Source organism: Mesocricetus auratus, unplaced genomic scaffold (assembly GCF_017639785.1).
Source record: "Mesocricetus auratus isolate SY011 unplaced genomic scaffold, BCM_Maur_2.0 Super-Scaffold_100042, whole genome shotgun sequence".
NCBI classification, from domain to species: domain Eukaryota; kingdom Metazoa; phylum Chordata; class Mammalia; order Rodentia; family Cricetidae; genus Mesocricetus; species Mesocricetus auratus.
The window spans coordinates 6,755,579-6,818,358 of NW_024429219.1; the positions used below are offsets into that span (position 1 = coordinate 6,755,579).

The 62,780-nt window shown below is 51.1% G+C and overlaps 1 protein-coding gene across 3 annotated transcripts; it reads right to left on the reverse strand.

The window, feature by feature from the left end:
- Positions 1–1,277: 1,277 nt before the first annotated feature.
- Positions 1,278–52,653, reverse strand: Ctnnbip1 (catenin beta interacting protein 1). 3 transcript variants are annotated; one of them, XM_040734993.1, is made up of 5 exons: positions 28,381–28,528; positions 28,148–28,232; positions 22,398–22,518; positions 21,714–21,804; positions 1,278–1,890 (listed from the first exon to the last, which is right to left on the reverse strand). In XM_040734993.1, exons 3-5 carry the CDS (start codon positions 22,491–22,493, stop codon positions 1,832–1,834), a joined length of 246 nt encoding a protein of 81 aa, XP_040590927.1. In that variant the 5' UTR covers positions 22,494–22,518; positions 28,148–28,232; positions 28,381–28,528; the 3' UTR covers positions 1,278–1,831. The 3 variants fall into 3 exon arrangements, with proteins under 3 accessions (XP_040590927.1, XP_040590928.1, XP_040590929.1); XM_040734994.1 differs by lacking the exons at positions 28,148–28,232; positions 28,381–28,528 and adding an exon at positions 52,571–52,653; XM_040734995.1 differs by lacking the exons at positions 28,148–28,232; positions 28,381–28,528 and adding an exon at positions 52,193–52,392.
- Between the last annotated feature and the right edge of the window lie 10,127 nt (positions 52,654–62,780).

Consider the following 62,780-nt stretch of genomic DNA (forward strand, 5'->3'; position numbering starts at 1 on the left):
CCAACAATGAGGCACCCGAGGGCTTGGTCTCATGACACTGGCACTGGGCTCCTGTACACTCCCTGACACAGAGAGGTCTAAAGCCTCGTGAAGATGCTCCAGTCACTCACCATTTCTCCAACTCCCAGAAAAGGTGTGGTAGAGGTGGGGGGGAGCTCCCTCCCCAGGAGCTGCTGTAAATGTGACCCCGAGGGCTAGCCTGGGGTGCTTACTGAAGGCCTAGCTGGCTCCTTGTGGCCTTTCCCACACAAGCCATGCTACTGTCCGGTTGAGGCTGGCCTGGAGAGACATGGTGCAGGAAGGCTTAGGTTCAGCTAGAGCGCACCTGCAACCCCACACCTACCTCCCCCTGGCCATGGGCCCTGGGAAGCCCAGCTAGGTTGATGCTTGCAGCCAAGGTCGCTGGGGTTCTGGGAGGGAAACTTGGGTATCTGCTTGGGTAAAGATCCCTCTTAGAGGGCCGGGCGTTGGTGGCGTTCGCCTTTAATCCCAGCACTCGGGAGGCAGAGGCAGGCGGATCTCTGTGAGTTCGAGACCAGCCTGGACTACCAAGCGAGTTCCAGGACAGCCTCCAAAGCCACAGAGAAACCCTGTCTCGAAAAACCAAAAAAAAAAAAAAAAAACCAAAAAAAAAAAAAAAAGATCCCTCTTAGAGCCTTCAGGAACTGGTGATGCTAAGTCCTGAGGAAGTGAGATGCAGCAGGGAGCAGAGAGGAGAGCTGCCAGCCAGTGTTAGCATGGGCCCCAGCCAGTGCTCCTGTGTTAGCATGGGCCCCAGCCAGTGCTCCTGTGCTAGCATGGGCCCCAGCCAGTGCTCCTGTGTTAGCATGGGCCCCAGCCAGTGCTCCGGTATTTAGCATGTACTGGCCAGGGAGAGATCTGCACAATCCTTCTCGCCCCAGGAAACTGGCTAGCTGCCAACTCTTAGAACTAAATACATAAATCTTGCCTCCTGGTCACCCCTGAGCTCTGGGCTGCTGGCTCAGGACAACACAAAGCTCCTGGGGGCTGGTTTCTAGCTGTAGACCCTACAGGGTCCCCGGGGTCCCTTTGCCGGTGGAGGCAGATGTGGTCATTAAAGCGCATGCAATCTCCAGGTGTACCCTTAGGCCTCAAATAAGCAGCAGAGTGGAAGTAAGTTCATGGCAATGGGCGGGAGTCAGGGGTGAACCAATGGGAAACCAAATCCACATATTGACTGCCAATCAAATTCAAACACAAACCCAATACGTGAAGGCAGCAGCAAGCTCTTTGTGTAATAAATATTGCAAAGCTCATTTCGTTTCTTTCTTTTCTTTTTTCAAGTCAAATATAACAATCAATCTCCCCAAACCCTGTTTTCTGCATTCAGAATAGAGGAAGTTGGTGATAGGAGCAGAACACCTGCAGCCAATCAAAGAAAAAACCATGTCCCACAAGCCAGCCAATCACAATCTTTTTCCAGTTTAAGCAGCCAATCGGGCCTCTTCATGTTCCTAAAAAAAAAAATGACCTAAATAAAGCACCAGAGCTCGGAGAGCTTCCGGGGAAGCCAGCTACCGAGGCCCAAATCTTTAAAAAAATAAAGAGTCAGAAATAAAAATAAAAGGTTTCCGTTGGTCAAGATTTAAAAATAAAAAGATTTCTTCCGGCAGCCAATCACAAGTCCATCCCTTAAGCCAATCACAAACCACCACTGGCATCCCCCTTGATGCCAGCTCTGCTGAGTGGCTGGGTGGGGAGCTGAGGGAGCAGAGGGAGGGAAGAAGGTGGTTTGCTCCCCCTCAGCCGGGAGAGGAGCCCCACAGATCTCGGCCTCGGCAGCTTTCAGGGTGTTTCCAGGGGCTTTCGGCTACTGCCTCCGGTCTTCCGTCTCCGACCTGGAAAACGCCATCACCACGTCCTCCGCACCTGCAGACCAAGGAATGAGAATCGCTGACGGCTTGTGGCATCAGGACAGGGCAGAGAGGCTACGTTCACCGTGGGATATCCCTCTTCTGCTTTCCCACCCCTGGCAAAACAGTGCAGAGTGCCTCAAGGGGCCGGGGAAGTCTTTCAGTTGAGAGGCAGAGTGCAAAAACCCCTGGATTTAGTCCCTAGCACCACACGAACTGGGTGATGTTACTGATCCCAGTACTCAGGGTGGAGGCAAGGGGATCAGAACTTCATGGTAGCCCTTGGCTACATCAGTGCCAGCCCTGGGGTACATGACAACCTAAATAAAACAGGGAAGGAGAAGATAAGTGCTTCTAATTAAGCCCACGTCCCCTCTTGTCTTCCTGCAGCCAAGCTGGGGACACAGCAGTGAGCCAGAGGCTAGTTCAAGGCCACACTGCTAAGACCTGAGACAGTGTTTGGTCCTGGAGCAGAGCTCTGTTCTGCTTATGTTCCTTGCTCCAAGGGTACCACAGCAGGGTGAGCAGTAAGATTTTCTTGGGAACCTCTACTTTTCAAGGTTAGACCAGCATTCTACCCAGTGACCACCGAGCTGCCTTTTCTAAGTGGTGGTCCAGCATTCTACCCAGTGACCGCTGGGCTGCCTGTGGCCCTTCTGGCACACCTTCCTGCTGCGATACTGGAGGCAATCTCTCTGGAAGGCGCAGATCGGAACAGCAGGGACAGGAAAAGGCCTCCAAGGATTGGGTTGGGTGGGGGTGGGGTGCAACAGGGCCTCTGGCACTTGGACTAGAGTCAGCATAGTGTTGGCTATCCTTGTCCACACCACAAGGGAGTGCTTCCTACACTCTTTGCTGCCAGGAGGAGCCAGGAGGCACCTCAGGAGGTGCTGCAGAAAGGCGGCCCATGTGAGTGCGTGCCATCCGGAGGTCCTGCCTTTGTATTAGCACAGCGGTGCTAAAGGAACTTAATCTATCACCTGGCCACCGGCTTCTGCCTTGGGGATCTGCTTATCAGCATTCTTGAGAGGAAGACCTCTGGGAGAGACACCTTTGCTTGAGAAGCCCCATGAAGCCTTTCTGTTTTCTCGGAACGTTCTGTTCTCACTCCAGTCGGGGACCACGCACTGTCACTGCAGGCAGGATTGTCCTAGCAACCACAGACTCCGGGTTACATCACACTCCACACGGTGGATGAGCTGGGCACCTAACAGATGCTGGTTTCTCTGAGGGCTGCCTCCAGCTTGCTGGCCGTGAGGGGGTCGGCAGAACATGCTTCTGTGGTAGTGAACGGTGACAACCCGCTCTCTCATCTGCCTCTAGGCTTTCTCTGCAATAAACTGTATGCCCCAAAGCAGCGCTGGGTCCCCAGGAGGGAACCGTGAGTGTGCAGAGGGAATGGGCCACCGGCTCCTCGGAGAAGCTCAGATCCAGACCACTAGGCTCTGCAGACTGCTCAGCGGACACATGTCCTGTACTATGAAGACAGTGCCTGTGATGGCTGGGTTACGGCAACCTGACACAAGCTGAAGTCATCTGAAAGGAGGAAGCCTCAATGGAAAAAGACTTCCATGAGATATGCTGTAGGGCATTTTCTTAATTAGCGACTAAAGGGGGAGGGCACAGTCCATTGTGGGTGGGGCCATCCTCAGCCTGGTGGTCCTGGGTTTTACAAGAAAGCAGGCTGAGCAAGCCAAGAGGACCATGCCAGTAAGCAGCTCCCCCCCTCCATGACCTCTGCATCAGCTCCTGCCTCCAGGTTCCTGCCCTGTTCGTGCCCTCACTGCTTGTGATGAACAGTGATGTGGAGCTGTGAGTGAAATAAACCCTTTCCTCCCCAAGTTGCTTTGGCTATGGTGTTTCAACAATAGAAACCCTAACTAGGACAATGACCTTCTGAAGGTCACACAGTCCCTCCGTAAGTATGTAACAAGACACCTAGAAAAAGCTTTGGGAGACTTTCATCCTCCCACACTGCCAGCTGGCCACATCCTCCCGGACTGGGAATCCACAGGCCTCATTCTAAGCTCTGCTCTGTTGCTGGGGCTGCAGAAGTCAACAGAGACTGCCCAGCCCACACTCTCTCCTCCTTTTTCTTTTTCTTTTCTTTTCTTTTTTTTGAACAGGGGTGGTTTCAAGACAGAGTTTCTCTGTGTAGCCTTGGAGCCTATCCTGGAACTCGCTCTGTAGACCAGCCCAGCCTCGAACTCACAGAGATCTGCCTGCCTCCCGAGTGCTGGGATTAGAGGTGTGCACCACCACTTACTCCCTCTCCTGTTTCTACAGGACTTGCTGACCACCGGGACCTTCCTTCCTTTGAAGTTAGGAGCGGGCAGGCTGAAGTTCTTCCAGAGCATCCTCTGACCTGTCCATGTCATTAGTAGACTTGGTACTCAGTCAGAGCCCAAGGATGCTGGCACTCCCTCTTTTCTCTGGAGTTTGGACCAGCAAACAAAAGGGATGGGAGAGTGGCTCAGATTTCCTCGTGGCCTGAGTCCTAGAACTCAGTTACTGAGCCAGAAGGGCACACAGATCCCTCAGGTACCCTCTTCACTGTCCTGGAAGCACCCATCCTCTATCCCTGGGCCAGAACTCTATTCTGTATGTTGTGGAAAATTACTTTAAGGTGTGCTACATTTATTTATGCTATGAGATATTTGTTTAATGGTGCATTCTTTTATGCTGCATTTGTTTAACTCTGTGAGGCTGTGTTACTTTGCCTGTCTAAAACACCTGATGGTCTAATACAGAGCTGAATGACCAATAACAAGGCAGGAGAGAAAGGATAGGCGGGGCTGACAGGCAGAGAGAAGGAGAAATCCTGGAGGAGAAAAGGGGGGAGGAACAAGATAGAACAGGAGAGTAAGACATGAGGGGCCAGCCATCCAGCCACCCGGCCACCCAGTCAGCCACGGAGAGTGAAAGTAAGATATACAGAAGTAAGAAAAGAAAAAAGTCCAAAGGCAAAAAGGTAGTTGGAATAATTTAAGAAAAGTTGGCAAGAAACAAGCTAAGCTGAGGCCGGGCATTCATAAGAAAGAAGAAGCCTCTGTGTGTAATTATTTGGGAGCTGGGAAGCGGGGGCAGCCCCCAAAGAGCAAAGAGTAAAATGTAAACTAAACCCAATAGCATTTATAGGTAAGGCTCTGTCTTCCCCACTGGTACCCACTGTCTGCTCAGAGCTTGTGTTCATCCTTTCCCAGCAGATGCAGGTGAACCCCAGCAACCGGGGCTACTTGGTGCTCCTGAATGTCTTCTCTCACAAACAGTCAGAATACTGAAACAGGACACTGCATCTCTCTCTCTCTCTCTCTCTCTCTCTCTCTCTCTCTCTCTCTCTCTCTCTCTCTCTCTCTCTCTCTCTCTCTCTCTCTCTCTCTCTCGTTTTTTGAGACAGGGTTTCTCTGTGGTTTTGGAGTCTGTCCTGGAACTAGCTCTTGTAGACCAGGTTGGTCTTGAATTCACAGAGATCTGCCTGCCTCTGCCTCCTGAGTGCTGGGACTAAAGGCATGCACCACCACCTCCTGGTGGAGATCATAATCTTTTTTTTTTTGTGGTTTTTTGAGACAGGGTTTCTCTGTATTGTTTTGGAGACTGTCCTGGAACTTGCTTTGTAGACCAGGCTGGCCTCGAACTCACAGAGATCCGCCTGCCTCTGCCTCCCGAGTGGAGATCATAATCTTATAAGCAGAAAATGCTCTCCAATTTCTACTTAATAAGAAACTCTAAACTAGTGACTATGATAAAGTTGCAGGGCATAAGAGCACTGCAATTCTATCTGCATGCACCAGCAATGAACAGTGTGAAAATGAAGTTAAGAAAATAATTTAAGATAGTATCATTCGTCAATACTACAGCACTTAGGAACAATCCCATCGCGCTTGCTCGTTTACGGTGTGGGTGAGGTGTGTGCTACAGCCCAGGAGGAAGTCAGAGGCAACCACAGGAGTCGGTTCTCTCCTTCCACCATGTGGGGCCTGGGGACAGAACTCACGCCTTACACTTTAATCACTCAAGGAAAGAAAAAGCTGAAGTCACCTGACCTTGGTGTCACATGCCTTTAATTCCAGCACTCAGGAGGCAGAGGCAGGTGGATCCCTTTGAGTTCTGAACAGCCTGGTCTACAGAGCGAGCTCCAGGGCAACCAGGGCTACACAGAGAAATCCTGTCCTGGAAAAACAAAAAACAAGTTGAAGTCTGTTACCCACTCGACCCACCCCTTCTCAGTGATGGGTTAAATAAACCCAGGGCACAAGAAGCCAGGGGCAGCCGGGTGTTGGTGGCGCACGCCTTTAATCCCAGCACTCGGGAGGCAGAGGCAGGCGGATCTCTGTGAGTTTGAGAGCAGCCTGGACTACCAAGCGAGTTCCAGGACAGCCTCCAAAGCCACAGAGAAACCCTGTCTCAAAAAACCAAAAAAAAAAAAAAAAAAAGCCAGGGGCTAGATTACCACTGAGCTGCATCTCCAGCTTACCTCATCCTGGGAGATAGGGTCTCACTCTGCAGCCAGCCCAGGCTGGCCTCAAACTCACACTCACAGCCCCTCCATCTCCGCCTCCTGAGTGCTGGACATGGCCGGCAAAGCTTCCAGGCGGGGCTGCTCCACCCAGGGGAGGATCGGCAGGAGAGGCAGACGCTAGCCAGAGATAAGAAGGTGGAGAAATCCGAGCCCTCCCTGTACGCCTCCCACCCTTTCTGATGGCCACAATGAAACAGGGCCAGTGTCCTGTCTTCCAGGCAGCTGTGGTCATCTTCAGCGCTCTTAGCACCGTGGCCTCATGAAGCCCAGGCTAACCTTGAACTCACCGTGTAGGCCAGGATGACTTTCACCTTCTGACCCTCCTACTAGTTCCCAAGTGCTGAGAGTACAGTTGCGTATCCCACAGCCAGTTTTGTGAGGTACTGGGGATCAAGCCAAGGCCTCGGGAATGCTAGGAAAAGTCTACAACCAGGTTATGTCCCCAGTGCCATTAATCTGATCTGTTCCTCGTGGTGTACATGCTGTGTGACCAGAGACTAGCCATGGTGTACATGCTATGACCAGGGACTATTCATGGTGTATATGCTATGACCAGGGACTATTCATGGTGTACATGCTATGACCAGGGGCTATCCATGGTGTACATGCTATGACCAGGGACTATCCATGGTGTACATGCTATGACCAGGGGCTATCCATGGTGTACATGCTATGACCAGGGACTATCCATGGTGTACATGCTGTGTGACCAGGGACTAGCCATGGTGTCCATGCTGTGACCAGGGACTAGCCATGATGTACATGCTATGACCAGGGACTATCCATGGTGTACATGCTGTGTGACCAGGGAGTAGCCATGGTGTACATGCTATGACCAGGAACTAGCCTTGTTCTCGGGCATATTCAGAGCACCTGGGATCCCTTGTTCAGAGACATGAAGCAGCTAGCCATGGTATACAAGCTATGTAATCAGAGACTACCACATGCTGTGTGATCAGGGAGTAGTCTTGTTCAGTCACTTCAGAGCTCCAGGGAAAGCCCCTGGCTCAGAGACGTGGAGCAGCTGGGTGAATTGGAGGCCCAGGGTCTGGAGCCTTTGCCTTTAACTACACAGAGCACCGTGTTATTTCCCCTAGGAAGGGAAGCAACTGTGTGTCTCCAGTCACCCAGAGCACTGGGGAATGCCAGGCCTCAGGCAAAGCCTGGGCCAATCTGTCTGTGCTACTATGAGAATGGAACCAAGAGCCATGGATAAAAACACCATCAATGGAGTCCAGGATGCCTTGGGGAAACTCAGCAGGAAACTCAAGTGTCAACTGTCCTCCCTGTCCTCTGCCTCTACGACTGTGACACATCCGTCTAGAGAGCGGGGCTGAGGCTGGGCTCTCTGGCCAGGGTGGGGCAGATACCCGCTGGTCCTTCCATCCCACGCCCAGTGCCAGCTTTGGCCCTTTAACGGAGCTAGTCAAGTGACTGGGGAGAGAAAAATGACAAATATGCAGAAGCAGGGACATGGGGAAGCTGGCCCCTGGCTGGGGGCGGGGCCAGACAATGGGGTCACTGGTCTGTCAGTGAGCTAGGGATGAATTCACACCAGCAGTGTTGAAAGCCAGATTCTGCCTCAAGCCAGCACTCACGCCCAACTAGATCACAGCAGGACAGTGTGGTTTGGGGGAAGGGCTCCAGAAGGTGGATGAAGAATCATTCTTGCTACCTTTTCCTTGTAACTCCAGGCTAACCTTGAACTTGCAAGTCTCCTGGAAGCCCAAAAGACCCCCGCAGACCAGGATGGGCACAGCCCTATGTGGATGGCATTGGGAAAAAGGGGAGGACTCATATGAGCAGCAGCAGCCGCAGCTGAATACCATATGACCTAACTTTGAGGGCCTCAAAGCCCAGCCTCCATGACAGCATGAGCCCTGGGATAAAGGTCTTGACTCTGTCATCCTTAAGGTTACTGAAACTATAGCACCCTTACAGGCAAAGTGTCCCAGGACTATTCCTGCTTCAGACATTCTGAGGTCAGGTACCCTATGGAACCTTATACCTACCTAGCCCAAGTATGAGAACAGGACCTTGGGCTGGGGAGATGGTTCAATTGGCCGAGTGGTTGCTATGCAACAGGAGGGCGTGCTCAGATCTTCAGCACTCACGTAAAAATGCGGCATGGTAGAGTATGTCTGAAACCTTCATGCTAGATTACACAAAGACATGAGGGTCCTTCAGCTCACTGACCAGCAAGTCTAGCAAGTTTAGCCAACTGGCCAATTGGCATACTTTAAAAAAAAGTGTAAGGCTGGCAATATGCCAACTTCAGTTGAATCCCTAGAGCCTTGTAAAGGTGCAGAATGTGCATCTGTAATCCCAGCATGCCTATGTGAGAAGGGAGGGCAGCCAGGAAAACTGCCCAGAAGCTCGTGGGCCAGCCTGCCCAAGTGTGGACTGCCCCGGTGTGAACCGCCCTAGGAGTGTGAACCGCCCGAGGAGTGTGAACCGCCCGAGCGTGAAGCACAGCAGAAACAACTAGAGAACCCCTGCCAAACAATGAGAAGCGAGAAAAAAACCAGAAAGTTCTCCCCTGACCTCCACATATGCAGGGTGGCACTGATGACCACACACACTCACAGAGGAGGGTGCCATGGCTGGACAGACAGACAGGCAGACAGACAGGCACGCACGCACGCACACACACACACACACACACACACACACACACACACACACACACACACACACACACACAAGATTAGTAGCCTCTTAGGGCTGGAGAGACGGCTCGGTGGTTAATACTTGTTGCTCTTGCAGAGGACACAGGTTTGGCTCCCAGCACTTGGTGGCTCACAACTGTTTGTAATTCTAGTTCCAGGGGATCCAATGTCCTTTTCTGACCTCTGTGGACACCAGACATCCACATGGTGCACAGATATAGATGCAGGCAAAAAAAATTCATACAAAGTAAAATAAATGTTTTTACATCAGCAGCATGAAAAGCTAAAAAATTGAAACCCTAAGGCTGCAGAAACTCCAAATTCCCAAGGTTGAGAGAGGGAACCCCCTTTATGAGTCATTACCAATGTAGGGCACTTTAAGTGCCTCTAAATCCCCAGGGAGCACCCCTGCTGAGCCTTGTGAGCTCTAGGCTGGGTGAGACATCTTCAGCACACAGGTGCCAGCCAACTCATCATGGAGCAAGCGACCCCAGGCATATTCCCACCCCAAATGTTCTAGTCCCTTCCCTGACTACCTGGGCTGGGTGCAGCACCTCTTCATGCCATGAATTTATTATCCTGAAAGTCAGCAAGCACCCAACCCAGCAATGCCTCAGCTACCAGCTCTGGGGAATCGCTTTCTGGAAAAACAGGTCCCAAAGGGCCCCCAAAGGGAAGAACTTCTGAGGGGAACAAGGCTGGTACTCCCCTGCACTGGGCTTCCTCCCACATAAGCCAACACCCACGGGGCAGCATGTGCTGTTTTTAGCATCCCCAGGCTACAAGCCAGGTGATCTGCACACCTCCGCTTCCATACCCCAAAGCTCCCATGGGATGCTTTTTACCCAAGGCAGCGCCACACTTGGGTTGCTATGGGAACAGTGGGTTCTGATTCACCAAGGGCTTAGCAGCAGGAGCAGCACTAGGCTCTGTGGTACCTACTGGGCTCCAACAGTCAGAGATGTCATAGGTGGGTTCCTAGAGCAGGCCAACGAGGGTACAGGAAACAGCTGCAGCCCTTCCCAGGCTCCCCTGCTTCAGTGGATCCCAGGAGCAAGCCTTGGCATCTGGAACCTGGGGCTGACTGTGACTCTGATGACCTGTGTACCCCAGGGAAGTCCTGGAGCACTCAACCTCAGTTTAGTCACCTACAAAGTATGGCAAACGGCACCTAGGCCATCACGCTAACACAGGAGGAATAGTGTTTAGGGACAACTGTTGTGCCAAACTCCAGCTGTATTTCCAGAGGCCCCTGCATCCAAACGAGGTGTTCATTCTCCTCATTTAAATTTCTTCAAGCTCTCCTGCAAAATCAGCTCTTCCAGACCAGAGAATCTAATTAAGTACTGGAGGGTGTTCACTTGACACAGTTTAGAGTCACCCCAGAAGGAAGTCTCAGTCGAAGGAGTGCCCAGATCATGCTGGCCTGTGGGCATGCCTCTGGGAGACTGTTTCTCTTGTTAATTGATCTAGGAGAGCCCAGCCCACTGTGGGAGGCATCATTCCCTAGGCAGGTGGCCTGAGCTGTAGAAGACAACTAGCTGAATGTTAGCCTCCTGCAAGTGAGTCAGCAAGCATGGCTTCTGCCGTGCCTCCTCGGCTGTGAGTGAGCTCCCTGGTGGAGTGGCAAGCAGGCCTGCCTTGGGGCCTGCCTGACACCCTCAACAGCGGACTGACCTGCAAGATGACACAAACCCTTTGCTCTCCTAAGAGGCTTTTGGTCAGAGTGTCTACAGAACAACAGGACGAAACTAAAGGGACAGATGTGGGAGGTGACAAGGGCCTGTCTCCCCAGGGCTCAGGTTATCACTAAAGGCTTGCATATTCTCAAATTAGACTCTGAGAATCACCTTGGAGCTGTTCCCTTGTCATTGCCTGTTTTGTTCATCACCAAGACAGCGGCTTTGATGCCTTGCTCCAGGCTATCCTGGACTTCCTGAGCTCAGGTGACCCGACAACCAGCTGGACAACAGACCGACTGCATCACATCTAGCTTTGTTTAAAATGCAGTGTCCTAGGCACATCTGACAGCCACTGTTACTCCCTGAACCTAGGAATAGCACAGGCTCCCTCTGTGAAGTGCAGGCTGGCATCAGCTCTCAACTGCCAGGACCACAGCTATTCCACATCATGCCCTGCTCTGTTTAAAATGCAGATGGCCAGGCTCTTCGGGCAGGTGCTGTGATTCACTGGGCCTGCATTCTAGCTTCCTGGGAGGGCCACTCCCGGTCAGCCACACAGGGAAATGTGTACACTCAAAGCTCCTGTGCATTTGTATATGTACCCTATTGTCTGTCCTTCATGGAGGACAAGGCTGTCATCTGACACCGTGCTGAGCTTATAGCAGTGAGAGACTAAAGTGACTGGAACTGTCCAACTGCTGGACAGAGTGGTCCTCCATTCCCCTCCCAGGGCAGGGACCCACCTCTCAGGATGGGTTGGGAAGTCCAAGTCATGCCAGGGCCTTTTTTTTTCTTTTGGTTTTTTGAGACAGGGTTTCTCTGTGGCTTTGGAGGCTGTCCTGGAACTCGCTCTTGTAGAGCAGGCTGGTCTCAAACTCACAGAGATCCGCCTGCCTCTGCCTCCTGAGTGCTGGGATTAAAGGCGTGCGCCACCAACGCCCGGCTGATGCCAGGGGCTTTAATGCCTTCCAAGCATTTGTCCTCAGCTTTAAGAAACAGGACATGTGCTGGGTAAAAGTGGTCCAGATCTGGGATGTTAAAGGCGCAGCCTGCCCTGCTCAGCACATTCCTCACTCTTCTTTGGGGTTCCCTTTCTTTCTCAGTACAGGAGCTACGGACCAGATCCCCATGGAGTTCTGTGCGATGCACGTGGCTTCTGGCTCCACACTGTTACTGGGTTACAGGTAATTCTCACAGAAGTGTTGATTAAAGTCAAGAGGCTGAGCTTCCTGCCCCAGATGAACTCTCCCTAGGCTGACTCTATTTCAGCACTGACTGTTTTCACCTGGGGCCTCCAGAAGGAGCCTCGAAGGAGCCAGCCTGGGGAGAGGAGATCCAGAAACCAGTGGAGGGTCAGCGCAGCAGGGGCAGCACAGAGAGAGTAGCTGCTGCCCACAGGGAGGAGCCACTCAGAGCTGCTCAGCCTCCAGGAGGCTTCGGTCTATGCAGGACTCCAACCAACAGCTCCTCTGGATCTGAACGTGTGACGTGAAGAAAGCGCAGCCCTCTCTCCACAGATTCCTGATACTCTGTGACAACAGATCAGAAGGCAAAGACTGGCATGGGGCTCTGGGAGCCCGAGCGGGTACCAGCTGCCCTGGGAGGGGCGTGAGAGGGCACTCGGAAGACGAGCGAGAACAGAGGCTGAACGTGCAGGGGAGGAGGAATCCAGAGCACGGAACACACTGGGTTGAAAAACGGAGATGCTCCTGCCGCCACCCTCGGCCTCACGGCACCGCAGGGGTCAAAGTGCAGAGCTGGGTCACCCCAAAGCGCCCAGTCCTGCTGTTTTCCCCAGAGCACAGCTACTGCAGTAAGTTCTCAGCTCAACCACGAGACCAGGGAACTATTTTGGGCTGTCCACCAGCACCCTGAACCAGGCGCCTCTGTTTCTGCGGGGGAAAGCCAGGAGGCCTGAAAAAGCCCACAGCCCTTTCCTGGAAATCCTGTGGAGAAAGGAGACTCAGACAGAAGCTAGTACAGGCCCAGGGAACCAATATGACAACCAGGCATGTCCCCTGGAATTCCCTTGGCAGAGAAAGAACAAGGAGATCCCTTGTCAAATGAGCCATGTCAGGGCTGGGACACTGGACACTTGGCCCACCCAAGACACCGCAGAAGAGCAACAATTCTGCCAGCTATGGTGGCACTCAGTGGTGATCCCAGTACTTGAGAGGCTGAGGCAGACCACAAGTTCAAGGCCATATGAAAAACATCTCTAGGGGGCTGGAGAGATGATTTGGTGGTAAGGAGTGCTGGCTGCTCTTCTATAAGACCTGGGTTCAAGTCCCAGCACCCATGTGGCAGTTTAACTGTAACTCCAATTAGACGCCCTCTTCTTGCCTCTGAAGGAATGGGGCACACATGTGGTGCAAAAACATACATGTAGGCAAAACACCCACACACATAAAATAGTAACGGAAAAAGTCACAACTCTGGCTGGGGCTGGAGAGACGGCTCGGCAGTTAAGAGCACCCACGTGGCTTAGGTGACTCCAGTTCCACAATGGAAACCCCTCAGGGCTCTACGGGCTCTTCACTCGTAGGCACACAGACCTTCCACACACACACATGCATGTAACCAAACACAAAGCAAATCTTAAACAAAACAAGACTTAGGAGCCTCGGGATGGAGAGAAGGCTCAGAGGTTAAGAGCATTGGCTGCTCTTCCAGAGGACCTGAGTTCAATTCCCAGCAACCACATGGTGGCTCACAACCATCTATGCTGAGATCTGGTGCCCTCTTCTGGGCTGCAGGCAGAACATTATATTCATAATAAATAAATCTTTTTTTTTTTTGGTTTTTTACGAGACAGGGTTTCTCTGTATTGTTTTCGAGGCTGTCGGTCCAGCCCAGCCTTGAACTCACAGAGATCCGCCTGCCTCTGCCTCCCAAGTGCTGGGATTAAAGGCGTGCGCCACCACCGCCCGGCGCAACAACAACAAAACCTTAGGAGCCAGCAAGATAGCTCAGTGGGTAAAGCCACATGTAGCCAACCCTGACAATTGGCGTCCCATCCCTGGAACATACATGGTGGAGAAAAACAACTCCCACAAGCTGTTATCTAACTTCTATACATATGACATGTGCACACATGTGTATAAACTCACACACACTCACACACACTAGATTAAAATGTAAAACATTTAAAAAACAAAACAACTATGCTATGTAGACAGTTTGCCTACAGTGTGGCCTTTGTAACCCAGCTGCTCCAGGGACTCACTAGGTGCCTGTACTGTGTATGCAGCAGGGCATGAAGAACCCAGAGTGGGTGCATCCACAGCCACCTGCAGGTGCAGGGGTCAGACAGCAGAGACAGCAGAAAGAGCCCCGACCTCCCACCTCCCCTAAGTGACACCGTGTAATCACTTAAATTGTACCTGGTCCTCAGAGCTGGGACCTATACCTTAAGAGCTGGCAACATAGTTTAGTAGTACAGGGCTTACCTAGCATAAGTAAGGGCTTAGGTTCGATCCCAGCACAGAAAGCCAGAAGGAAAAGAGGGAGGAGGGAGGGAGGGAGGGAGGGAGGGAGGCAGGCGAATGACAGCAAAACCCCGCTATGGCCAGTAAGCCATCCCTAAATCGGCCTTAACATAAATATTGAAGATGTACAAAGGGTGTTGATCTGGAACCCACGCTGGTTGACTCGATGGTCTTGAGCTGCCTCTCTCAGACAAAGAGAGCCCATGTTACAGGGCTCTAACGACACTCACTGGGGAGAACCTTGTGTGTTTCTTTGCAAGGAACTTGGCACAGAGAAGGAGTCTAATGAATGCTTGCCATTAAGATGATTAATAGCAGAAATGAGATCCAACAGGAATAGACTGGTCAATAACTTACGATAGACAGATGCTGCGTATTATGCAATGACCAAAATGTTGTCTTGAAAATTGTTGAATAGCTCAATGAAACTGCCTGAAGTAAAAAATACATCTCTCCCCCCTCTCTCTGTCTTTGTCTCTGTCTGTCTCTCGTCTATGTCTCTCTCTCTCTCTCTCTCTCTCTCTCTCTCTCTCTCTCACACACACACACACACACACACACACACACACACACGCACGCACGCACACACTTGCACACACATGTATGTATTTATGAATGCTTAGATGGATCACAGCATTCATGCTATAAAGTCAACTCTGATAGAAGTGCCTGCCCAGCTTGTAAAAGGCTATGGAGATGCTAGGAAGAATATGAAGAAAAGGAAACAGAGTCTATAACTACACAGTAGCATCCGATCCTTTAGGCTTATCTGCTCTCCTCTCATTTCCTGCAGTGACCATGCATCACTTCAGAGCCAGGAGAGACAATCGATGCACACTCTGTGGGGCAGCACCCACGAGAAAGGGATGCTCAGCATTCTGTGGCCTACTTCAAGAAGCTGTGGCTCCAACCCCCACATCCCTACCCCCTACCATGTCTGCAGCTGGTTCTTCTCAGAAGGACCAACTTCCCAGTGAAGCATTGGTTTCCTTAGGTTCAAAGCAGAGTCCCGCCCGGCTGTCAAGTCTGCTTGGCCATCCTTGGGGACCAGGAGACGGAATTCAGAATTCACTGACTCTCTGGCTCCCAGCCCAGAACCTTCTCTATCATTGTGTTCAGTCCTGTTTACCAAGAGCCTGATGGGGTCCACGCAGCCACACAGATAGATGCACACATAGCAGGCAGCCTCAGTCCCAAGCTCAGGACGTCAGCATTGGGTCAGCAGAGGGACTAGCCCAAGCTGCAGGAGGCAGGGGCTGAGAGCCGAGTTCCCAAGCTTGCCAGTGCAGAGGGGTCGAGGGGTGAGCACGGCAGCCTAGGACACAAGTCAATCACAATGGCTACTAAGGCGTGAGTGAGGGCACTGGGCGAGGGCAGCACGGAGCCTCAGACACTGTAACTTCTTCAGTACTGTCTCTTCTGAGGCTTCATAAACCACTCTGGCTGTGGAAGTGAAGAGTGGACCAGGGGACTAAGATCAATCGAGAGGCCAGTTAGGAGCTAGGCAGTGGCCAGTTAGGAGCTGGGCAGTGCTGGCGCACGCCTTTAATCTCAGCACTCAGGAGGCAGAGGAGGACGGATCTCTCTGGGTCTAAGGCCTGCGTGGTGTACCGCAGTGAGTTCCAGGACAGTCAGACAGGACAGAGAAACCCTGTCTGGAAAACAAAAAGATGCCACTTGCGACCTCTCTGTAAAAACTGAGTTAAAAGGGGGCTGGAGAGACAGCTCAGGAGCTAAGATCACTTGCTGCTCTTGTAGACGACCCCTGGACTTGACTCCAGCACCCTCATGGCCCCTATAACTCTCCACAGCTCCATTTCCACGGGACCTTGGGACCTGGAACCTTCTAGCCTCTGCAGGCGCCCGGCACACACACACACACACAGAGGAAACACACACACAAAAATAAATTAAGCTGTAGCTTAATTTTACAAATAATGGAGCTAACAGGGATGGGGACTGGCTCAGCTGGCACGCACAGATCTCTGGGATTGGTCCTCAACACTGCGTCAGTGATCATAGCACTAAAGACGGTCAAAAGCTCAAGACGGGTGGACAGAATGGTTCAGTTCAGCAGGGAAAGGTGCCCTGCTGCCAAGCTAGACAACCTAGTTCAGTCTCTGGATCCCACACAACAGAAGGAGAGAACTGCCTCCTGGGAACTGTCCTCTGACCTCCAGTGTGTGTCATGGCAGGCACACGCACGCGCGCAGGCACATGCACAAGGACTAGGCTGGCCTCCTGAGTGCTGGGATTAAAGGCGCACACCACCACTGCTCCGCATGAAAAACACTTTTAAAAGTTTAAGATGGGGCTGGAAAGGTGGCTCTGGGGTTGAGAGCACGCACTGACTGTTCTTCAGAGGACATGGTTCAATTCCCAGCACCCACACGGCAACTCACAACTGTCTGTGACTCCAGTTTTAGGGATCTGACATCCTCACACAGACATATATGCAGGCAAAACACCAATGTGCTTAAAATAAAAATAAAAATATTTTTAAAAGTTAAGATCATTCTCAGCTACAAAGCAAATTCAAGAGCAGCCTGTTCCATATAAGACCCCGTCTCAAACACACAGGAAGCTGGGGCTGGAGAGATGGCCCAGAGGCTGAGAGCACTGGCTGCTCCTCTGGACCTACGTTCAGTTTCCAGCACACATGAGGCTCACAAGCATCTGGAACTCCAGTTCATGGGTATCTAGTGCCCTCTTCTGGTCCCTGTGGGTACTGCAGGTATATGGTGTACCTCCATCTGTCCAGGCACACACACATAAAAATAAAAAAATAAAAATCTTAAAAAGCAAAACAACACAACAACAAAAACCTAAGACAAGAATTCAAACAAGAAGGAGAGGCCGAGGCCAATCTGGGGAGCATTAAAGCAGAAGGATCAAAGCCCCGAGGAACGGCCACAGCGAGGGGTGCAGAAGTGACTCAGAGGGTTAGTATCTGCCTCCCGGTGTGAATGAGGGCCTCCGCCAATCCCGAGTCCCACCACCACCAAAGAGGGAGGAAAGGAGGGAGGGAGGGAGGGAGGGAGGGAGGGAGGGAGGGAGGGAAGGAGGGAGGTGCCTGGTGAGAACACAGGTGGAGAGGCTGGTCTACAAAGGAGGCCCCGTTGGACCTGCTGAGCATGCAGGGCAGGGCTGCATCAGGACAGCCAGATGAAGCGCTGGGGATTTGGAGGGCGCTCTGGGATGAGGTATAGTTGGTAGGTGTTGACCTGAGGTCTGTGGAAGTCACGTGAAGTAGGGTAGAGAGGGAAGACTAAATCTAGAGGCCCTGATACACCGGCGAGGACAGGAGGGGGGAGGGGAGCACTGCCAATGGAGAGGAAGGAGGCAGTCTTCAGGCAGGCTGAGAACGAGGAAGGGCCACTGTTCAGTACTGGGAGACCACCGGGCCTGCTGAAACCAACTGGTCAGTCCCTTTCCCAGCTCCTGCCCATTCTCTCTAAACACAGCTAGACGGTGGTGGGAACCAGCTGCCAACCCCACCCCAGTGGACAAATGTATGAGCCTAGACGGTAGCTGGGTTCCCACGGGTGAGGCTGAGTGCTGTCCTTTGGGTGGGTCTGCCTCAGGACCTCTGTATAGAGGGACAGACGGGCCACAGGAAGTTGCTCAAAATCTTCTCAAGCTAGGGTGGAGCTCTGCCATCTTCTGAGAGACAGAGCCACCTAGTGGACAGAAGGTGCAAGACCCTCATCCTCCTAGCCCCATGTCTGTCTAGGCTTTGGCCGTCTAGGCAGAGGCAGCAGGACACACTGAGAAGGCGGTAGGTGAGACTTTTACTGGAGACCAACTGAGCCTCACAGGACAGACAGAAACACAAGCCTCACAGGACAGACAGAAACACAAGCCCCTGGTCTACACTATAGACTAGCTTGGGTTCTATTAATGGGTGGTTGTATGTGGTTTATTTGTAACAGAGAAAACAAAAGGAGGCTTGAGATCTTCCACGTCTGGTACACCCTGACCCCAATTCATAGTCTTTGAGCTCCCCAGAGCCTGTGGAAGTAGCGTTTGGTCCAGGTGGGGTGACTTCCAGAGCTAGGGGGCAGTCCACAGGGTATCAGAACCACAGATCCTGTACATTCTTTGTCTGACATGATTCTTCCCCAATCCAGGAAACCCATGCCACAGCAAAGAAAGTATCTACGGATGCCACACACCCAGGAGACCTCAGGTTCTAGAGTGTCTAAGGATGGCCACACCCACCTGCCCATAGCCGCTTCTGGCTGAGTCGGCAGTTTTGGAACCAAAGCAACGGAGAGGTCTCTGTGATCACCTCTTTTTTTTTTTGAGACAGGGTCTCACATAGCCCAGGCACCAACCTCAAACTCACTATGTAGTCAAGAATGACTTTCAACTGAGACTTCTGCCTTTGCCTCCCAAGTGCTGTGTTCACAAGGATGCCCTACAAACCTAAGGTTTCATGGGCGCTAGGCAAGCACTCCGCCATTGCGCTACACCCTTAGCCTTAACTGTGACCTTCATAAACAACTTAGCAGACTGCATTGTGCTTTCAATTATTGGTTTTGCAAAGTGAGTTTTCATATGCATGTATAAGTATGGGTTATTAAAATACAGTCTGGTAGTGAGATCTAACTAAGCACCTGTGGTGCTGACCACACCCAAACTGGTCACAGGTACATATGTGAACGTGTGAGATTTAGTCTGGGGTCCGGGACAGGCTTGCCCTCTCTTGTGTCTGGTCGGATCACTGGGAACAGCCTGGGAGGATCCTGGGAGCTGGAACCTGCGGTGATCACCCGCCTCTTGTGTGACGTCTTCTCGAATAAACTTCACTTAACCTGTACTGAGTCTAGTGAATCTTGATTTCCATGCAATATCTGATGTCAGAAGTGATATTGGTCACAGATGCAATAGTTATATCTCTTACTACGGAGTCTCTTATATCCCAGACTGGCCTTGAACTCTTACTAGGATTAAAATGTGCATTAACACATCAGGGTACATAATGTAACTTTAAAATATATATGCTTTTTAAAAAATCATGTGTATGTGTGTGTTGGGGAAGTCCTATGTATATGTCAATAAAGCACTGCTGGCCAATAGGAATCTAGATAGGTGGGACTAGGAGTCCAGGAGGACTCTGGGAAGGAGAAACACAGAGTCAAGATGTAACACCATGGGTTAGGAAGCCCGGAACTATTCTCCGGTAAGAGAAATACTTAGATTAACAATTATGGGATAATTACTTAAGTCAGAGCTAGCCAGTAAGAAACAAGCAAGGCCAACAGCTTCATAATTAATATAGCCTCCTGTGTGTTTATTTGGGACTGATGCAGCTCTAAAACCAGGCTGGTGGGAAGGCTTCTCTCAAAGAAAAAGGCTTCCCTTCACATGTGTGGGTCTGTGCATGTGAGTGCAGGTGCCTACAGAGACATTAGGTTACACTGGAGTTACAGGTAGTTGTGAGTTATCTGATATGGGTGCCGGGAGTTGAACTCAGGTCCTCTGCACAAGTGGTACTTCTAACTGCTGAGCCATCTCTTGGGCCAGTATATAATTTCTTAAGGGCAAGTGGAAATAACTCAATAGCAGAGTGCCTACCTAGCATGTGTAAGGCCCTGAGTTTGAACTCTGGTACCACAAAACATATTTTCCTCTTCTACTACAAAAGAATTCATGAACAACATACAAAAACATTTTCTAGCCGGGCGGTGGTGGCACACGCCTTTAATCCCAGCACTCCGGAGGCAGAGGCAGGTGGATCTTTGTGAGTTCGAGGCCAGCCTGGTCTATAAGAGCTAGTTCCAGGACAGCTTCCGAAGCCACAGAGAAACCCTGTCTCAGGGGAAAAAAAAAAAAAAAAAGAAATTCTAAAACTTCCTAGCTTGGAAAGTGAAAAGTGAAAGTCCATCATGAAGACCACACCCAGTCAAGGTGTTCTATCAAGGGGCTGCAGGCAGTGGCAGAGCACAGTTTAACAGGCATGAGCCCCAGGGCTGCCCCTCAATGCCACACACACCACTCTTTCCTATTAACAGTCAGTATGTATCCCACTGGCTTTTAGATGCAATTGAATGTATGTGGCAGGGGACATGTGCTGGGCGCTGCCTATTCTGACCTGGTCCCGCAGTTTCTCCTGTTAAGGGCATTCCACTAGGGACACTTGTACAGAGACTCAGAAACTCAGTGACTCAGGACCATGTGGGAGGAAAGTAAGTCCCTGGGAGCTTGGAAGCCTGAAGTTTTCTGGTGGACCTTAGCTTAGGGGCTGGGAGAGGGAAATCCAGGCCAGATGTGGGGAAGAAAAGGACTCACCCGAGAGACAGTGGGAAGGGAGGCAGACTGTAGACACCTTTGCTGTGGTGCCGCTTAGCACACAGCCCACGTGAGCAGGCACGCCTGGGCAGGCCGTGGATGAGACATGCATGGCCCCAAATTGCTCTGAGTTAGCAGAGGTTTCCTGGAAGGTTTCTGCTGAGCTAGCCATGCCACATCCAGCCCCAGTGCTCTGGAAGTAGCCCCTGCTTCAGGGCTGAGCCCGCAACATGCAGTTTAATCGGGGCGGCAGCCCAATGTGCTGGATCTGCCCCCCCACCTCACCCCCAACCCCGTCCAGTCCCGGCCAGCAGCCTCAACACAGCAAACACTCTGCTCCAGCGGTGGCCGCCCCTGCAGGGAGGGACTTGCCTGAGCCACTCAAGTATCATAGCCCAAATCCCAACGAAACACGGGAAGAACAGAAAAGGACGCGAGAAGATGCTCATCAGGGTGCTGTGCCGGCGTCAGGCCGCGTTCAGAGACAGAGAACCGCCATAAGCAGCCGAGGGACATGGAGCCGCCCACGGCCTTGTCTCAGTGACTCCTGGGCACCTCTGTTTGGTCAAGGGCAATGACTTACTGCTTCCAAACCACTGTCAGCTAACAGGAAGTAACAAGCATTTGCTGTCAACTGTCAAATCCTGTGAATCGATCCCTGGGCACAGCCCCTGGTGTTCAATAAACACCCATGGACTTTTGACCATGGGGATCCTCAGAACTCCCTTGGGCGTATGGGGACATCAGGCCCCTTGGGCTATCCTTCCTGCTAGTGCCAGACCCGCCAGCCACCGCACAGCCGTGCCCCACAGGGACAATGCTGTCACCACACATTCATTGTCCCTGAACCAGGAGCGGAGGGACAGGAATAGAGGACAAGGAGCAAGAGGGGAGGTCGTAGTGGGTTAGGGAACGCAAAAACCAGACCCTTTGAGCTTCCACAGACCCCCAGATGTAACTATCCCCTCCCTCCCCCAGGCCTGGGAGGGAATGTACCACCTGCCTTGTTGGATCCCTGACTCCCACCTGAGGAGAGAGATGGACCAGACAGGAGGCCGTCTGTGGATAAGAGGGAACAAGAGCCTCTTTTGTCTCGCCTAAACTGGCAGGTCAGCCATTCAGCCCTGCGAGGAGGCACTGCTTAGTGCGCTGGGGAGGGCTTGGCAGGCGCCCGGCCCTTGACTCACCCTGGTCGATGGAGTGCTGTGGCAGCTGACTGAGCTGGCTGCTGACTACCCCCGCGTAGGTGCGCAGGAATTCTTCCTCGCTGGCGGTCAGCTGCAGGGTGAGAGAACTGTGGTGAGGGGAGCAAGTACCTGAGCCCATTAGGACCTCTCCTCCTGCTCCTTGTCCCCTATTCCTGGCAAGGCCTCTGTGGTTTCCCAGCAGTCACATCCGCCTCCACCCTGGAAACCAGGTCCCTGAGGTTCACCAGTCTTGCCACTGACTTTGAATCTAGATCACTGTCTGTTCTGGAGCAGACAGAGCAGGTACGAAAGTCAGGCCCTGGCCAGACACCAGCAGTCAATCAGCCGCTCCAAACCCCTCCACTTCTCAAGAGACGTCCCTGAGCTTGCCCGCCACAGCCCTCGTCAGTGGCCACCTGCCCAGCTGTGCCTCACTTGCTCCCAGGACAGAAGCCTTGCTGCGGTCAGTGAGGGTCAGGAAGGAGGGTTAAAGTCCCCGTAGTCCCTGGCTCAAAATCAGCCATGGGGTGGAGAGACTATCTCAGCAATGCCCTCCAAGTGCTGGTCTCTGTGCTTGGAGAGCCTGGACTGGCCCCACAGCCCTCTCCCCAGTTCGTGGAGATTCAGGAGGTGGCTGCAGCTGCCCCATCCCTCCTGGCTGATTGACACCCTCCGGGCACTCACGTTTGACCCCATCTTCCTCAGCATGAGCAGCACGCGAACCTTCTGTTGGATATACATCTCCTCCGGGCTCTTACCGGGTGCTCCCTCGCGGTTCATCCCCCTGGCCCAGCTCTGGGGACTCCTGCAAGGAGAGGGGACGAGTTACAGAGAGAAAGCCAGGATGAGACACACGCTAATACTGACACCTGTAGGTGATGCACCCCTTTCCTAAGTAGTCCCTTCCCAGTAGGGACCTCGTTTCTGACACACAGAAGTCACAGAAGACATGACGGGTCCTCAGTAGCTCCTGACCTGAGGCCCTGACAGCATGGCTGAAGTTTCTGCTCCACAGCACAGGCTGCAGGGGACAGCCAAGCTTTCCGTTAGGAGCCACTGGAGAGGTGAGGCGTGAAGCCTCGAGAGTTCTAGGTTTCAAACACAGGCAACAGGCATAAGAAGTAAAAGGAAAGGATCATTGGCGCAGGAAACTGTGAGATTGGTGACAGCACCCAAGGCAGTGACAGCCGAGGCACCAAGGAGTCCCTCTAAGGGGTGGCTGGTCCAGGGCTACAGAGCCCAGGCACTGTAGGGCTGCCACTGCCCCTCACAAACCCACCCCACCTGTTAGAGGGTAGCTCCTGAAGGCCAGCGGCTGTGTCCAGGTGTCTCTGGCCTGAGCTACAGCCAGCCCCAGAAAGAGAAGCCTGGAGCCTCCTCCTGCATGAGGAGCTGGGGGAGAGAGGCAGGATCTAGGGGTTTGGGTTACACACTTGAACTCCTGGACAAGTCAGAAATAACGCAGCAGCTGGTGGGGTGGAGCCTCAACAGCCCTGCACTCGGGGAATGAGGGAACCCGGCCGGCAGGCTAAGGACACTTCTACACCACCTACTCCCAGTGGCCCATGAGTCCCAGACAGGGAAATGCTGGACAAGGCATTACTCCATGCCAAGGGCGTACCCAGGAATATGCTAGAGCCTGGGCAACGAACGGCTCCTGAGTATCTACTCGTCAGCTGCTCAAAAGCCTAATGAGGCCCTCGCCCTGAAAGCCCACACAACAGGTTAAAAACCTGGCCAGCTGGGGCGGGCTGACATCATGTCTGCATATTTGACACAGCACAGGACTCCTTCTAGAGTTTTCGTACCCACCCTCGGAACCCTAGAGCCCAGACTCCTTTCTCCTGTGTTCTGCTCCATTCCAACTCCACCTGGGCTCAGAAAAGGGCCAGAGTAACCACTAGGGGCTGGGGGAAGGCACAGTGGCCATGAGCATAGTCTAGGGCACACACTGCCCTGTGAATGGAAGGTCCTCACTTCCTGAAGAGCCAGCAGGAAAGCAAGGATCTGGGTATCTCTCCTTCACCGACCTGTTCTATCTCTAGCTCGTGCACCAGCACTGCTGGTCTGGGGATGGACTGTACAGCTTCACAGTGACCCTGGACCTTACGTATGAATGTCATGGCCTACATCTCTTCTCTGGTGCTTCTTCTACCTGGACTACTATGGCCTTGGCCTCATAGCCCATTCATATCCTCCACTGTCCTTTCCCCTACAGAGTGGCTAGTAGCTTGACATAGGTCAGGAGAGATCCACCGCCCAAGTCCTACCTGAAAATACATTTCCTAGCCTGGCCAGTTGCCTGGGAGGCCAAGTGTGATCAGCCCTGTTCCCCTGCTGCCCAGCTCTCCCTGCTCTCCTGGTTGGTCTCTGCGCTGGGTATCCGTGCCCTGAGCCCAGATCTGGCTTCGTCTAGGCCTCGAGATACCTTTCCAGGGGTCAGTTCCATGCCGCCACCTCTTGTCACACAGCCCTGTCTCACTGTCCCACTTCTGAGTGCCTTATTGGAGCGGGGGCTTTTTGCCTCTTCCCCTTCCGGCTGCGTCTGCTCTGCTTGCCCCTGCCCTCCTACAGCCTGGTACCCAGCAGGCTCTTAGTAAGCACTGCCCACCTGGCTGAATGGAACAGAGGAGCAGCCTTTTAGTGTCTCAGATGCTCTCTCTCTATTCTACTCTTACCAATTCACAACTAATGGCATTGTATTAAGAGACTTAAGTACTAACCCACAGTACCACAACCAAATTTTACTTTTCCCAAGGACTCTCCCTCCCGAAACAGTGTGGCCCAAGCCACTGTGACCTCCAGCAAACATTGGAAGTATTCCTCGGAGCCTTCAAACTGGGAGTCAGAGCTCCCAGGAGCAAAGTCTTCCAAGTCTGTCCTGTGCACAAGGGCTAGCTGGTTTTCAGTTAGACCTACGAACAGTGCATGACATGCAAGGGACTACCACCAGGTGCCGCCATACACAAAAGTTTCCGGGTTATCTTGGCAACCCAAGGGATCCCTGCTGTCAGTCCCCTGGGAAGCTCTCACAAACCACACTCCAATCACAGTGGGTCCCAGGAACTCACTTTACAGAGCTGCTCCCACAGGACAGGGGTCTGGTTACTGCTGCCACAACAGTGCTTGCTGGAGGAATGTCACTGTGCAGTCATTTCACACAGGGCCTGCATTACAGAACTCTGTCCCTAGCTTTACCCTTCCACAGCCCTAGACTGCCATGTCCCATCCTCTTTGCTGCTGTAGCCCTGCTGGGGGGTCTTGGGGTTTTCAGTAGCAGGGCTCAACGGGGTCTCTGGGGCCAGGTCATTCTTACTTCAACATGCTTGCCTGTCTGTTTCCTAAATTTCCCAAGAGTCCTGACTTAGCATTTCTAAAAGTTCTTGTCATCTGGCACTCTGTTTACGCCTCTTTGTTTATTTAGGCGTGTGCTCGCGTGCTCACCACGGTGCGCATGTGAAGGGCAGAGAGAGCAACTGCCGGGAGTCGGCTCTCTCCCAGGGACTGAACTCTGGTTCAGAGGTTTGGCGGCAAGCACCTCTAACCGCTGGTGTTAAGCTCTGCTGCGCTGACCCTGCCTCGATGCCTGATGGGAAGGAACGCCCAGGGCTGGATCTGGGATACAAAGTGGAACACAGGTCCCTGCCCTTCACACTCCAGGCCAGATGCTCTAGGAAGCGTCCTAGCTGATGTAACTCCGTCCTAATTTGCAGCGAGGGCGTCAATGGGAAGAAAATTAATAATTGAAGAGAATACGTCATAATCACCTCAGACAAATGGCTGCTGGTGTGCCACAAGCATGTCACAGTGTACTCGGATTTGTTGCCTATCCAAGCCAACATGTCGTTAAATTTTCATCACAATTCTGTCAAGTGCTACAGTAATGTCACTGGAGGACTCCTATTCTCCCTGTAGGGATCAAGAACTGGTCTCCATTAAAATGTGCTTAAATTACATAAGCTCAAGCTGCAATTAATTTACATACTAATTATTCACCGCGCTCAGACCTAAGAATCAAGTAACAATGCATCTCAATGATGGCTCCAGCTATTCCTACACAGCCCATCCCCAAAACAGGGCAGCGCCTCCCTTCCTCCAGATGGACCAGAGAAGGGAAATGGAAGGAAACAACTGTCAATTATGCAAAGGAACGGGAAGGGAGGGGTCTGTGGTTTTGCATTATGTGGTGGCAAACCACATGGTGTGTATACAGTGGTGCCACGCCAGGAAATCCCATCTGACGGAATAAATACAAGTGCCGAGGGTCACAACTTAGAGCAGACACCGTGTGCCCATACAGTTGGTGGTTCTGAGCCTGCCCCTCCGCTACAGAAAGCATGGCTGGTCAGCCAGGGAGAGCGCCATGCAGTTCCCAATCACTATGCAAGACGCACACAGGGAGAGAACAGTGAGGAGGGCACTGAGGTGCGGGAGACAGCGAAGACAGTGATGTCGAGTTCCCACCCTGAATCAGCAGACCTCCACGGACCTGCTGACGGCACTTCAGGATTAGGAGGCTGTACAAGGGAAGCCGAGAGTGTGACACGCATCGGCTGGGAGGCTGGGAGGCTAGTGCTCCATGTGGGTCTCTATCAGTCCTGATACGGGGCCTGACAAGCTGGCCTCCCTTTGACCTGCTTGAGTGGCTCTGATACAAGTACAGCCCCTTGGCTCATTTTTATTTATAAACCTGAAGCTAATGCCATTTGCACACACACACACTCATACACACACACACACACACACATATATATTTTTAAAAATATCAGCTTATAACCATGGGGGTCTTGTATCTGCTTAGGAAACTATCAATTAACCCAAGCTGGGCCAGACCACAGGATGGCCCTTCAGGGTCACATGGGTCGCTCGCTGCCCTATGGGGTCCACTCTCTGCCTTCCACCTTGTCCATGGTAAAACTACAAGGAAAGCCAGGTGTGGAGGCTCGCCTGTCATCTCAGCACTTGGGAAGTAGACGCAAGAGGATGCCATAAACTTGGAATAACCAGGTTACACGTTAAGTCCCAGGCCAGCCACAGACAGCAGCATATTGTGTCAAAACCCAAAACAAACACCCACCGTGAGAGCTGGGCACGGAGACTCCTATCTGTGATCCCATCACTAGGGAGGCTGAGGCATGGAGGTTTCCCTCTAGCTTAGAGCTACTTTGAGCTATACAGTGAGTTTCAAGTCAGCCTGGGCTATAAAATGAAAACCTACCTGTGTTTTTGTTTTGTTTTGGTTTTTGTTTGTTTGTTTGGTTGGTTGGTTGGTTTTTGTTTGGTTTTTTGAGACAGGGTTTTTCTGTATTGCTTTGGAAGTTCCCCTGGAACTTGCTCTGTAGACCAGGCTGGCCTGGAACTCACAGGGATCCGCCTGCCTCTGCCTCCTGAGTGCTGGGATTAAAGGTGTGCACCACCAACGCCCAGCTATTTCTTGTTGTTTTGTTTTTTTGAGACAGGGCTCTTTCTACATAGTCCTGCCTAGCCTGGAACTCACTATATAGACCAGGCTGTCCTAGAACTCAAGAGAAAGCCACATGCCTCTGCTTCCCATGGGATTAAAGGCCTGTGCCACCATGCCTGGGTCAATTTTTTAAAGCTGAGGGATCAGGACCTCCAAGGTTACCCTCAGCTACATAGTGAGTTTAAGGCCAGTCTGGACTACAGCAAATCCTGTCTCCAAAACACAAACAGGCAACACAGACAGACAGAAAGAAAGAGAGACAGACAGACAGACAGACAGACACAGACACACACGGAATGAAAGCTGGGGTGTGGTTCAGTGGTAGCAAGCACCATGTGCAACACACCACCATAACAAACGTCTCTGCAACTTTTAAACGCACACACGTTTTCATAGGTTATATCAGATCAAAACAATGCTCTAGATCACAGACGTTATACAAAGTTTTTTTTTTTTTTTTTTTTTTTTTTTGGTTTTTACAAGACAGGGTCTCTCTGTATTGTTTTGGAGGCTGTCGGTCCAGCCCGGCCTCAAACTCACAGAGATCCGCCTGCCTCTGCCTCCCGAGTGCTGGGATTAAAGGCATGTACCACCAACTCACCCGGCTCAGAGAGAACCAACTTTAAATATGCACTGTCACTGCGTCCCCTACCCCCATATCATACACAGTAATAAAACAGTAAATGGATTAATCCAGAGTCTGCTCAAATCTTAGCCTGGAAAATCAGCATCACTGTGGCACGGTAGGGCAGCTCAGTGGTTACTATGTACAAGTCCCTTGGTTCAACTCCTAGTGGTACAAGGAAGAAAAACAAGAAAGAGCCCCCATATTGGAAGGATCAAGTGTCACATGAGACCAGAGGAGGGCAGTGAGATGGTGGATCTGGTGGATCCCAAGGCTACCCCATCCCTCCTCCACAGCAGCACGGTCCCATGGCCACACATCAGAGCCTTCCCCCCAGATCCTTACCTGCTTCTGGAAATTAACTTCGGGCAAACAGATGCTCAAGTCTAAGGGGAGGGTTGTGACTGGGAAGAAATAAGAAGGTGCCGCCCTGTGGAAACACAGAACACGGTCATGGGAGGAGCCACAAGGGTCCAGTGGCTGCTGCAGTAGAGCCTGGTGCACACACCCCCACGCGGAGGGAACAAAACGGCTGGCACAAAGCCTGTGGCCATGGCTCTGTCACAGGCCAGAAATACCTGTATGTCAGGCAAGCCCAGGGAGCCTGCTCCAACACCTCCAAGACAGGGTGCTGAGTGTGCACCAGGCCTGTCATTTCCGGCTGAGGTAGGTCTGTCTGTTCCACACAACACACGCCTCCTCTGGGCTCGCCACCCTATCTAGAGACAAGGGACCAGAATGACTCACTGTGACAGACGATGGGCGAGTCCTGGCATCTGCACGAGACGACCTCCCACCCACCAAACACCTCGGATAACAAGGTCAGGTCCCTCATCTCCGCCTCCGGTGTGCTCCGACTGTGCACATCTGTGTGTGGAGTTGACAGTCACAGCTGGCATAGATGCACGCCGCTTACACAGAAAGTACGACTGAGGCGTATGCACTGACTAGCCTGGCTGCCATCTAAGACCCAAGAACCAAAGAACAAGGCTTCTCTGGCCTTTCCCCAACAATCTCATCGGCTGGCTAACGTGCTAGCTAGACTGTGGAGGCGTGGCCTCCTGAGGGGACCAGTGGCACAGAGAGCCCACCAGCCTTGAGTGGCCTCCAAGGCCTCAACCCTGCTCAGCCCTGCCAAGCCTGAGGACGATGACTTCCCAGGCAGGTGCGGGAAGGACCAGAGCAGCCTGGGGAAATCTCCTCATCCCCTTTCTGTAGACAAAGCTGCGGAGAGGCTGAGGACGGCACACTTCCATGAGGGGATCGCCCCACACACTGTGCGCACACACCGAAACATGCCTGTGGAGGTCACGGGGAGATGCAGGGCGTCCCCCTCTAACCCTCAGCCTTGTTCCTTTGAGACAGAGTCTCACACTCAGCCTGAAGCGTACCATGGAGGCTGTAGCTGGCAATATCTTAGGGTTACAAGTACATGTGGCCATTTTTTTTTAAACATAGTGCGGGGAATTCGAACTCAGGTCCTCATGTCTCTATAGCAACTGCTTGTACCCAGCTCCCCAGCCCCACACAATGGAACTGCAAGGCTCAGAGTCTCTGAGTCTGCAGTGTGGGTCTCTCCATCTAGAGGACAGCTGGGATGGAAGTGCCAGCATTCTGTCTGATGCCCCCACCCTCCATCGGAGCAGCCCTATAGGAACAGGCCATTTATAGCAATTAATTGCTCTCTTCTTCCTCCAGATATCAAAGCACTGAAATACCAAGGAACCCTGGGGAACTTTCCACCCAAGTCCTCACATTCCTTCAAGAAGAGATGAAAGGGGAACCTCCTCCCGCTTCTGAGGGGCTTTCATTTCTTCAACTGCCATGACCACTAATTATCCCTCCTGTCCACAGGCAGAGGACCTTCCAAGGAGGAGACAGGAGCCTTGGCACTTTAAGTGAAGGCATCAGAAGGGCAGGGCTACCCAGGCCTTCCCAGCCAGCTAGCCTATTTGCCGTTTTAAAAGTCAGGCCACCGATCTCAGACTACAGAGAAGCTAAGGCTCATGGTGCCATGGTCCTGTGCAGCACCAGACACTTAGCGAGCTCCAGGAGCTGGCTGGCTTCTGTTTCCAACCAGCTGTCAGTGTCCAGCAGTGTCACCATTGCATGTGCTTCATTTCACAACGTGTCACAAGGGGCTTGAGCTGTGTGCTCACGGGTAGACACGGGATGGTGACTGGCTTCCTGCGCTGGGGCTGCAGGGTGACAAGGCCGTCATGCTAGGCTCACTGCCCTCCTGCCACTGCTTTGAGATTCTTTAGTTTTCTTTCTTCCTCTTCTTTTTTTAAACAATTATTTAAATTTATTTTATGTTGCACTGGTGTGAAGGTGTCAACTCCCCTGGAATTACAGACAGTTGTGAGCTGCCATGTGGGTGCTAGGAATTGAACCTAGGTCCTCTGGAAGAGCAGTCAGTGCTCTTAACTGCTGAACCATCTCTCCAGGCCCTGTAATAATTATTTTAAATAAAGAGTCCATCATTGGGCTTCATAAATTATGTGGCTTGTCCAGAATGAAAGGGGCCTCCCGACTGCCAAGGGCCCCACTGTCTTACACAGACCACTACCTAGATTCAAGAGGATTCAGCAGCAAGCTGTTCTAGGCTTGCATTGCTCAGTTCTAGGCTCACAGTGCTCTGTTCTAGGCTCAGGTTGGGAGACACAGAAGGGGGAGGCACTAAGACAGGGTCCTTTCTGCCAGAGCTAACCAAACAGCTGAGAAAATCACATTACACACAGACAACAGCACAAATAAGACACTGTGATGAGCCAGAGAGACAGGTTAAAACACAAACATTTCTAGAATGCCAACCAAACACTACAGACTGTGCCATGTACTGACTCCAGGAGCTCAGAGGCAGGAGGAGGAAAGATCCAGGGCCTTAACCCAAAGCAATGAGTAGCAGAGCAGAGCGGGGTGCGTGTGTGTGTGCGCGCGTGTGTGTGCGCGCGTGTGCGTGCGCGTGCGTGTGTGTGTGTGTGTGTGTGTGTGTGTGTGTGTGTGTAAAAGCATCTATCGTCTCTGCGGCAGGCACTGAACACAGGCAGACTGATTTGCGATGAGGGGAGACACCATTAAGTCATACTCAAGACAGTGCTCCTCAATAGTGTGACAAAGAACACGGAAGAAATACAAGGAACCCTGGGGACTTGCTTCTCAGAGCTTGACCTGTTGGATCTGCTGTGAGGAGAGACTCCCTGGGGGCCCCAGTGACAGCCCACAGGACAAGCTGGACAAGTAAGATTGAGAATCTATAGAGAAATGACACGAACACACTCTTCGAACATCTCCAGAGATGTCTGGAACCAGAGTGGACACAGCCAGGCCTGAGGCATCAGGACCTCCGGAACAGTACTAGGCAAGCATGGGGCTTTGGGGAGAAGCCTTGTGAGTCACGTGACAACACAGGAGGGCCTTCTGTAGCAGAACACACAGGACCACAGGAAAAACCTGAGGCTCAGGACGTCTGGACCCTTCCCTGACCCAAGTCCAGCTTCCAGAGCATGGAGCCCTGCTCTAGAGGTGACTGAGCTAAGAGGCCTAACGTGAAGCCCAAGCGTAGGTGAAGACTCCAGGACGGGATCCCTGGCAAGGAACTTGCAGGTCAGCGGGCCAGCTCTGCTGGATACCCCCACCCACTTCGCCTCAGGCAGGCCCCACTGCTCACAGCCAGCACTAAGAAGCCCCTCCCCGCCCCAGCTGCAGCAGACAGGGCTATGGGGCTGTACAGCATCTATCGGCCGCTGCTAGCCAGCACCAATCGCACACAGGAGAGTGCTACCCTTCTATCCTCTTCCTCAGATGTACACTCCCCTGCTTGTCATGGGTCTCTGGCTCTCAGCACCCCCAAACCCAGCACTTGCTCAGCACTGGTGCTGCCAGCCATCTGCCTGTCCCCTTATTTGTCCTTGTACCTGTATGGCTCCGCTCTGGCCACCCCCACCCCTGTACTGTTTGCTGGAGACTTATCTGGAATTACTCTTAATCTTCGTTTTGCCTCTTGAAGGTGGGGCCAGCTGACAGTGTTTGGGGTTGACTCTCATGTCACAGGTGCATAGTCTAAAAGAAACAAGAGGGTCAGGCGTGGTGATGCAAGCCTGTAGCCCCAGAACTTGGGAGGCAGAGGACGGAATCTCAGGTCATGCTCAGTCATTTAGGGAGCTGAGACCAGATCAGCCTAGACTACTTGAGAACTTGTCTGAAAACCAAACAAGTATGCGGATGAACTAACTAAAGCAAGCAAGTTAGCAAGGGAAGAAGACAGCAGTCCATGCATGTAAAAGGGAAAAGGGAAGAAGATCAGAGCCCAGGCAGAAGCGAGCAGAAGAACGCAGATCACGGGAGGAGGGGACAGAGATCACGGGAGGAGGAGACAGACCACCTACAGGCGTCGTTCTCTGGAGCTAAGCCTGCACAGATCACACCTGCCAGCACACCTGTGAGCACACGCGCGCGCGCACACACGCACACACAAAGAGAAAGAGAGAGAGAGAGAGGCAGAGCTGATGGGGCTGTGCACTAGGATGAGTGAGTACCAGGGAGCACTTCCTAAGTGAACAAAGGCCATTGTCTCTGGGAATTATCCAGGCGAAGCCCTCAGCCTGAAATAGGAAGGCAGAGGTCAGCCTCCAAACCCCCTGGGTAGACGTAGCCTTGGGGCTGGAGACCAGAGGAAAAGGAAATGACTGCTTCAGAGCCTGCAGAATGGATACCCAGGCCCTGACTTCACCTCCACCACAGGTCTGGAACTAAGTGGGAGACAGGCTAGCTGCACAAAGCTTCTCTCCTGCATGCAACCTCCAGTCAAGGGTGTATGAAGAGACAAGATCCCTGGTTATCCAGCCAAGTTCCTTGTCATCAGTGCAGCCTGCTGCCACAGGAGCCCAGGTCCTCCTACAGGTGAAAAGGAACTGAGTCATAGTTCTGCCTCCCCCTCTAGCTATGTGACACATGGGGACGGCAAACAGAACAGTGCTGAGGCAAAGACACCCAAACATTGCCTAGCCAGCACCCGCCAGGCCAAACAGGCAGGGAAGGATCCTACAAAAGCAGGGACAAGAACACTCTGTGTCAGGCCAGTGTACGCCTTTGTGACTGACTGCTAGGCACCAGGGTAGGACACCGGAGCCTAAGTCCCTGAGACAGCACTTGGTCCTTGACAACAGTGTGTGTGTGTGGCCTTGGGAAAGGAGCTAATTTGTCCCATCAGGACGCGCACTTGCACACAGTGATGACAGAAACCAGTCGAAAGGACCATTGAGGGAAGGTCAGACAAGAAGCCAAAAGGAGAGGAGTGCTGGGTGAAAGACGTACAGAGGGAGGGAGGGGGGGGGGGAGGGAGGGGGTTAGGGGGTCAGTGTGGGGTGAGGGTCGAGCTGGAAGCAGTGCTGGGCAGGGGCATGGGGCATGGGGTGGATCACAGATCATGAAGGTCTCTGCGGGAAGCTATTTTTACCTTTAGGGACAGAGTCACCACTGTGTAACCCAGAGTCCACTGAGGGCCAGGTCAGACCTGGACCAGCAGGGTCTCCCCCAGGGCCACTTAGGCAGAGACAGCCGCAAGTCTTAGGTGAGCAGTAGTGACAGGGAAGCCCAGGGGCTACTGTGCTGACAGACCACAGGACCCACATTCTGTGGAGGGAGAGGGGGGTGCATGGTGGTGACTCTCACGGGGATACCCTCTCCCAGGGATGAGGGTGACAGCCCTGGGCTGTGACAGCAACTGAGATGCCATGATAAAGAAATGCCTGCCACAGAGCCAGCTGCCCAGGAGCACTCCCCGAGAGGAGTCACTGTTGCTAAGGACCACGTGGAAAAGGCACAGATACAGCGCCTGCAGGCCTGTCAGCCTCGGGAGGCCGAGGCAGAGGTTCGAAACTTCAAGGCCTGATGAGGCTACGAATTGAGTTCAAGGCCAGACTCAGTGAGACTTTGTTCTAAAATAAAAAGTTCTCTTTAAAGAGGCTGGAGGGAGGGGCTACCACAGCAGAACATGTCTACAGCGTCATACACTAAGTATATATTTAAATATATTTTAAAATAAAAATTAATAATAAAAAGAATGGGATAATTTCTAAATAAAAATAAGAAAAATAAAATATAAAATAAAAATTAATCTAAGAAGAAAATTTAAATTTTATATATATATATAGTGGGAGGGAACTGACTTCTACGGGCTGTTCTGACTTCCACACACAGTACACAAATAAATGAACACAAGGCTTTAAAGCCTCCATGCTTAAAATCCCCCAGGTCCTTTCTTCCCATCCCCTCCAAATTCAACCACCAGACCCCAGCTGGTTCAAAGGAATAAGAAGGGTTAAGAGCTGGAAGTGACGCTCTCCTGCCACCTGTGTCCCAACCAGGGGGATGTTTCACAGGGTCTCTGGACATGGCCCTGAACAGGCTGCCCTGTGTGCTGTAGGGTGACCGCCACCACCCTGTTCCCTACCTACCAGAGGCCCCCTCCTCTGCAGGTCAGCTGGGAAGCAAAACCATGGCCACTTGAGAGCCTTAGTTAAACAGGGTGGGGGCAGAGCAGGAGGTCTGGCTTGCCGCTGCCAAGCACTTACTTCCCTGGCTCTGCAAATAAGCCGCTCGGCCTCCATCACCAAGCCTGTAACGTCGTGCATGTGACTACCCAGCTTTTCCAGCCTGAACCAGGATTTGAACCCAGGTCATGTCGGTTCCTCAGCCGCCCTCCAGTAAATCAGTAAAAATGTGCTCTGGGGGCTGGCGAGATGGATCAGAGGTTTAAGAACACTGACTGGTCTTCCAGGGGTCCTGAGTTCAATTCCCAGAAACCACATGGTGGCTCACAACCATCTACAATTCAATCCGGTGTCCTCTTCTGACATACAGGCAGAACACTGTATATGTAATAAATAAATAAAACTTTTAAAAAATGTGCTCTGGGTCAGGGAGAGGGAGGTAGGCCTGAGGCATTGCTTCTGCTGGAATCCCACACAGGGCAGCACCTCAGGCCCTCCAGGGGTACCACACGGGGTACCACAAAAACCTTCGCCTCCTCATTCTCAGTGATTAACCTGCAACAACCCGGCTCCTGGTGACGGCTCAGGCCAGTGGTGTCAATCACGGGGCGCAGTGCCATTCCTGGGGGATGAGCTTGGGATCAGGAATTTGTCCCAAGGATGCCAACCCAAATTCAAGCCTGCGCCCAGTTCCTGCTGTGTGAAGCCAGCCGTGCTGCAGAACAATGCTAATTACGTTTGCCGCTGTGGTATTCTCCAAGTGCCAGGCATGGAATCAGCCAGGTTCTGTGCATTGTCTTATTTAAATTTAGTCTTCACAAGCCTGCAAGGTAGGAATTATTTCCATTTTATGGATGAGGCAACTGAGGATCAGAAAAGCTAAGCAATCCGCCCAAGGCCATGAGCCTGGATTTGAGTCCCTGCTTAGAGCTGTGTCCTAAAGCAGAGGGCGGAGCTACAGAGGACATTATTGAGCAACGGGGATCATGCAATACATAAGAATACTCTGTCGTGCCATCAGTGTGAATGTAACGATTGCGTTGAGGTTGCATCGGGAAATACCCTGTGGTGCTGTTTTGGAGATTTAGTTCTTTACTTCCAAGTGTATGAGTGTTTTCCCTGAATCTATGGCTGTGGGCCGCGAGCGTGCAGTACTCTCAGAGGCCAGGACCCCAGACTGGAGTTGTGAGCCACCACGCAGGTGCTGGGAACCACACCTGGATCCTCTGGAAGAGCAGCGGTGCTCTTAAGTGAACCTCTGGGTCTCTCCAGATTCCATTACCCTGGTTTCTAAGAAGCACAAGCCCCACAGTTGCGATTAACTCTAGATTGTTTCTGGGCTGAGGAGAAGACGGCTCCAAGTTAAGAGGACCTGCTGCCCAAGGAGGAGGACCTGAGGAGGGATCCAAGAGCGCCCGGCTAATAACAACAAACAAACAAACAAAAGAGCAATGTGTCTACAGCCCAGCAATTGTGGGTGGGGACAGACAGACCCAGGAGCTCGATGACTAGCCAGCCTCACATAATGGTGAGCTCCAGGTTTGACGAGAGACCCTGCCTCAGGAGAACAGAATGGGGAGCAGCGGAGTGCAACACGCGATGGCCTCTGTGAACATGAACACAGGCACACACGTGCATAAAAGCACACGTGTGCATGCACACACAGGCACAGTCATGGCCCTGTGTCCACAGAAAACACGAAGGAGCACACAGCAAAAACTGGTGAACTGGGCTGCGAGCAGCGAGAGAAGCACCTGCCACACTGAGCCCTAGGACCCGCAGCGGAAGAAAAGACTACTGTGACGCTGTCTCTGACCTTCACACGTGTGCTTTCACACACACAGGTAATAACATAATTTTTTTACAAAGGAAAATTGGTGACTCTAGTAAAGGGTATATATTATAAATTTTTATCGCTTTGAAAACATAATTAGAAGCTAGGAAACAATTTTAAAAATCCACATAGGGGGCTGGAGAGACGGCTCAGAGGTTAAGGGCACTGACTGCTCTTCCAGAGTTCCTGAGTTCAATTCCCAGCAACCACATGGTGGCTCACAACCATCTGTAATGAGACCTGGTGCCCTCTTCTGGCCTGTGGACATACATGCAGAACACTGTATATATAACAAATAAGTAAAACCTTTAAAAAAATTTTTAAAAATCCACATAGAAGTCATGACTATTTCAGGGAAGGGGGAGGCCCGTGCAGGGGGACCAGTGCCTCTGGCCACAGGTCTCTGGTACAGGAGTGACTCTAGCTGCATTTCTACCCTTCCTGCCCAAGCCGCTGCCCGTCCTGGTCACAGCAGCGCCACGTGCACAGCGCCGCGTGACCGCCCTTCAGCGAAGCTTCTGACAGTACCCTAGCCCCCTAACCCCCGTCACAAGAGGAGGGGGTTGCAGGAAGTCCCTGAGAGCCCTGGAAGATGTGTAGCCACCCTGGCTCAGAGAAGGTCCCGAAGGCCACCATCATGCAAAGCACACGGGCTCCAGGACCCACCTGGAGACAGAGTTCCCAGGGCCAACAGAATACAAAAGAAGCAAAAAGGGCCCCTTTCGTTCCGCCCGTAGCAGGGGCAGGGGACAGATCCAAGTTCACAACTGTGTCCCTTCTACAGCTGTGGCTCTCACCGGAGGCAATTTCTCCTCCCAGGACATTTGGCACTGTCCACAGACATTTTTTTTCTTGCCCCAGAACACGGATTTATACATTCTAAGCAAATGCTCTACCTCTGCACTACATTCTCCAATGCCTACAAGACTTTCATTTATTTATTTGTTTATTTAGAGATAGGATTTCACTGTGTAGCCCTGGCTGGTCTGGAACTCTCTCTGTAGACCAGGCTGGGCTTGAACTCACAGAGATCCACCTGCCTCTGCCTCCCGAGTGCTGGGATTAAAGGCGTGCGCCATCACCGCCCAGCTAGATTTTTAATTTAATTTTAATTGTGGGTGCTATATATGGGTATGTGCATATGAGTGCAATGTCCAAGGAAGGAGTTTCTGGTGGTTGTGAGTCACATAATATGGGTGCTGGGGACTGAACTCAGGTCTTTGGAAAAATCAGGACACACCCTTAAACACTGAGCCATCTTTCCAGCCCCAACATTAAAAAAAAAAAAGAAGAAGAAGCCGGGCGGTGGTGGTACACGCCTTTAATCCCAGCACTCGGGAGGCAAGAGGCAGGTGGGTCTCTGTGAGTTCGAGGCCAGGCTGGACTGACAACCTCCAAAACAATACAGAGAAACCTTGTCTCGTAAAAAACAAAACAAAACAAAAAAAAAAGATTTCTTTTTATTGATGTGCCTGTACACAATTTTTATTGTGTATCTGTGTGTGGGTATAAGCACATGCACGCAGTGCCCGTGGAGGCCAGAAGAGGGCACCAGATCCCCCTGGAGCTGGAGTTCGAGGTGGTTGTGAGCTGCCTGAATCATGAATTGAGGTTCCCTACAACACCAAGCATTCTTAAGTGCTGAGCCAGCCCATGGGAGATTTCGTTTGTTTGTTTTCCAAGACAGGGTTTCTCTATGTAGCCATGGCTGTCCTGGAACTCACTCTGTAGACCAGGCTGGCCTCAAACTCAAAGAGATCCTCCTGCCTCTGCCTCCCAAGTGCTGGTTCGATAGGTGTGACATCACGTCCAGCTCTATATATGGTTTTTAGAGACAGGGTCTCACTCTATAAACCAGGTTGGGCTCAAATTCACAGAGCTCCACCTGCCTCTTCCTCTCAAGTGCTAGAATGTGACACCATGCTGGGCAAACAAATAAATAAATCAGAAAAACAGAGTATACTGGAGGGCCTGGGCTGTAGCTCAGTTCAGAGTGCTTACCTAGCTACATGAGCCGGGCGTTGGTGGCGCATGACTTTAATCCCAGCACTCGGTAGGCAGAGGCAGGTGGATCTCTGTGAGTTTGAGACTAGCCTGGTCTACAAGAGCTAGTTCCAGGACAGGCTCCAAAGCCTCAGAGAAACCCTATCTCGAAAAACCAAAACCAAAAAAAAAAAAAAAAAAAAGGAGGTTGGGAGATGTACATAGGAAGTATGAAAACTTGGTATCATTTTACAAAAGGGAGTTGAACATCTGCAGATTTTAGATGGCTCTAAGGATGCTAGGCACAGCTGTGCTCATCAGCGCCAGGAATCAAGGCCAAGGAAAACTGATGGCCACATCACTGCTGTCAATCACACCCTGCCCCACATACCTCTGGGCCTTTGCACCTGATATTTCTTCAGTTGGAAACATTCCTCCTTCCCGCCCCCATCCATGACACCCAGCCCTATGCCATAGTATGTGTCTACACATCTGTCCGCACCTCTGTCAGGTCACTGCGCTCCAAGTGTGGGTGAGGACAAGCACAGGGCGGCTTAAGGCTGTTCCAGGGTCCTGCATAGCCCTGCTCTCAGAAATGCATGCTAACAGATTCACACCTCCCATTAGATATAATCCACATATAACTCACAACAGCAAACCTTTACATGTATATCTGTGTTGCGTGTGCATGTACAGTGCCAGATGAGACCAGAAGAGGACATCAGATTCCATAGTAGAACTGCAGTCACAAACATTTGTGAGTTGCCACATAGACGCTAGAAGTTGACTGGGGTCGTCTGCAGCAGCCAGTGGTCGCTATATCTCTCCAACCCATCCTCTCTCTCTCTCTCTCTCTCTCTCTCTCTCTCTCTCTCTCTCTCTCTCTCTCTCTCTCTCTCTCTCTCTCTCTCTCTCTCAACAGGATTTGCCTGTGTAGCTTTGGAGGCTGTCCTGGAACTAGTTTTTGTAGACCAGGCTGGTCTCGAACTCACAGAGATCTGCCTGCCTCTGCCTCCCAGGTACTGGGATTAAAGGTGTACATTACCAACACCAGGCTTGTTTTGTTTTTTAAGAAGTTCTACCTGGCCTGGAACTCTCTATGTAAGCTCAGAGATTCAACTGCAGTTTCCTCACAGTTTTTGGATGTTTTAGAGACATGACCTCATATAGCCCAGGTTAGCCTTGGACTGCCTACACAGCTGACAGCTGAGACTGTTAACACCCAGTATCAATGGTAGGAGGCTAGTGTAGAATACCTCCTGTAACTGTGAAATGTGTCATGTATGGACACAACATACGCACATGGAGTTCAGGGGTGACTTCATAGAACTGGTTTTCTCCTTCTACTTTTATGTGGGTTCCAGGGACTGCTCTAGCTCACAGGCTTATGCCTACTGAGCCGTATCACCGGACCCTATGTTTTTCAATTAAGCAGGATCTTACTTGGTAGCCCACCCTGGTCTCAAACTCACAATCCTTTCAAGTGATGGGATGATACATGCCAGCTACCATGCAGAATCAAATTTACTTATTTATTTACTTTGGTTTTTCAAAACAGAGTTTCTCTGTGTAAACAGCCCTGCCTATCCTGGAACTCACTCTGTAGACCAGGCTGGCCTCTAACTCACAGAGATCCGACTGCCTCTGCCTCCCAAGTGCTAGGATTAAAGGTGTGTGCCACTACCGCCCAGCTCAATTTTTTTTAATTCATTGTTTTTATTTATTTGGAGGTCAGGGTCTTGCTATGTCACCCAGGCTGGCCTTGAACCCAAACTCAAATGATTATCCTGCCTTAGCCTTCTGAACAGCAGGAACTACAAACACAGGACATCACAATGGCACCTTCTTCTACTGACACTTTAGATAATCCTCAAACATCAAGAGCTGATGGGAGACTGTGTGTGTGTGTTCCTATATATGTATATATACATATATACATATACATATATATATTCCTATAATAGAATATTAAGCATTAGCTTAGTTCTGATTTAATTCATTAACTTTTGTGACTCTGGCCCAACTAGCTGAAAATGTCCCCTTGAGCATGGTGTCTTTTCCAGTGCTTCAGAGAGTGTATGGCAGCGTCCACAGCAAGGCAGTGGGGCCCTGGTGGCCTGCAGAGGACAAGGCACATGGGAGGAGCATGCGGCTTCCTCTGCTGCTCCCAACACTCCAACTGCCAACCTGTGTTCTCGGACTCCAGCGTTCTGACCAAGACCCAGCGACATTTCATGTCCCCCCAGCAACACACAGAGACAAGGGAAGAAAGTACACTTCTTTCTTCCCCTCCCGAGAGAACAGCTGGCACACGGGAACCCGGCCAAGTCGTGGTCTGCGACCTTCAGTCAGGAACCAGCTCGCCTACAGGATCCGGCTTCGGATGGTCATCTAATCTAACCTGCCCCAGGACCATCAGCCTCTGTCAGTTCCCAGAGGGGCCCTGGTCTGTTTATAAGCTAGTCCCTCAGCTCCTGAGAGAGCACAACACCCCTCACCCTGCACTCCTGGACCAGAGAACCCCAACCTAGAAGGTCTTCTACCCAGATTGGGTCCTGGCAGGAAGTATCCTCAGCAAGGGCATCAGAAGAAACCCACCGCCCCAAGGAAGGATCGCAGAAGCCCTGTCTCCTGTGGCCTGCTAACACCACAGCTGCCCTAGGCTCGTTGCCTCAGCTCTCCAAAGGAAAGCAAGGGCCACTTTTAGGCCCAACAATCCTAAGGAAGAATCCTAACCAGCAAGTCCACAAGTTTGTGTCACCTCCAAAGGAGGAGGTCAAAGTGGAAATGTCAGCCCATGAGAGCGACATCAACTCTGCTGTCCAAAGTTCTATCAACTCCTTGTGGTCACATTTTATAATTTTAATTAAACTGGGAAATATAAAAGTGTTTTGAAGGGGAAGGAGGAGACTAAGACAGTGGTATAGATTTATCAGGGAAAGTTCATTCCAGTTTCTTCCTGAACTGCATATGATCTCTCCACCGAGCCATAGACCTGTTCAGTGGCCTTCACTATCTCAGACCAAGCCCATCTCAAAAGCAGGCCTGGTGTGGCAGGACCACAGGGTCTCTCTCCCCAGACACCCAGAACAGCCTACTGCTTCAAGAATCGTCTCCCTGGCTCAGTGTTTAAAATTACCAGCTGCTCTTCCAGAGGATCAGAGTTCAATTCCCAGAACTCACATGGCAGCTACTTCCATCTCTACTCCAGTTTAGGGATCTGATGCCCTCTTCTGGCCTCTGTGGGCACCTCACATGGTGCACAGACATGCACTTATAGATAAAATAATCAAACAAAGAGAAACACCGCTCTCCACAGGTCTTCTGCCTTGGCCTCCCAAGCCACCTCCAAGGACCCAGGGAGCCCCAAGTCTTCTATCTTGGAGGATTAGATCATTAAATCAATAGGCTGGCCTGTGGTATGAGGGCTCATTATCCTTACTTGTGACCCCAGAGGCAGCAGGTTTGGCCTATGAGCCACCCCATTTCTTTGCCCAGCTTTAGGAATGACCCAGCTTAGAACCTCAGGGTGGTCTCCTAGTGACCACTCAGGGAGCTGTGGGGCCCCTGCCTCTTTCTAGTGGGTGCTCATCTTAGCACACAGGAATGTGGTCATTTGTGCAAAGACGCAGGGATCCACTTAAGTTCTCACATGCCCAGCAATGCTGCAGAAGGCCTTGGGGAACAGGTTCTGCTGAGCCGCAGCCAGCAAGCTTCCCTCTCCAGCTACCTCGGAACAGGACATAACCCAAGGAAGGAGGAGCCCCCCCTTCGTAAGCTGCTGAGGACGTGGTTTCCTTCCTCCCCAGCTGCTGACAAGCTGATAGTCAAAATGCAGACTGCTTCCAACACAGATGCCCTCAGGATCTCCACGTGTGTGTTCAGTAACTGGGAAATGTATCACGAGGAACGCTGAAGAGGGGTCACAAGGCCTGTCCCCCCTGAAGGCCTGGGCAGTGCTGGCTGTGGCTCACAATCAGACAGTGCATGCTCCGAAGGGCCAGCTTCTGCTACAGTGGGAATGGGGGAGGGTACGGTTACAGCCAGGGCTTCCAAGGGAAAGCAGGTTCAGGAAAGTGGTGAGAAACAAGAGCAGAAGCCACGGGAACTGGTATGAGGCTTCCAAGGAGCTGTCCCTACTGCCAACAGGTTGGTATATCTACTCAGAACTGGACACATATCCGGGTAATCCAGCTTAGGAGCTAAACCCTTGCCACCCACATGGAATGACATCCTTCATTCCCCAAACCACCAACCCTCAAAAAGGGAGCAGAAGTCCCTGGCAAAACTGGCCTGTGAGTGTCCCATTGGCAAGCACTCCTGGTTTTAAATGAGAACGACTCACCAAAGACTGTCACGTTTCTCAACAAAAGCCTTACATCTTTAGAAGCATATGTCTGTAGACCGCCGGAGGACCACCCTCCTGCGAGACGGCTCAGCAGTTAAGAGCACTGACGGCCCTTGTAGGTTCTCAGCATCCATACGGCAGCTCAAAACCATCTCTAATCCAGGTGCAAGGGGTCCAATGCCCTGCTCTGGTCTTCCTGGGTACCAGGCACACACACGTTGCACACGCACACTCGGGGAAAGATACTCATACACAGAACAACAAAAAAAAAAAACAGATCTTTAAAAAAAGACAAAGGAACTATCGGGGTCCAGATGAGGATAAAAAGCACACATCATGTGAGTGGGCCCGCGGTCCAGAGCGGTGTCTGATATTTTCCATTTAACTGAGAGGTCTCAGGAGACCATGCTCTGAAGAGACCAAGGAGTGAGGGTGACGGTCACTACCCAAAGTGCAAGGAGAGCAGACAGCCTGGGGCCTCTCAGGCGGCAGTGGCAGGGCCTCTCCAGGAGGAGGGAATCCGGGCTCTGCGTTAGCTGTCTGCACCGTTGGCTCTGTCACAAGCTCCAGCAGGCTACTGTGAGGAGAGGAGAAACGGGGAGGAGGGATACCTCACAGCCAGCTGCTTACCTAAAAGCCCCACCATACCCTCCTAAAAATCTCCCGCACCCTTCTTTCTGCCAACCCCAGTGACTGGCCAGAGAAGACCATGTTCCTAACCCTGCAAGCACTGACATCAACGTTGGCATAGAGGATGAGGGGCCCTCTTCCTAGTCTAGAAGTCAAGAATAACATATAGTTGGGGAAGGAGTCACACAGCTTAGCCACGACTGACCTCTGCAGCTCCCATCTTTTTTTTGTTTTGTTTTGTTTTGTTTGTTTTTCGAAACAGGGTTTCTCTGTGGCTTTGGAGGCTGTCCTGGAACTCGCTCTGTAGACCAGGCTGGCCTCGAACTCACAGAGATCCACCTGCCTCCGCCTCCCGAGTGCTGGGATTAAAGGCGTGCGCCACCAACGCCCGGCTCAGTTCCCATCTTTTATGGACACTTTTGTAAAGAAAATGGAAAATCAGGGGACAGATTTACTGGACTTTATCAGCTGCAAATCCCAAAATGATCCCCACAGTGTTCATATCTTTTTGCGTTCACATTAGCAGCCCCCACTTGACACACATAACAAGGGAAAGGCCATTAAACACTTGTCATCTGGTAGAAACTACAAGCGGTCTATTTCCCAGCCCTGCGGTGGGGACAGAGCCATGGGAGATGGCAGGCATGGGTCCCTGGGAAGCTGGGCTGCCTAGGACAGCAGACTATGAGACCTAGGTATGGGCAGGGCTGCACCATCTCCTTGGAAACTGGTCCACGGCTGGCCTCATGATTTAGCAGGAAGAACAGGGGTGGGACCACACAGTGAGAGGTGTTTGATCCATCAAGGACCCTGATCTCCACAGGAAACTCTGCTGGCGGAGTCCAAGGTTGCAGAATAACAGGCGGTAAGCTCATTTGCTTGTTCAGTTTAGGGACAAGGACCATGGGATCCAGCAGCAGGAAACGAGTGGTCGGACACTTAGGTGACACAGGGGCCGGAGAAAAGCTTAATTGGAACCTGTCTCAAAGCCTGTGGCCCAGCTCCCCACACAGAAGAGACAGAAGTGGGTCACATCCTCCCGGCGGCCACAGCATCACACAGGCTCTGACCTCACTTGAGGAAGTACAAGTGCATTGAGTGACTGGGTGTCCTCGCTGGGTCCACCATCTAATCAGACAGATTGTGCCCCAGACATAGCAGGGGGTGGGTGACGAGGGAGGCACCCCATTAGCCCAGGCGCACCGTACAATGGCCTCCTACCTTCCTTTCCCACCAAATGTGGGAGGTCGCCTCTCTAGCCCTTTGTTCCCTTAGCCCCGGTCAAGCTGGAGGGAGGAAGGAACCACTGCGTGCTCTCAGCATAACCTGTTGAGCCTCCCTGACCTTGGTCTCTGAGGAGATGGACAGGCCTGGTGCTGGGCAGATTTGTGGAAGAAGAATCTTGCCCCCGCCCCACTCAGCACACACTGACCAGACACAGGGGCGATAAGTACATGGGTGTCCACTGGCACAAGCTCCGTGACGAACCCTGTGGAAACAGCAGGGGGCCCACAGCCCACCCACCACCGTGTGCCTGTGTCTGAAGTTGGCAGCAGAGACACCTATCTGGTGGAAAGAGTCCTGGAGAGTCAAGAAAGCCCAACTGTTCCTTAAACCCACCAGGTGACTCAGTGTGGTGACACACACGTTAGTCTCAGCACTTGAGAGGCAGAGGTAGGCAGATCTCTGCGAGTTTGAGATCAGCCTGGTCTACAGAGCGAGCTCCAGGCCAGTCAGAGCTACATAGTAAAACCCTGCCTTAAACACAAACACAAACAATGTGATGAAGGCTCAAGAAATGGACAAAGTAACCACCCTCCTCCCCCTCTTCACCTTCCTCCTCCTCTTCCTTCTTCCTCTTCCTCCTCCTCTTCCTCCTCTTTTCCTTTTTCTTTTTTCTTTTTTTTTTTTTGATAGTTGTCTGTCTCCCTGGCTATCCTGGAACTCACCAGGCTGGCCTCAAACTCACAGAGATCCGCCTGTCTCTGCTTCCAAGACATGGGCCACCACTGCCAAAAGTAACTCCTAAGGGGAAGCAATGTCCTTCCTGACATCGCCATGTAGCTCAGGTTGTCTCTTCCTAGCCGTGTAACTGGCTTTAAACTCTTGACCCTCCTGCATCAGCCTCCTGAGTGCTAGGATCTCAGGGATGCACCAACATGCCCACCTTGGAAGCAAAGTTCTTACTATGCTTGGCCTGCAAGGTGTCCCTTGTGGCTATCCTATACAGACACTAGGTGTAGCATCTGTCACCAGACACAAGGGCTGTTAACTCGTGCCCTGTGATGTGATACCGAGGCTGTTGTACACATCTGAAAACTCTACCCCTGATCTGTTCCCGAGAGTTCAAAACACCCTTGGGTTTTTTACTCACATGACTCCATTAGATAGTTAGCCTCTTGGTGATTTTTTTTAGATTTTTAAAATTTAAATTAGAAACAATCTTATTTTACGTGTCAATCCCAGTTCCCTTCCCTCCCCCTCCTCCCCTGCCCCCCCAGCGACCCTCTATCCCATCCCCTCTTGGTGATATTTTTGCTATCTACCACAGGATTCCTAGCACCTACGAGCTAGGTAAGCACTGTATTTGGTTGACCTACATTCTTAATCCCCGACTATACATCAACTGAATTAACGACTCATTAGAAGAAATGAGGGGCCGGGTGTTTGTGGCGCATGCCTTTAATCCCAGCACTCAGGAGGCAGAGGCAGGTGGATCTCTGTGAGTTCCAGGACAGCCTGGTCTACAGAGCAAGTGCCAGGACAGCCTCCAAAGCTATAGAGAAACCCTGTCTCGAAAAACCAAAGGAAAAAAAAAAAGAAAGAAAGGAGGTAAGGAGAAGTAGGAGACAACCACTTCTTGATCTCCATTCTTGTCTTGAATGACAAATGGCACCAGAACAAGATTAGGGACCAACTTTGTCCACTCCACACTGCCATCAGTGACCTCCCATTATGTATGATGTATGACACACCGTTTACACACTTGCTTACAGAAGCTTACCCAGAACACAACTGCAAAAACCAGACTCATTCGTGACCCCTCGGTCCTTCGGAAACTTCAGGAGGGGGAGAACAACGTTGTAGTGCAAGCCTCTCCAGGGACGCTGTTCTCCCCTTTGAGCAAGGCTTTGTGGAAGACAGAGCATAACAGGCCTTTAATGACTGAGTGAGACTGCAGCTGGTGCCCAGTCCTCTCTCATAAACCAAATTCAAGCCCAAGTATCATTATCCCCAGTTACCATTAGGGAAAGTGAGTAAAGAAAGGTTAATTAGTCCCCTCGAGGTCAGAAAAGATAAGAGCCTAGGATTCAAACCTTTGCCACCGTCAGAGAGCAAGTTCTCTGTCCATGGCAAGCTCAACCTCAGACGGGTGTGCTAACCCTTCCAGGCCTCAGCTCCTGGCTACACACGAGGTAACAGCTATGCATCTCCAAAACTATGGTGACGCTCACATCGGACACCGGGCACAGACGTCACTGCTGCTCACTTCCTCATCTGTATGGGCACACATCATTCTCACCCTAAGAAACCCTGTGCATGAGTTTGGCTCCCATGAGAGCACAGATGACATGTGACTAATTGGTGCTTCACACCCTGTCAATGAAATGCCTCAGGACCCTGAGTGTGACTTACAAAACAGGCCAGCTTGATCCCTGCTAACTCCTTTGGCCTCTCAAGGTTGGCAGGCATGTGGCAGCACGCACACAATGGACAATGGCATGCCTGAGGGAGGATGGGACCTGGCTGCCCCATCAGGCCAGAGGCCAGCTCCGTCCCCAGTGAGCTGTGCCTCTGCCCGCTTTTCTCTGACCGAACCGTTTCCAATTCTGCTCCATGCAGAGCAGACAAGGCCTGTGCTTTCTAGAATCACTGTGTTCTTATCAGGTGACCAGGCAGTAGGGGCTCAGAGGCCACAGCGTGCCTGAGTCTGCAGCAGGCCTGCTGACACTTGGCATGAGTCTAGAAGTGAAGAGGAATCGGGAGAGCCATTATTCAGTCACGGTGTATCAGCAGCTCGGGCTGGGAGTGCAGCCCCAGGGCAGAACACTCGCCTACTAACTACGTGCTGGTGGCCAACCCTGAGTTAAACTCTAACACTGCAAAATAACAACAACAACAACAATAATAGTAAGGAGGAGGAGGAAGGGGACAGAGAGAAGAAGGAGAGGGACCCGCTAATTTACATAGCTGGACCATGGGACACCCCCTGCTGGAGTTGGGCAAGGAGCTAAGGGCTGACCATGCTCACCCAGTGCCCTAGCACTAGGCAATGCTTGCTGATTCGCAGATTCCAGGAGGAGGGAACGCTCAGTTGAGTCTACAGGTCTTGCTCAACCCACCCGGTGACTCCTACATTACCCATCCAGTCAGACCCTTCCTGTACTGCTGGCCAGAACAAGAAGCTCCACCCAGCTGTTCTTCCTAGCATCCTGCTCCTTCTCCAGGGATGCAATCAGACGTCTTCTGGGAGCTCCAGGAAAAGGTCCTGTGCAGCAGCCTCTCACTGCCCAAGCCAAGAGAAAACCCAAATCCCTACCACGGCCACAGGTCCAGCCTGACTCCTCTCACCACACTCTAGTCCCCAAGACTTTGCCACCTACAAAGGTGTCCCTTTGGCTCACTAGGTCATCATTCAAAAGTCACCCCTCAGAACTAGCTAGACCCTCACATGCATCCTGTCTTACAGCCAGGTTCATTCCCTCAAGGTCCTACATTCTTTGTTTGGGACAAAGTCTCACGCATACAGCTGAGGACAGCCTTCAGTTCCTGGTCTCCCTGGGATGACGTCATGCCCAGATCAACATCCTACATTCTTTTGTTCACTTGTTTACTTATTTATTTTTTGTTTTATTCTTCATTGCTAGACATAGAACTCTGGGCTTCAGGCACACTAAGTGCATGCTCTACCACTAAGCTACAAAGTAGACCTACTGGGAGACATAGTAAAGGAAGAAACAAGTAAGTGCGGCTGGGCAGTAGTTAAGTAGGAGGCCCAAAGTTTGATCTCCAACAAAACTAAATAAGTAAATAAATCTTAAACTAAACTTCATTAGACCACGAATCTTGGCTACATCTGCAACACAATAGTGACTGGTGTCAGTTATTTTAATCTTTTTTTTTTTCTTTTCTTTCTTGACAGGGCCTCAACTATGTGGCCCTCCCTGCTTGGCCTCAAACTCAAACTCACAGAAATCCTCCTACCTTTCCCTCCCAAGTGCTGGGATTAAAGGTATATGCCATGTCCAGCTTCAATCACACAATTTACCAAGCTTCTGCTGAAATGGAATGTAATAATAGACAAAGACAAACTCTGCCCTCAAAGAGCTTCAATTCTCACAGGAAGTCAGAGATAGCTAGATAAGAAGAAAAATGAAATAACAGGGCTGACGAGATGCTCGGCAGGTGAAAGCACTTGACTGGCGACCTGAGTCCAAGCCCAGAACCCACATAAAAGAGGAAGACGACAAGCAACTCCCAAATGTTGTGCACGTGCGCACGCGCGCACACACACACACACATACACACACACTAATTAACTAATGGTGTGCATGTACATACATGTTTTTGCGTGTGTGGAGGGTAACGTGTGTACAAATGCATGAGGTAGCCCAAAGTTAATGCCTGGGATTACCTTTGATTGCTCATTTATCGAGGGGGGGGTCTCTCCGTCAAGGCCAGAGCCTCCTTGCAGTTCATCTTGCTAGCCGGCTTACTCTGGGGACCTCCTGTCTTCTGAGTCTAGAATTACCAGCAGGCCGCCACACCCACCCAGCATTTGTATGGGCTTTCGAGACCTGAACTCCAGTCCTTACTATTGCCCGGCAAACACTTGACCCTCAGAGCCATTCTCCCAGCCCTAATCTTTTAAAAAGTGAAATAACAGCTGGCAGTTCAATGAAGCGAATGCTAAGCGCTAGGTGCCACCCTGAGCACTCAAGAGGTATTATTAGTTTAACCCATTCAACGACTCTACGAGGGAAGGAGCATGAATGCAGACGGGCAAGCTCGGGCATGGAGAGGTTAACGATGTTCTGGAGCCCACAGAGCCGATGACGGCAGAACCCAGATCCAAGCCCAGAGTCTCGGTATAAAGTCCGTGCTCTAATTAAGAGCTACACTTCATATTTGCAGAGTGTTAAATAACTACATGGTCAGCACCCTCGGCAGCTGTTCTCTGGGGGCAGGGCTGGACAGAGAACAGCCCCATCTAGGAAGAGCTGCCCTTCCAGTGAGCACAGCCAATAGCAGCCTGCTGGCTTTCCACCAGATCTCTCTGAGGAAGGGGTCTACAAGAAGCATAGTCTGATGAAAAAGATCAGGTGGTGGGGGGGAGCATGGGTAGGACTGCTGGCTGTCAACCTTTACACTCTGTGCAGGTCGCTGACCTCAAACACCGTGAAAGACGAAACAAGAGTCCAGGGGAGACCCTGGCCTCAGACAGCTCAGAGACATCAGAGACACGCATGCCCACGGACCTGAAGCTGAGGATGCAACAGGCACCACGGGAAAGGAACAGCCTGCCATGGGACCTCCCAGGAGCCTAGCCCCGAGGTCCCCACTGCCCACATATGCCCTCCAAAGGCCTCTGTGACACACAGGGTTAGAGCAGCAGAGTGCAAGTCAATTTTATTTAACAGCTCAAGTTCATGGCTACTCAGGGGCTTCCTTGCCTATAATGAAACCATCCTAACTTCCTTTCCTTTTTCTTTCTCCCCCTCACCCTTTTTAGAAATTTTAATCTTTTTTATTTTATTTTATTTTTTTTTTATTTTTAGAGTCTGTGTAGCGCCTGGCTGTTCTGAATTCACTATGTGGAACAAGCTGGCCTCAAACATACAGAAATCTGCTTGTCTCTGCCTCCCAAGGGCTGGAATTAAAGGTGTGAGGTCACTCCAGGGGAGACCCTTGCCACAGACATCTCAGAGACAAATTTCTTAATTTTGGGGGTACTGGGCACCAAACCCGGAGCCTCAAGCATTTTCTATAGCTGAGCTCCATTCTTGGCCCCTTGAGTTTCTTTGTGCAACATCTCACGATACAGGCAGAGCCCCAATGCTTCCATTTAAATGGTGCCGCTGGGCACGGGAAGGAAGCCCAGTGCGGTCTCTCCTCCACCTCTGGCTGATTTATAAACACACAAGCTCTCTCTTCCATCGCAGGGGGTGGCCTATCCTGTGAGTACATTGTTGTAACATGGAGACTGCTCTGAGTTAGGCCAGGACGTCCACCAGACTGCAAACCCAGAGAGGAGTCACATCACACCTGTGAGTCTAACACGGTACCTGGCTTGAGCAAAGTCAGATGGAGATGTTCTCTAGGCCACGTGGAACTTTTTAGTTGCTGCTCCTGGGAGTTTGCTTCCCAGCTCCCTGCATCCAGTAGTGGGGGACAAACTGACTCTGGTTACTTCCTTTGGCTACCATCTCGAGCTGGGCAATTTCTAGTCAACGAGGCCTTTTCCTCCACCTCCACAACCCACGATTCTGTCTCTACGGCTGCCAGAACAATCTTTCCAAACTTAGATCCTATCTTAAAACCTTTCTGTTTAATAGACTCTCACGGCTTCTAGCTCTTTGGGTAATGTACTATAGCCTACAAAGTGTTTACCCTGCAGACTCTCCCTTCCCGCTCTCTGAGGGGGTCTCGGGAGGTCCAGGCTGACCTTGAGCTCACACGCTTCTGGCTGCAATCTCCCAAATGCTATGCCACCACATCCAGGTTGTGGGTTCCCTAGACCTCTGGCCCCCACGCAGCACTTAACACTGCTGAAGCAGTTTTTTACCCACAAATTTATTTATTCACTTATTTCTGTCCTCTTGCCTTCTTGGGATGTCATCTCCCAGAAGGCAAGGATTGTGTAAGCCCCAGAGCATGGAGTTCATGAATGAACCTCCTCCATCTCACTGAAGTGACTGCTGCCCACATGGACCACACTGACTCTACCAGGAAGCCATGAATGACACACTGGCACTTAACAGTTGGCACCTTTATTTGTGATTCAAAGTCCTGCTTTGAATCCAAGGAAGTGCTGGCGTCCCCAGACACTTTAATGGCAGAAGAGATCAGTTATCACAGGGTTCCGAGCCAGAAACAAGAGCCCAGTGGTTGTAGCAGGGAGCCAGGAGCCGAGGCACTTGAGAAGGAGACCTCAAATGCTAACTTGCCTCCACATCCCATACCAATAGACTCTGTGCCTCGATTTACCCGACAGTTATCTAGGCATACTGCTTTGAGAGATAATTAACAGCTAAGGGCATAGTTAGGTCCTCAGACAGGAAGTGCTGCAGGCCACACGCCTCATTCCTCATAAGACTCTGGGTTTGTGCCCGACACGATATCCCTGGGCCTTCCCGTGAGCTAACGCCACAGAGATTCCGCTCAGACAAGTTCCACACACGGGAGCAACCAAGGGCTGCAGGGCCTCAAGAGGGAGGGTGTCCAGAGCTCCAGGATCAAGAAAAGGGGAAGGACAACGTCGGCAGCGGTGACAAAAAAGGAAGGGACAAGTTCAGTTTGGAGGTCCAAGTGGTTAATTTGCAGTTCATGCTCACAAGTACCCTGCGGAGATGAGACATGTGTCTCTCATATACACATCCCAAAAACACCAGGGAGAGGTGGAACTGGGGGGAACGGACAGTGCATTCAACCTCGAGGGGGAGGAAGGGCGGCTGGGCAGCCAGACAGACCTTGGCAGCATCTAGTAGGGGAAACAAGGAGAGTCAGGATGCTGAGAGAGGGGTGTAGGTGAGGTAATAGAAGAGACGGGGCAATGGGACCAGAAAGGTGGGCAGGCGATGTCAAGCACACGGGCCCAGAGGGTGAGCAACCGGGACACCTGTGGAGGAGAACCCCAAGGGAAAGGGAAGAAGGTAGCAGGGTGGTCTGCGGCGGGAGGTAGCAGCGCCGGGAGGGGGGGTTAGGGGGGACGTGGGTCCAGGCCCAGGGCGTCGCGCCAATGGGGCCGGCCCGGTGGGTCCCGGCGGGGTCGAAGGTGCCTTCTGCGGCCCCTCCCCGGGAGACAAAGGGCCGGCGGCTCCCCCCGTGCCCCGGCGCCGCGCCGACCCCGTGCTGCGGTCGCGGCTCGGCCTCGCGCTTACCTGGGCCGCCCGAGCGCGCGGCGCCGGGGGCTGCGGGTCCGGAGCGCGGCGGCCTGTTCCGGGGCGCGCTCAGCCGGAGCAGCAGCCGCGGCGGCGGCGGCAGCAGCAGCAGCAGGAGCGGCAGCCTCAGCCTCCGCCTCTCCGTGAGTCACCGCGGCGGGGAGGGAGGGAGGCGCCAGGCCGCCGGAGGAGGGACCGGCGGAGGGGGCGGCATTGGGATCCGCGCGCGCGGCGGAGGCGCGGCGGAGGCCACGCCCCGGAGGGAGGCACCCTGGGGGGTGGGGCCGGGAGGGGTGGAGCCCGAGGACGAGAAGGGGCCTTCCATTGGTTAATGCTGCCTGTGGGGCGGGACGGCTTGCTGGAAGGCGGAGTCCTGACCTCACTGCGAGGTAGACAGCTCATTGGACATCTCGGGCTGAGGGCGGCTCGGAGGCGGGGTCTCGCGGTGGGCGGGTAGTGGCTGAGTCTGTAGGGAAGAGCCCAGGGGAGGAGCAGACGTTGTGGGAGCAAGGGGTCATAAAGGGTAGAATCTTCACTGAGCATAGTTGACCCAGAACCCCGGAAAGAATACGAAATGGAAGAGGTTGCAGACTATTTAAGGGCGTGGTACCTTGGAACACTTAGGTTCGCTCTTGAATTTGTGGCCTAGCTTGGGATCTGTGAAGCCCGGAGTGCTCAGGGCCTCTGTGATAAAAAAAAAAATGTTTCTATAGGCACTCTTGCTGTAATCTACCCTCTGCTATCTGGAGAGGGCATAAGGGGGGAATTGCTTTTGGTATCTCCTTTTAAAAGATGAATGTGGTCTCATTTCCAGTATTTTTTTCTTTTGAAAGATTTATGTGTGTAGCTACATGTATGTGATGCCTTGGTATTAGATCCCCTGAACTGTAGTTACAGAGTTGCTGTGAGCAGCTATGTGGGACAGGAAACTGAACTCTGGTCATCCATCCCTCCAGTCCCTGGGTTCCAGTGTTTTAATTTAACCGCTTAGGAGTTGCTGTCAGTTAGAAGCCCTCCTTACGGCTTGCCCACCTTTCAGTGTCTTGTTCTTGATTCCATCTTATTCTGTACATTCCCCCTCCCCTTAGGGAGGGGAATAAACTTGGGGGACAGGGAGATGGCTCAGTGGTTAATAGTACACATACTGCTCTTGCAGAGGACCCAAGTTTGATTCCTGGTATCCATGTCAAAGGCTCATAAGCCACGTTAGCTCCAGCTCCAGGGGATCCAGTGCCCTCCTCTGCCCTCTGTGAGTACAGCACTCACATGCACAAAACCACACTCTGATAGACACGTATACATGTAAAGTAAAAATTAGGTGTGGAAAAGATGACTCAGTGGTTAAGAGCACTGGCTGCTCTTGCAGAGAACCTGGGTTTGGTTCTAAGCACCCACATCAGGTAGCCCATAAATGACTGAAATTCCAGTTCTAGAGGATTCAACACTCTCTTCTAGTGTCCATGGGCACCCATACAAAGTATACATAAAACAGGCATACACACATATAAGTTATTAAAATTTATCAGCTCATATACTTAAATTGAATCGAGACAGAAATTAACATTGGCTCCTGCATAAAGAAGCCATGCAAATTTGTGAAGCATTCCATACTTAAAAATAAGGTTTAAAAAGACAAAAATTAAAACCTTAAAAATGCAATAAACTTTTGTGTGTTGATGTATGGCCCCATTCCTGGGGAGACCTGAACAAATGCCTACTCCTCTCAGACAGGGAGCCAAGCGCAGACCAAACATCCACCCAAATCCAACTTGGTAAGCCAAATTGTAGCACGGAAAAACAAAAGATCCAGAGACTGATACTGGGGCTCAAACTTCAAGCTGAAGATCAGAAAAGCAAAGCAGCCGGCCACTAGCTCTTACTGCCACCTCAGGCTGAAAGGGCTGATTCACGAGTGCTCCACCAAGCCTCAGACTGCTGCCTCTCCTCAGTGTGGCTGGAGAGAACCCTGAGACTGACTACTGAAGACCCTGCTCCTATATTTTATACCCCTCTAGTGCCGGGATTAAAGGCGTGTGATACCAAGTGCTGAGATCATCTTTGTGTGAGCTGTTTCTCTTAGCACTAGATCAATTTCCTGTAGTCATGGTATCCTTGAACTAACAGAGATCCGTTTACCTCTTAGTCCTGAGTCCTGGGATTAAAGGTGTGTGCCTGGCATCCACGGCTTGTGGCTGACTTTGGTTTCTGAATCCTCAGGCAAGCTTTAGTAAATCATATATAATATATCACCACACCAGATGAATTTTATCGGGGTTACTTACGGGAGCATGGGTGAAGTTACAGGAACCGCAATGACTCAAAGACACTAAAGCCCACCCCCCATGAGTAACAGAAAACTGGAAACCTGGAATGCACTGCACAACCTCTAGGCAGTTCAACAGGCCTGAGAATGTTCTGTCCCCGCGCTCAGTAGGTCCACGCCTCTTCTGGGCAGCTCTGCCTATATACACTTGGGAAGGGAGGAGCCTAGTGAATCTGGTCAATTTCAGGAACTTCCTGAAGCTGTTGAATTGTTTACCTCCTGAGCTTAATGAATTTAGCTGTAGGATGGAACTGTTCACCTTCCCTTAAAATACACAGTAGCTTCAACTCCACTTTGACATCCCATGTTGTTCTGTTTTTGTTTTGGTTGGTTGGTTTTTCAAGGAAGGGTTTCTCCATGTAACAATCCTGCTGTCCTAGAACTTGCTCAGTAGATAAGGCTGGCCTCAAACTCACAGAGATCTGCTTGTCTCTGCCTCCCAAGTGCTAGGATTAAAGTCGTCTGACACCGCTGCACGGCAACATGCTATATGTTCCTTCAAAGACATGTTATAATCTTGGGGGAAACTGCTACACAACAGTTATGTGTGCACATGTGTGTGCACATGTGTATGGAGGTCAAAGTCTGGGATCTCCCACTGTTCTTTCCCACCTTATTCTATATTTTTTAGATGGAAGATAAGTTTGTATTTATGTACAGAAAACTTAGCAGTGAGTGTACATATAACCCAGTTATTCTATTATTTTTGTTTTGTTTTGAGTCAGCCAGTTTCTTTTTTTTCTTTTTTTCTTTTTTTTTTTTTTTTTTTTTTTTTGGTTTTTCGAGACAGGGTTTCTCTGTGGCTTTGGAGGCTGTCTCCTGGAACTAGCTCTTATAGACCAGGCTGGCCTCGAACTCACAGAGATCCGCCTGCCTCTGCCTCCCAAGTGCTGGGATTAAAGGCGTGTGCCACCAACGCCCGGCCAGCCAGTTTCTTTTATAGAACCTGGAGCTGAGGAATACTTGATGAGTTTTCTTTTGATTTTTTTTAACTATTTATTTATTTATTTATATTTCAAGTCTATTGGTGTTTTTTGCCTGCTTGTATGTCTGTATGACAGTGTTGGATTCCCCTGGAATTGGAGTTACAGGCAGTTGTAAGCTACCAGGCCATTATAAGCTACCATGTGGATGCTGGGAATTGAACTCAGGTCCTCTGGAAGAGCAGCCAGTGCTCTTAACCACTGAACCATTGCTCCAGCCTCTTGGTGGGTAATCTTAGTCAGCAGCCACCACAGCACCTCATGACGCTTCACTAGCCAGGAGGAAGGAAGCTGCTAGCTCAGTTCCAGCTCTATCCTCCCGTGTGCTGCATCCCACGTGTGTGGTGTCTTTAGCAGTGTGGTGGGCGGATGATCAAGAGTAATACAATATGCCGGGCGGTGGTGGCACACGCCTTTAATCCCAGCACTCGGGAGGCAGAGGCAGGCAGATCACTGTGAGTTCGAGGCTGGGCTGGACCGATAGCCTCGAAAACAATACAGAGAAACCCTGTCTCGTAAAAAAAAAAAAAAAAAAAAAGAGTAATACAATATAATGGCACCTCCATCGTTCTGGGGCCTCTGTGGCTCCCTGGCCAACAGCTCCCAGGGAGAGACCCTGCACCTGACACTGGGATTTTTGCTTGAATCTATGGCTTCTGGGAGTACTACTATCCTTCCATAAAGAGTACTTCCACTCATACTTGTTAATTTTTTTCAATTAATTAAGTCTAGACTGGCAAGCCCCAGGGCTTTGCCTACTCAGCACTTTGGTTACAAGTTTTTTATGTGGGTGCTAGGGATTCAACGACCAACTCTCATAGTAAACATTTTTTTTTTTGGTTTTTTTCGAGACAGGGTTTCTCTGTATTGTTTTGGAGGCTGTCCTGGAACTAGCTCTGTAGACCAGGCTGGCCTCGAACTCACAGAGATCCGCCTGCCTCTGCCTCCCGAGTGCTGGGATTAAAGGCGTGCGCCACCAACGCCCGGCCAGTAAACATTTTAGAAACACTTTGCTTATATTCTGAAATGCCCAGATCACTCTAACTCTTGATTCCACCAACTGTATTTTAGTCATGACTGAGGGACATGGTAGTTAGGAGATTACGAATCCTCAAGGTCAAAAATATACCTTATTCCTGACTATATCTCCAAAGGATCCAGAAGGCTACTGTGCCTTCTGTGTGTGAGCAAAAGTTCAACAAATATTTGCCAAGTGCAGCTTACCATTGGGTCCTCCAAGCTCCCCCTGTGAACACACTGATTCAAAAACACACATTCATATTGTTTTTTATGTAAATATTGATGTTCAAACAAATCAATAAAAACTGTTTGTGTTGCTTGGTATTCAAGATGGAAGAGCACGGATTATGTTTTTTTAAAGATATGTTTAAGGGCTAGGTAGGAAAGGAATGCAGAAGATTAAGATCTGTTACTGTGAGATAATGGATACTTTTTCTTATTTTTCCCAAATTTTTCATATGCATTTTAAAGATTTATTTGTTTTGTTCTATGTGTATAAGTGTATATCTGAGCACCCAGTGCAAGCAGTGCCTGCAGATTACAAGAGAGGGCACTGGATTCCCTGGAGCTGCAGGACAGATGATTGTGAGCTGCCTGCCACGTGGGCACTGGCAACCGAGCCCTGATCCTCTCTGCAAGAACAGCCAATACTCTCAAGCACTGAGCCATCTCTCCAGCCCCTGTATTTGGGGGGGGCTCGACAGAGGGTTTCTCTGTGGCTTTGGAGGCTGTCCTGGGATGAGCTCTTGTAGACCAGGCTGGCCTCGAACTCATAGAGATCCGCCTGCCTCTGCCTCCTGAGTGCTGGGATTAAAGGCGTGCACCCCCAATGCCCAGCATTTTTATAGTTTAAAATTACAATAAATTTATCAACACAGTCTCTCAACCATCCTGTGAGCTCAGAGTTGGGCAATCTGCATTTCTAGGCAGCAGTTTTAGATTAGCACTGGCTCCACCCTATGCCCAGGAAGTAAGGAGCATTTGTCAGTTCTGACAATCCCACACCATCTCCCCTCCTTGAGGGAGTGAGCCTCAGCCCTCTGGTGTATTCACAAGGCCATCAATTACAGTATTCCATCTCTCCCTCTAAAGTAGGGAAGACATGTGACACAATGTGGACCAATTTGAGTCTTTCCTTAAAATGTGTTTCCGCCCAGTTTCGAACCGGGGACCTTTCGCATGTGAGGTGAATGTGATAACTACTACACTACAGAAACAAGCCTTGAGTCTTTCCTTTAAACTTTCAGGACTAGTAATGAATGGAAGACTCAGTGGGTAAAGGTATTTGTGCACAAGCTGGATAACTTAGTTCCACCCACCCCCTACCCCACCAGAACACACATGAAGGTGGAAAGAGAACAGACTTCACCAAGTTGTCTTCTGATTTGTACACTCACGCTGTGTGGCATGCACGCTCCCCTCCCCCCTGAGCACAAAGACACACACACACACACACACACACACACACACACACATACACACACACACACTAGCAAAAAAAAAACAAAATTTAGGCCGGGCATTGGTGGCGCACGCCTTTAATCCCAGCACTCAGGAGGCAGAGGCAGGTGGATCTCTGTGAGTTCGAGGCCAGCCTGGTCTACAGAGCGAGTTCCAGGACAGCCTTCAAAACAATACAGAGAAACCCTGTCTCCAAAAACCAAAAAAAAAAAAAAAAAAAAAAAAAAAACAAAGTTTAGAAGAACATGGTGGCAACCACCTTCCTCTGTGAGATTATGGCCAACTTGGTCTACCTGGCAAGTCACAGGCCAACCAGGGCTTACAAAGTAAGACCCTGTCTCAAAAAGAGGAAGAAGGAAAGAAAGAAGCTGGAATCTAGAGTTGGGCAGTTGGCAAGCCAAAGTGGGAAGAACACAGGCTCCAGGCCAGGGTGGGCACCAGTTACACGGCTCAAAACAAACGCAGAAATAGAATAAAAGTGTCAGAACCGGACTGTGACGTTTACGTTGATGGTCGATGTGACAGGGTCTAACATCACCCTGCAGACGAATCTGTGGCCATGTCTGCAGGGTGTCACCAAGACTAGGTGAGTTAAGTGTGGGCGGCACCATCCATGGGCCGCAGTCCCAGACTCATAAAAAGGAGAAACGGAGCTGAGCACCACGGCCAGTCGCTACTTCCTGGCTGTGGGTGTGACGAGAGCAGCTGTCTCCCGCTCCCACTGCCTCCCTGTCACGATGGGCTGTCAAGCGGGACAGTGAAATAAGCCCTTGGATATTTTTACCACAGCAACACAGAAGTAACCAATATACAGGCTGAAGGTGTACCTCCGTGGTGACTTGTTAGCCTAGCATGCCCAAGGCACCGAATTTGACCCCAGCCCCACAAAAGGAGGGCCAAATTTTCAAAAAGTCTAGATGTAACAAGTATTAATTAACGAATAATATAGTAGACAGAGCTAAGCATGGTGGCTCACACCTGTAATCTCAGGAGGCTGAGGCAGGAGGACTGTTATGAATTTGATGAAACTAGACTTCATAGTTACCTATTGACCTGAAGGCCAGCCTGGGCTATGGAAGTGAGATTCCGTCTCAAAAATACTAACAAAGGGCCATTGGTGTAGCACAGGGGTTAAAAGCTCTTGCCACACAAGCCTGGTGACCTAAGTTTGATATCCTGAACCCATATAAATGTGGAAAGAGCAAATCAACTCCACAAAGCTGTCCTACACACACACACACACACACACACACACACACACACACACACACCATCTCACAAGGTGGTTCACTGGGTAAAGCCATCTCTATACAAGCATTAAGGACCTGATCTGAGTTCTGAGACCCTGAACCCATATAAGGCCAGACAAGGTAGAGCATGAGAGAGGCAGAGACTGGAGAATCCCTGGAAGCTCACAGCCGGCTCAACAAAAGACCCTGTCTTGAACAAATTGGCAGTTGAAGAGTGACACTCAAGATTGTCCATTGGTGGTGGTGGCAAACGAGCACTCGGGAGGCAGAGGCAGGCAGATCTCTGTGAGTTCGAGACCAGCATGGTGTACAGAGTGATTTCCAGGACAGACGGCTACACACAGAGAAACCCTGTCTCACGCAACAACAAAAAGGTTTTCCTTTGACTTTAATATGTGCATCAAGGTATACACGCACGCACGCACATGCGCGCTTTTGTTTTGTTTTTCAAGCAAGACAATTACCTTTCATTCTGGTCCCCATGCCTGTGATCTGCTTATAATTGGATTTGGTATGGCTCTGACTGCTCAGAGGACAGATATTTGGAGGCCAAATGCACAGGGGACAGAGACTGGCAGTCATGTTCCATCCTTCTCAGTTGTGCTTTGGCAAAACTTCAATCGGTTTTCCTTTGGAGATGATGAGGAATTATTTAACATGATGATGAAAGCATTTTGTAGATCAGTAAATATACACATTTCGTGTCCTGAGTAGGGTGGGTGCAGCTGTGAACATCTGGCTGGCCGCCAGCCCGCTCCCACAGCCTCTGATAAATAGGTCCCCCACCTCACCACAAGGCCCTGATGGATATGCTAGGAATCAGGATGGAGACATCAAGCCTCACTCCTGAGGAAGTTGTTTGCTAGACCTGCGTGTTTGTGAGAATGCCCGCATCAGACTGCAGGTGCAGCTTCTGACATTCTAATCATGATAGAGGCAGAGCAAGCGGGATCTCACCTTGGGCCGGTGCACTCAGCCTGTTGCCTTGAAACGCAGTCTGTGGCCTGCCTTTTGACGCTAGTTATTGTCTAATTAAGGATTGAAGAAAAGGACAGTCCCTAAAGGCAGATGGCCTCTACTCTCTGTGAGTGCTAAAACCACCGCCATCACTCCCTCCTAGAACATAGCCGAGTTTTTCATACCTACAGAGGCTGCGGGACTGTCAGTATCCTGAGAGGCTGAGGAGACTACGGCTGACAAGCAGCTGCCTCCTGGTCACAGTGACGGGCAGACTGCTCAGCAGGAGTATGAGAAACAAGCCCAGAGCCTGTCCCTACTATCTGTGGCTTTGTTCTGCATGTCCCCCTCACGAGACGGTAGAGACTGTCAACCTCCTTGAGACTACGCTCTCCTGTGCCACATTCAACTGATTATTCAACTGGGGTCTAACTTTGCCGAGACTCACCTCACACACTGGGGCAGCCAGGTTTTATTCTACCCACCAGAGACTGTTCAATCCAAATGAACTTTGTAGTTTTGTTTCTCCACAACCCAACCTCTTTGCTTCTTCATTACGATTACTGAGGGAAATTACTTCCCGTTGGCAGTACTGCCTCCTGGCTGGCTAACCAGAGAGACCTTTTTTTTAGAGTTAATAAGCAGTAAAGGCTGAGGGTGCACATCCATGCCCGGATGCCTGCTAATGGAGAGCCTCACACAGAAGCTCAACGCGGGAGGGACAGGCACGGTGCAAACATGCAGGATCTGAGATTACCCACCCACTCTCTCCCCACACGCTGCATGACAGGCGGGAATGACTATTAATTATTTAAGCAATGAACATTACAGCCAACACAGGCCACTTTTTTTTTTTTAAAAGGAAGCTGCACTCTTGGATCTGCGGTTGAAATCATTTTAATTAACATAAGCTATAGAGCCCAGACAAATATATCACGATACTAGCAAAATAAAAAAAAAACCATTTTGTGTTTCTATTACTTTTTCCTTTTTAAAAATAATGACAAATTGGGTTGTTTGGAAACATCAAGTAGAATTTTAAATTCGCTTCAGCAGGCTTCCTTTTATGACAGCAAAGGAAGGGCATGAAATGTTGACAAGACTTGTGTGTGCATGTGTTGTACATATGTATGGTGTATGCACACGTGTGTGCCCATGCTCAGGTCAAAGGAGGACAGTGGCAGTCCTGCTCTATTCTCCATTCTGTTCCCTTGAGGCAGGGTCTCTCACTAAACCTAGAGCTCACTGCTTGTCTTGTAGCCTGGCAGTTAGCGCACCCCAGGAATCCTCCTGCATCTACTCTGCGCAGCACTAGGGACACAGGCTCATGCAGCCACACCCTCTTCTTATGTGGGTGCTGAGGATTTGAACTCCTGCCCTCGTGCTTGTGCTGTGAGCACTCTTAGCTATGGAGCCGTCTCCCTGGACATCATGATACAGCCCTGACCTCACGATCCTCCTGCAGCAGCCTGTACTATCCCTGGCGTCGTGATCTTCCTGCCTTTACCTCCCAGGTGCTGGCATTCCACGTGTGCACTGGCATGCTCTGCGGAGAATTTCCATTCAAAAATCCAGTCTTGGCCGGGCGGTGGTGGCGCACGCCTTTAATCCCAGCACTCAGGAGGCAGAGGCAGGCGGATCTCTGTGAGTTCGAGGCCAGCCTGGTCTACAGAGCAAGTTCCAGGACAGCCTCCAAAACAATACAGGGAAACCCTTTCTCGAAAAACCAAAATATATATATATATATATATAATCTCTCATGCTCCCTGCTATGGACTCCAACCTCTGAAACCATAAGCCCCAAATTAAGCATTTTCTTTTATAAGTTGCCTTGGACACGGTATTTCATCATGGCAACAGAAAATTAACTAAGGCAGGGTGTTTAAGTAAGGGTATGACATCATTAGGTAACTATGGAGAATTGGATGTGTGTATGGCGAGTACAGAGCTCTAGGTTCAACCCCAGTACCACACCCACCCACACAACTCGAGTAAGGAAACTGGGCGGCAATGGAATAACACTGTACAGCAAATGTGCTGTTAGAATGAGAATGGCCTCCGAAGGCTCACGTGTTTGGATGCTTGGTCCGCAGTTGGTGGAACTGTTTGGGAAGGATTAGGAGGTGTGGCCTTATTAGGGGAGGCGTGTCACTGGGGGTGGGCTTTGAGGCTTCAAAAGCTTTCTGCCATCCCCAGGGTGCGCTCTGCCTTCTGCTTGGGGTTCAGCATGTAAGCTCTTAGAGCTGGACATATGATTCAGTTGTGAAAAACACAGGCTGCTTTTCCAGAGGACCCAGGTCCTGTTTTCAGTGCTGACATGGTGGCTAATAACTGTGTAACTCCAGTTCTAGGGGATCTGATGCCCTCTTCTGGTTTCCTGGGGGAATGTCTGCAAACACACAGATTAAGATAGTATACTCACTAACATAAAAATAAATCTTTGTTGTAGAAAGTTTTGAGACAGGGTTACTCTGTGTAGCCTTGGCTGTCCTGGGAGTTAACTCTGTAGACCAGGGTGGCCTTAAACTCTGCCTCCCGAGTGCTGGGATTAAAGGTGTGCACCATGACTACCCAACTCGTTCGAGTTTTTTTGT

Bases quoted from the DNA above. Each gene is read 5' to 3' on its own strand.
- Ctnnbip1 (XM_040734994.1), bottom strand. From the start codon at position 22,493: ATGAACCGCGAGGGAGCACCCGGTAAGAGCCCGGAGGAGATGTATATC. The intron at 21,805-22,397 runs GTGAGTGCCCGG...CTCACCCTGCAG, and splicing joins TGAGGAAGATGGGGTCAAAC to CTGACCGCCAGCGAGGAAGA. The intron at 1,891-21,713 runs GTGAGTCAAGGG...CTTGGTCTGCAG, and splicing joins ACAGCACTCCATCGACCAGG to GTGCGGAGGACGTGGTGATG.